General features: G+C 44.0%; 3 protein-coding genes and 1 long non-coding RNA gene across 6 annotated transcripts; 2 read left to right on the plus strand and 2 right to left on the minus strand.

The window, feature by feature from the left end:
• Positions 1 to 10,330: 10,330 nt before the first annotated feature.
• SPATA2 (spermatogenesis associated 2) lies at positions 10,331 to 22,971 on the minus strand. 3 transcript variants are annotated; one of them, XM_005286223.5, is made up of 3 exons: positions 22,837 to 22,971; positions 17,004 to 17,431; positions 10,331 to 14,315 (listed from the first exon to the last, which is right to left on the minus strand). In XM_005286223.5, the coding sequence occupies exons 2-3, from the start codon at positions 17,319 to 17,321 to the stop codon at positions 13,062 to 13,064; spliced, it is 1,572 nt and encodes a 523-aa protein (XP_005286280.2). In that variant the 5' UTR covers positions 17,322 to 17,431; positions 22,837 to 22,971; the 3' UTR covers positions 10,331 to 13,061. The 3 variants fall into 3 exon arrangements, with proteins under 3 accessions (XP_005286280.2, XP_065422039.1, XP_005286279.2); XM_065565967.1 differs by lacking the exon at positions 22,837 to 22,971 and adding an exon at positions 22,684 to 22,804; XM_005286222.5 differs by lacking the exon at positions 22,837 to 22,971 and adding an exon at positions 22,592 to 22,738.
• A 9,124-nt stretch (positions 22,972 to 32,095) lies between these two features.
• RNF114 (ring finger protein 114) lies at positions 32,096 to 42,601 on the plus strand. The gene is made up of 6 exons (XM_005286224.4): positions 32,096 to 32,379; positions 34,093 to 34,243; positions 36,683 to 36,789; positions 37,498 to 37,612; positions 38,966 to 39,073; positions 39,381 to 42,601. Exons 1-6 carry the CDS (start codon positions 32,252 to 32,254, stop codon positions 39,444 to 39,446), a joined length of 675 nt encoding a protein of 224 aa, XP_005286281.1. The 5' UTR covers positions 32,096 to 32,251; the 3' UTR covers positions 39,447 to 42,601.
• Positions 42,602 to 45,068: 2,467 nt separating this feature from the next.
• Positions 45,069 to 52,538, minus strand: LOC135975343 (uncharacterized). Its single transcript, XR_010592275.1, has 3 exons — positions 50,971 to 52,538; positions 49,937 to 50,077; positions 45,069 to 49,709 (listed from the first exon to the last, which is right to left on the minus strand). It is a non-coding gene; the product is annotated as an uncharacterized LOC135975343 (long non-coding RNA).
• A 1,130-nt stretch (positions 52,539 to 53,668) lies between these two features.
• Positions 53,669 to 58,475, plus strand: SNAI1 (snail family transcriptional repressor 1). The gene is made up of 3 exons (XM_065565968.1): positions 53,669 to 54,409; positions 55,237 to 55,752; positions 57,243 to 58,475. The coding sequence occupies exons 1-3, from the start codon at positions 54,331 to 54,333 to the stop codon at positions 57,422 to 57,424; spliced, it is 777 nt and encodes a 258-aa protein (XP_065422040.1). The 5' UTR covers positions 53,669 to 54,330; the 3' UTR covers positions 57,425 to 58,475.
• Positions 58,476 to 70,893: the final 12,418 nt, after the last annotated feature.

Below are 70,893 nucleotides of genomic sequence, written 5' to 3' on the forward strand. Positions count from 1 at the left end.
TATAAGTTACCACACAGCCCTTTCTAGGCAAGTACGTTTATTCTTAAGGTGAAGGCATTATAGTGAAAACATATTAAAAACAATAAAGGAATGTACATGCGGGCTAATAAGCTTACCAGAGGTACCCCTCAGTCTTATAGTGCATCAATAGGCCAAATCCTTCCAATCCTCCCCAGGAAGGACTAGGGACCTCCTTGGGCAGAAGGGCCTGGGTGTTTGCTGGATCAGAAAGAAGCCTCTGAGTCAGGTTAAACTCAGGCTATTTATCCAGAAGTTCTTTCTCTGCCTGTTGGGCTCTGGACAGTCCAGTTGGAACCAGTTTACATGAGCCTCTTCAGATGGTGGGACTTCTCTGGAGTCCTTACAAGCTGCGTGAATTTGCCTAATCACCTCCCGCTTCCTCTTCTTAGTTCCTGGAGGGCTGTGATCCTCCTCCCCCATGGAAGTACATACAAACTCTGACCCACAATGATACATAAATTTAATACAGTAAGATGTCCCAAAGCTACTGCAGGAAATTGCCATGTCTGTCACAGACAGGTGTGCCAATTATATTTACCTCCTCAGACGATGTCATTTATATAGCACCTTTCATTCAAGGACTTCTGATTGCTTTATAGAAATGAAATTAAAGCTCAGACCTGCTCTGGGTTCATTCATTCTCTCTCATTTTACAGATGGGGAAACTGAAGCACAGAAATAAAGTGACATACCCAAGACTGTGCTGACAGTCAATGGCAGAGTTGAGACTCGAACCCAAGCCTACTGACTGACAGCCTAGTGTCCTAACTACAGAACCACATGGCCTAAAAAAGGAACCGGGGGGGTGGGGAGGGAGGAGAAGGAGGAAGTGTCACAGGATCTGATCCATGCCCCAGCCAGTCCTCTGGGAATGACCCCTTTAGTGCACCAGGCCCCAAGGACCCACACAGTTCCACAGGAGTAGGCCCGTACCCTCCAACACTCTGAGGCTATGTCTACACTACCACTTATGTCAGCATAAACTTGTGTCACTCTGGGTGTGAATAAGCTACCCCCTGGAGCAACATAAATTACACCAACCTAAGCGCTGGTGGTGGGCAATGCTTTGTCAGCAGGAGAGTTTCTCCCAATGACCGTAGCTACCGCTGCTCATTGGGGGTGGATTAACTAAGTCAAGGGGAGAACTCTCTCCTGTCAGCTTAGAGCAGCTACACTCAAGAGCTTACAGATTGGACCATTGGCACAAGCATTCCCTCTCTCTCTCTCTGTGGCTCCCTACAGTGAATCCAGCCAAGCCAAATTCCTGCGTGAGGCTTGTACTTTGCCCCTTCAGGGTGTAATGCTCTCAGTGAGTATTCACAGTGACACAGGAAGCCTTTTCCAAAACAAGATAACGAATTATTAGTCACCTGGCATACAGAATCTTAGAGGCCAGAGGTTAAGAGAGAGAAGCAGAAGGTAAGCCATGGTCCACATTGGTCAAACCAATGCCCTGATGGGCCAGACCAGCTGTGATGGGCTCTACCTGTTTCTCTCTGTTCTACTCTTTGTCTGTCCTGTCCAGGCACCTGAGGCCCTCAAAAAAAAAAAAAAAAAAAAAAAAAAAAAAAAACCAACACGCCAAAGTGCTTCTTCCACTTACCTGCCCACCTTGTTTTTCAGCTTCATTCACAAGTCCCACTTGCTGGGATTTCCTGCTGTTGGGTGTTGATTTGTGCAGCTGTTGGGGCATCTCTTTCTCTTGCTGGACCCTATGTAGATTTGGGCTGATTTCAGCCAGCTCATTAATTATCCTATTCATTCCCCCCAAACAGCAAGGTGATACACACACCTCCTGTCTGCTGTGCCGTTCCAGGAGCAATGTTCACCCTTTTGCACCGTCTAGTTAGCAATGCCACATGCAGAGGGAAACTGAGGCATACCTGGGATTCATAAAAATATTACAGAAAATTCCCACTTCATCACAGGGAGTTTATGGATATGGATATTGTTTTCTATCCCCTGCATAGAACATAGTGTGACTATTTCTGAATGAAACAAAGGTGCTGAATGTGTCCATCACGACATCCTGCTCACACTTTCACTTGGTGGATTCAACACAAGGGGATAGTAACTCCTAGACTGCAGGAGTAGGTAGGATACTGTGACACTTAACATAGTTATACTTTACACAGAAGGCATTGAACAAAAAAAGAAAATTTAATTCCTGGTTGCAGCTAGTGGAGTTATACCAGGGCTGATTTGGGTCCAAAAGCTTTTGGACTCAGCTACCAAGATCTGGGTACCTACAACCTCCCTTTCCTTATGAAGCAGGGTTTGTGCTTTAAAAATAGGACACCACCGCATTTATTAGCAACTCTCAGTGCTCACTGTAGTACATACAGCAATGCATTTGTCATGCTCTATTTTGCACCATTAAAATTAACTAGGCTCCAAACTGGTAAAATCTTCACATCAAACACACTAAAACACCACGGGCTTGGGGACTGCAGATGATTTGTGTGTGTATGCGCATATCTCTGAAGCATGCCCGTGATTTTTATGTCAAGCAAAAGCGAGTAAGATCAGAGATTTCAGTGTGTTTCAGATATTGGGGGTCAAACATAGAGGAATAAGAGTGAAAAGGGAACATTTTAAAACCTTGAGAAGTGTCATTTTTGCACTGCCTGGCAATGATCTCTGCTAACCTTGTGGAAGGAGACAGAGATGAATTTCAGCAAAGTCTTGATGCTGGGACCTGTGGAGTTTAAACCGCCAGGGCTAAGGAAGAAGAAAGATGATAGGGATCCTGGAGACTATCTGTGCACAGAGGCAAAACAGAGGTGAGGGTGACATTTATCCAAGCCCGCACAAGGTCGTCCACACTACTTAAGACCCTCTCCTCTTTGTGAGAGGAGATATGGGCAGAATAGCTGCACTCGCTTGTGTGTTAACTTCTCACTAATTCTAATGTTTCTTTGGCTTAGTATCTGAAATACACTACTCTATTCTGCACACGCAAGCTCAAAATCCTCAGTGGGGGAAGGGAACAGAGACAGTGACAGCCCCTGCCCAGTACCAGGTAGTTGGCCAATGCCATACGCCAACCTTGCTCAGGAGTTCCACAGGAATTGCTCTGTACTCTTCGGGCTACAGCAAGAGAGGACTTGTGGCAACATCTTGTGGCCCTAAATTATTAATGCAAGTGTCTCAGGCATCACAGAAGAGAGCCTGGAAAGATTAGCATCTGATAATTATAACATACACAAGGATCTAATATGAGCAGAGAGAGAGCTTTCTGGAAAATCAGATCTCTTCGATTTCAAAGTATTTTTCCAATAGCTTTTCCCCTAAAGTCTCTATTTTTCACACTGGAAACAGTATTGCCTACATTGTAAAGCTTCCACTGTGTTGTCATTAACTGTTATCCTGTTCTCATTCCTTAAACTGAATTTCTCTCCTTCCCACCATTAATTATGGTCCACACTATGCAATTAATTCACTGCAGAAACCAAATAAATGTACCTTTTAGAAACTGGCCAGAACTGATATTACTCCCCTAAATCAGACTGTCACAGTGCTGTATACCTTCAACGTGGAAACTGCTGTGCATAACTAGTAACTGATACCGGAGTGCCATCTATAGCTACTTTACAGCAAAGCAGAGGACATGCATACTAGAGTTGCCTCGATGGGATCTGATTAAAAAAAAAAAAGAAAAAGAAATAGGTGAATTTAGTACTGGTGAGAGGTGCCACACTGGCACCCCTGGAAAAGGGTTCTCAGTTGAGCAAAGTGTAGGTACACAGCAAAGCTGCCCCAACTCCAATCTGCAGCTGCCATCTTTAGAAGGGAGAGGGTAGGTCAGTCTCCATGGCTCATTCAGTCCCTGGCTTTTCTGCAGAAACATCTCAAAACAGAGCTGATTACAGATGCCCATTAAGGCTAGAGGATTCCATCTTATCCTGCCAGATGACATGAAAAAGATGCTCCCACAGTGTCCTTGATTTTAGATGCTGGAATCAAACACAGGTGCCCCCAGCATAAGAAGAAATAGAAGTGGCAGTCTCCGCTTCATATAAAATCTCAATGCAGAGAAGATAACTGAGACACACACACACACACACACACACACACACACACACACAACATGGGCACATGCCCTGGTTGCTAACATGACAGTTTTCGAAGGGGAACTGAGTATTTGGTGAAGTTTTACTGTGTTTACAGCAGCGTTAAGCAGATCTTAGGACCATAAAGGGTTAATCCTGCTCTCATGAATACAGTCTGACTAAATAGGCTTTGGACAGGACGTATAGGGTAGGTAGAATCATTATCCCTCTCAGCTCCTGTCACAGAGTAAAATAGCATCAGTTGTGGCCAGTGAATCCACATAGCCACAGACCTACCGGTCATGCCCTTCCCCCAGGCTGCCATGGACAGAGGCATCAACAAGCTGTGCTCTACACACCCCTACCACAGTCTCTTTGGGGCTGAGACACCCACCGCCACCACCACAAAAAATCCACTATTTCTCTTCTACTACAGGCTTTCTATAGCCCTAAGTACTAGGCCATAAACTGTAACACTACACTATGTGCCTGGCTCTACCTGATAATACATCAATATCTTTAAAAAATTCACTGCCCAGACCCTCAGGGGACACAGACACACCTGGTGTGGGCAAGCGAGCTTTACTGGGGGGGGGGGGGGGGGGGGGTGGAGGGAAGAGGGAATGTCTTTTTCTCCTCTCAGTCACAGATTGCCACTGAGAAGTTCTACCAGAATATAGACTGGTAGTCTAATCAGAGTCTCAGGGTTATGCAGTGTCCATGCCCACTCACTTTTTGCATCTTTGCTAAAAAGAAAATCCATTGTGATGAGAAACTAGGCTGAGACTCACCAAATTCACTTCACAAAGGCATCAGAGGGTAACTTTTCATCACTATTGCCTTCATGCAGATTTGGACCAATGACCTACAGGTGCAAGGTTCTAGATGTTTCTTGCTCATTCTCCATTTGCCATCTCCTCTTCTTGGAGAATCTTAGAGGCACCCTTTCTTCCAACAGAACAATTTACATGCTAAAGAGTAAAGAGACAGATTGTTTAAACACAGAATAAATCACAAAACATTGACTAGTTTTCAGGCCATAAGGGCTCCTGTACTGACTGTGGATACTGAAGGGGAAGCTACTGCAAAGAGGTCTTATGCGAAGGTGCTTCTTTGATAAAGGACGGGGACATGCAACCACTAACCCAACTGCTGTTCTGTAACAGCTGGCATTTTAAATCAGACACAGCCCACTATGAAAATATTACACATATACTGACGTGTAAGGTTATAGTACAGGGGCGGGCAAACTTTTTGGCCTGAGGGCCACTTAGGGTTTCATAAATTGTATGGAGGGCTGGTTAGGGGAGGGGGGTCGTGGCCCGGCCCCCACCTCCTATCTGACCCATCCAAACCCCCCCCCCTCCGTTCCCAGACAGCCCCTCTGGGACCCCTGCCCCATCCACACACACCCGCTCCCTGTCCCCTGACTGCCCCTGGACCCCCGCTGCCCCATCCAACCCCTCCTCTCATTCCTGACAGGCCCCTCCCAGGACCCCTGCCTCATCCAACCACCCCTTCTCCCTGACGCCCCTGGAACCCCTGCCCACCCCCTGCTGCTCCATACAACCCCCGCTCCTTCCTGACTGCCCCCCAGAACCCCTGCCCCCATTCAACCCCCCATTTCCCCCCCCCCGACCACCAGCCACACTCCCGCCCCCTGACCACTACCCTGAATTTCCCTGCCCTCTAGCCAACCCCCCCTGCTGCCTTACCGCGCTGCCTGGAGCACCGGTGGCTGGCGGTGCTACAGCTGCGCCACCTGGCAGTGCTACAGCCGCGCCGCCTGGCTGGAACTGAGCCACGCTGCTGCCGCCACCACCACACAGCTCAGACCACTGGGTCAGGCCCGGCTCTGCAGCTGCGCTGCCCCAGGAGCTCACAACCCGGCCGCCCAGAGCATTGCGCTGGCAGCGGAGTGAGCGAGCTGAGGCTGCGGGGGAGGTGGGAGAGCCGGGGGGGGGGGGGCAGGGGCTAGCCTCCCGGGCCAGGAGCTCGGGGGCCGGGCAGGACGGTTCCGCATGCCGGATGTGGCCCGTAGTTTGCCCACCCCTGTTCTAGTATTAGAATATTCTCATCTCTTCAAGCAAGCACACAAGCTTATTAATCTAAACAGTTGCTTTCTACACTTCACCCATCATTTCTCTTTGAACTACTCCATTGGATTTTAAGAGTACCTGTTTTAAACAGAAATATTACGTAACGCCTGAGTGAAGGAGTGGTTTTAATGAGATCATCAACTCCTCACTTCAAATCACGTACACATAGAGATTTATGATAGACCGAGCCTGCATTTCCTTTGGGACCTTTCCCTTCTCCAGCAGCGATATGTTGTATTTATCAACATTGGAGAGTTGAAAACTTTGTGTGTTTTAGCAACTGGAGAGCCTTCAATATTTGCCTCTCTATGGCTGGGTGTTGACTGTTTCCTACAAGGCTGTCAGAAAGGGTGTCAGTGCTGGTGTCTAATAGCGTTCCTAGCATATGCTAAGGACTGGTGTGTTATCCATATCCTTCTTGTGATTAGTAGTAGATTAGCAGATACCGGACCACGCAAGATACAAATACGGAGTGCTTTCTTTCTACAGTGCACAAGGGATGGGTTGAGATGTGTCAATCACAGACCATGTGGGAGTAGGCCAGGCAGCGTGTGGAGATTCTCTCTCTCCCCCTCCTCTCCTACAAGGAGGTTCAGCTTGACTATAACTAAAGTCCTGTAAACAGGCTGTTACTTTTAGACGTACTGCTTGGTAGCAGCTGTTTTGATTATCCGGGTTTATAGCTTACATATGCCTCTGGCAACAAACCTCAACTAGGTCACTCCTGGAGCTCATAGTCTAGCCTAATTCGAAAGTAAATAAGAGGGTAGAATTTGTGCATGTGCAATGATGAGATGTGCAATATTGCCTCTAGTCAGAAAGATAACAGCTCAACAATACTGATAACAGCAATTTGGTTTACAATAGTGTAGTGTGAAACTCTTAGACAGGATAGTTAAAACAGAGCCTGTTGCATACAAAGGAATGCAAATAAAATGGGCCCTATCTAGGGGAGGCAAAAGTTTCCTTTCCACCAAAAGGAATATTATTTTTAAGTTGAGCCCGAGCCTTCCCTGTCCCTCCCCCAAGCATGCTTGGCTCCTGTCCCCAGAAGCTGGCTTCGTCCCGCTCCCTGCCCTGCGCGGCTGCCAGGTAGAGTGGCCAAACGTGCCGGGGAGTGCAGGGAGCTGGCACACTGCGAGAAGGACAAAGCCACACCCCACACACACAGCTAACTTGTAGGGAGGGGAGAGCACACTCCTGCTGGAGTGTCTGGGTTTTAAATATTACAAAGTTGGTAGTTGAAGATGAAAGTCTCCTCTGGGAAGAGTGCTGAACTTGTAAGCCATTTCCAAAGCAGGGAATAGGTTGCTTGTTGGCAACAAGTAGCTGGAACGCTCATTGTACTAAACATCTCAGGCCTGCTCTTGCCCCACTGAAGCTAAGGGGAGTTTTGATATTGTCTTTGATGAGAACGGGATCAACTGAAAACTCACTGCAAGGAAAATTGCTAAATTTCTGGAAACATAGTTCAGAAAACAATCTGAATTCTCACCGTAAAGCAGGAATTGCTTTGATAGAAACTAGTCACAGAAAACGTGCACCTTAAACTGAAAATTACAGGAACAGTATTAGTCTGACCTTGGGCCCCCAGCAGCCAAGAAAGGAGCCTATTAGTAACTAATAGACACTGTTAAGATAATTAACATTTGATCTACCTTGAGTTAACTATAATTTAGGCTTCAGTGGCTTCCAGATTCCTAATGTGTGAAGAAAAAATCCTTTTTGATTCCAAGCAATTAACAAACAGATATTAAAGTGAGCCTTGAGGTAGGTTTTTATTTTTTTCTAAATTGGGCCCCATCTTCCCCACCCACATTGCTATCATATACACCCTGAAATAGTCAGGGCCTGTGCCCACGACTCCACAAGAGTTTATTTCACTCTCGTAGCCTCACACGGGCAGCCCAACCTTCCATGTTGCTTCCCTGACTGGGTTTGTCTTCACGGCAGAAAGTTGTGTGTTCTTAACTCAGGATAGCAGCTCGATTCAACTCCAGGCTCCCCTACAGGCTTTAACTCGAGCGCTAACCCAAGTTGCCTTGTCCTCACTGCTATTTTAACCAGAGTTAGCTAATTGGGGTTAATAACCTGAGTTAAGTACATGCTTCCTCCCTCCCCTGGTGAAACACACCCTTTGCCACACAAGCTACTAGCAGCTGTTAGCTGCTCCACAGCACCGGTACCTGCAAAGCCATACTAGAGAGTTTGTTGTGTTATTGCCGAAAGGTCCCAACAATCTGAACTGGGTTGCTGGGCACAGTATAAACACAGACTTTATTCCTATCCCAAAGTTCTTACGATGCTGTAAGGAGCAATATTATCTTCCACACATTACCACGTGCTTGGAAATTTATTAAGTAAGCCTATCAGAGAAAGGAGCTGCTCCCTGGCTCTACCACTCGTCTCCCCACAAACCTGTGAAACCTTAACCATATAGCGTACATACAGGTTTTCATGATTTCAGAACAAAACTACCACTGAAGGATCCTCAGCATCACACCTACACAGAGCAAAGGGTCAGACAGATTACCTGATCCAGTCAGTTGTGCCTTTGTACTCTGGAGCACAATGAGGCAATTGCCATGAGGCTAGTGCATACCAGCAGAAAGTTATTTTAATTGAAAATGGACAGGGAAGGGAAATAGCAAATGGAAGAGGCCATTGCCAAAAAAATGTTTTCAAGATGGGTACAACTGTAAAAAAAACTAGTGTAATTATAAAGACCAGATAAACAGTGCATTCAAGTTAAAAGCTCTCTCACAAGAATAAGCACAGATGTCTTAAAAAATCTGACCTTAAAGAAATATAACAAAATTATATAATTTTCAGAATTAGGTGTAGAACATCCTTCCCCCCCCCCAAAAAAAATCTAAGAGCATTCTTAGCCTGGCTCTCTTGCTATCTATGTACTGCAATAATTGACACACTAAAAGTATGATCCAATGCTCAATTACGTTAAAAGGAAGCTGGATCATAGCCTAAATAGATACATTTGATATGTTACCTTACTGTGCAACTCCCGCCTTTGTCTCTCACTCGGAGGCTCAGCATGCTGGCAACATCATAATCACCACAGAGATCAGATCAGGGAGATCTAAAAATCTCTTCAATACTCTTAAAAAGAGGCAACTATATTATAGCCTTTAGCAGAAACTGTTGGATATTTTTCAATAAAACACACTAGGTGCTTAGAACCCAGAGAGATATCCTCCATAAGAAGACCTTTAGAGTGCAAATTACACAAGCTGTCAAGCTAAACTATTTGACAATGTGTCTTAACTTTTATCAAGGCAATAGGGGAAGCAAAACAAATTGAACCATAACCAGAAGTGTCAGGCAGTAAGAAAGTAACAAAATTTTTGTATATGCTCTAGAAATACATTAGCTCTACATGCACTGAAGTCCAGGATGCTAGCCACTGCAAGAATGTTTTAGTTATACTTCTTGGGCCTGATCCTCCCAGATATGCATCCGGAACTCTGATTTCTCAAATGATCTGGAAATAAAGGGCTTGCAGGACTGGGCCTCTACTGGTTTAAGACATTCACGTAATAGTTTTAAAATGTATTCAAACCCAAAGTCAGTCTAGTTTGGAATTTGGAAGATAGTTTTACTCCAAAACTAGTAGGATGCAACCAACAAGCTCAACTCAACTGCCAAAAAAAGCATGTGAACAGTTCCACTTATTTTACACAAAAGCTATAGCATATGTATTTACATCAGGAAGCTGATTTTTAAAAAAAGCACATATGTCCTCATAATGGTGAAGTCAATCAAGTCTGACAAGTAAACTAAAGGAGGATCTCACACCATACATATCTGCTCTGTATATCCTATATAGTCTTAGAAAGCAGTATGACAATCTTCACATTATGGACCAAGCAAAATCATGCTGCTAGGTTTCTAAAAAAACTTTTTGAAGAGTCTACATTTAATGAGAAGTGTTCTGAATTTCATGAACTTGAGGCTCCTGGTTGACATACAGTTACACACGAATCAGTGCACAAAAGTTTCTAATTTGGGCAAAGTGTGTATGAGAGACATCTAAATGTACTCAACTTCCCCTCCCACCCTCCATAAAGACTCAGGCCTTTAAGCAAAGGCTTCAAAACACGTTCAGATGTTTTAACAGAAATCAGATTCAAAACACCTGCATTTTAAGTTAGCATATATTTTACTGTCTCAATCACAGCAACCTCATACAGTAAAATACACAAAAAATAGAGCATGGTATCACTTGCAATTCAACACAGTTTTGTACTACAGTATTCAATGACAGATATAAACACAGGACTTTTCCTTTTTAAAGCAAATATAGTAGTCCCTGCTATGTTCACTGTATAAGTTACGTGGCATCACAGTTTTAGTTAATTACTGTAGTGAAAGTAGCAATATGGAAGTTGAACTAGTGAACTAGAAGGTACATTGTATAGCAGCCAAAACAGGCGTGACACTTCAGAAAGATGAACAGAAAAACTACCAAAATGAGAGCCACCCTTACAGACTGTATTTTAGTAGTAAAATTGTTTTAAATTCTGCATTATATACATACTGTATCTACATGTGTTCTATTTTATACATATACATATATATGTATTTATAAAAAGCCATTAAGATTTTGAAAACCTTAACAACATTCACCTAAGCAATACTGAGCCTAGCCCAATGGTTCCCAAACTGTGGGTCACAATGCACCATCAGTACATGGGGTCACAGAGGACAGACACCATTTTGCTCCTGCAGCATGACCTTGCACATACAGTGCAGGCAAGGTCACAATGCATGGATGATGCCATGTTGTTCTACAAAATGGCATCCTCCATGCTATCTGGAGTCCTGGCAGGAAAGAATTCATTAAAATGGGATCAAGCCAATGAAAAGTTTGGGAACCCCTGCCGTAGCCTTCAGTCAGCAAGATAATACCTGCTTATAACATTTTCAGTTGCAGTCACTTGATTTGTCTTCTGATAGCTAACCACATGCCATTTACTTTATTTCTTAATGCAAGTCAGAGTAGCCTTTCTCAGCCTTCCATAAAATCAAGTTTCACCTTTTCCTTTGTATATCTGACACTCTTATGGCTAAAATATTTTAGTAAGTTTACAATATTAACCTATTTAATTCCGCTCAACCCACAACAGTAAGAAAAAATTGGTGATCAATCATTCATGCATGTTTTTCCACACAGTCAATGGACATTTGGGAAGGGGAAAAAAAAAAAAAAAAAAAAAAAAACCTAGAATCAAACTGTTCAAAAATGTATTATTTTAGTGCAAAGTGGATTAATTTACACTTTAGATAATTTCTTTAGAGATTTTAAATGTTTGATTCCAATACTCAGATTGAGTTTCATAATATTTTGTCTGAATGTAAAAAAAAAAGTAAGAGGGGGCTCTTGCAGATTTTCTTTTCCCATAAGACTAAAGTCTGTCCATAGAAGATGTAGTTTAATTTATTACATGGTTTGACGGCCAAACTGTACAGCACCCTGCACAATGGAATCCTGGACTAGGGCTCCTAGGCACGACAGTCATACAAATAAATAATAAGTTTTATTGCCTGATTCACGTCTACAACTGATGGATTTACTCCAATGGGAGTCATACAAGCTCTGTGAATTTTAATCAGAGCACTGCCTTGGCCTTGCCGGCTGAGCTACGCTATAGACTTTGCAGTGGATTTAGATGGAGGGTATCATCTATGCATACAAAGTTCCCATAAGCATAAGGGAAGAAAATGTGCACTTAGGCCCAAAATCCTGCAGTCCTTACTCAGGTAAGACTCCAATTAATTTAGAAGAGGTGTCTCCTGTGTGAGAGCTTTGGGTGCTTTAAAGAAGGAAGCAAAGAAAACAAAAAAAAAATTCTGAGCCAATAATATCAGTCTGCCACAGTGACTGTAGTAAACCATGAAATACAGTACAAGTAAAAAAAAAATTTAAAAAAGGGAAGCCATCTGAACAAATAACCCAGAGAGGCTTCATAGTTACATAATGATTTTACCACTTTTAGAATTCAACATATTGAATCTATTTATTAAAAAATAAACTGTTTCCAAATCACCTATTTACAGTACAAAGAATGGGATTTAATACATGTGCAACAGAAAATGAATAAAATCAGTACTCAACTGGAAAGACAACACTCCAGGCATAATTTAAATGACATGTATACAGATTCACCTTTTTAAAATACCACACAGTAAAAACCAGTAGGATGGTATTGGCAACACTAGAAAATAAAGCAAGAACTCTCTTCAAATTCAGATTGTATAAGCTTGAGATAAACATCTTGGGGGATGGAAGGGAGAAGGAAGAAACATGAAGACATGAAGAGATGTCCTGGTGTTTACATTTTAGAGCTCAGGAAATGCAGCCAAACTCTTCAAAAATTCGTCCTTTTTGGCAACCAAGCAATTTGCAAATACTTCAAGTATTTTAAAGTTTCCCTATCAAAACAGACAGTGATTTCACAATACACTGAAAATGCTGCTCTTAATTTCTTGATTTTATACTCTGATGTAGTTTTATTTGGGTGAGGCAATAACTGCAATGTAAAAACAAATGTGTGGTGTCACTTAAAGTGCAACAGCTGCCAAGTTTGAAAGGAAAATGTGCTCTTCTCCCCCATCTAAATTGAAAAGCAGTTATCAGATAAGAATCACCTAAATGGTAGCAGCATGAACTCTAATGTATACACAGCATTTGTGAAGCCACTAAAAATGAAACTGGCACCTAATCATTGAAATGTATTTCCAAAAACTGGACACATCTTTTTTTTAAATATTTATATATAAAGAGGTCAGTACCATATTTGTTACCAGTGAAATCAGAAAATTCCATGTGTTTTTAGCCCTTGTTTCTCCCCTCAAACACAGAATTTCAAGTCTATCTATAAACAAGATGGGGCAGCTGGGTTGATTTATAGTTTAATTGATTGTTAGGCAGGAATCTGTGTAGCTCACTCTTTCTACAGCAGGGATCATAATAGTAAGCATTGAGGCAAGCATCACATGAGACTTTTGAACAGAACGTGCATGTGTTTGCAGCTCCAGATCGGTTACAGAAGCCACAGCGCAGGGTGCCTGAAGGCTTGGATTTTGAACTGAGCTGAGCAGCTCTTTCTTGACTCTGAGTCTGTAATGCATACTGAGATTTCTCTCTTAAAGCAGAGCCAGGAGACAAGCCATCATTTGGAATTGTTTTGATTGAATAACTGCTCTGTTTTGCTGCTGGATATTCCTGCCTATAGATGAGCAGATTGTCACACTTTTGGCAAACAGAAGCGCCGCAAGTTATGCCACAATTCTGGCACTTCAGGGAAGTTGTCTCTTTGGCTAGATGCGTACGTTTGTGATAAATAGGATTGGCATCATTTCTTATTAGCCATACATCAGGTTTACTAACTTCTTGTCTTTTAAAATTTAACACACTTCTAGAATCAGGATCAGTATATAAGTCTAAGTCTTCTTGAGCAGAAAAATAGGAGTTGTAGGGGACATTTGTTCTTAACATGCCATTGGGATGGGATGAAATTGGCAGAAATTCATCTGAACACCCATGTGGAGAGCTTGACATAGTAAGAAGAGATGGTGATGGACGTATTATTTCATCTTTAATGTCATCTTCTGTATCAACCAAAATTGGTTCTTTTCTGAGACTCAACGAAGTCATCAATGGTGGTTTCTTATTTTCCCAATAGCTGTCATATGTATCCACGGATTTAGAAGGCTTGCTTACTTTTGGCTTGAAGTAAACTTTAGAGGCTCTTTCACTAGCAGATTTCTGAAGAACCATGCGTGCCATAGAAGTGTTCAAGTTTTCTTTGCATTCTGTGCGCCGTTTCATAGCTTCTGAGCAGCCTCTAACATCTTCATTGCTATTTTTTCGCTCATTTACAACATCAAGCTCCAAATAACCCTTATCCTTCACTTGCAAGTGAATTTCAAGCAGTTGTTCACACTCTATTTTTGCCAAAAAGAGTTCAAATGAAACCATTTTCACTTGGAAGGCATCAACCAGCTCTTTGAGCTTATACATGGTTCCCAGTTCTTGGACATACCCCATGTAGTTCAGAATCTGTCTTACATCCTCCTCAGGTAGTGTGGACTTTACATAATAAACAAAAGGTCCCGTGTAGGTCTGGAAGGGGGAAAATAAAGGAAAGTTAAGTTATAACCTCAGTGGCAGACTAGATGCTCACACACTACAGTGCTGGGTACAATATAGGTACCTTGTTAGTCCTATCTAATCAACCTCTGACAATCAAAGACTACATGTACTCCATGGAAGTTGAACCCAAATTCTGCAGCTCTCCTGTTTGACAGACTAAAAATTCTGCATCAGCTTCAGATAAATCCAAAAAAGGAAGATTTTGCTTAAATTTGAAGACAATATGATCAGCATGTAATCCTCTTGTTATTATATTGTTTATTTTACGCTTCCCTTAAATATTCCAGTTTTAAGTACCAGAAATTGAATTTACAACACAACTGCACCGTATAAGCTTTGGTGGGGGAAAGATGGAGGTTTCAGAAGTGGGTAGCGGACAGCTAAATATTTAAGAATCTTGTGGCCATATTGGGAACATGGGATTACAAAATTAACTGGATGTTTCTGCTAAAGCAGTCAGTGAAATAGTTAATGTTGACATTAAAATCTTATCCGATTTCAAACTTAAATGTACTGAAATGAACAGTGTTAGTTCAAATCTCAGCAAATACTTCAGGATGTTTGCAGACTGGACAGCAGAGTGCTGCATTGGTTTATGCTGGTCACATTTCAAAGGTTTTCTTCATACTATAAGTGCTTGAAACATTTTTAAATGACAGCTCATATTTGGAGGAAGGATGGATTTTATAGCAAATTTTGCAGCCATGAAGCATTGACAATAATCTGTGCTTCAGCTGCCCTATCTGTAATGGACGTAACATTGATTACGTGCATTTACAAGTTGCTTCAGATGAAAGGTGCTTCACATGCTAATAGTTATTAAGGACAGAAAATCCCTCAAGAAGAGGAGCAAGTCTCCTGGGAAAGAAGTTAAAAATACAAGCCTAAGATGCAACACACATGTACATACAAGTATGTTCTAGGGCAGTTTTTACGAAGGCCTATTAGGTACACTCTCTCTTTTCTAAAAATCCAAGGCCATGGGAGATTCCCCACCCTGAGAAACTCAATGAGCACTTGCTCACTGATTCAGACAGAAAAACACAGCAGCCAAATAAATCATTTGCAACTTTGTGAAACACTGTCCCAAACTTATCTTTTATGTTTGGGAAACAACTGACCTTTCTTCTGAACTGCTTAGCTTAATGCAAATATCTGGCCAGGGATAATCATAACATTTTAAAGCAGAGAGTTCACTCAAATCAATTTGTACAACATGCTTACAGTTTTTCTTTCAGATGACTATGTGTCAAAAAGCTAATGAAGACATAAGTGTCTCACTTCAAAACTTATTAGTATTATTTTTTTAATCAAAATTTCAAACGTTGAGCTGAGGTGTAGCAGTGGGTTAAATATTTCAGTCTGAGCAGAGCTAACAGCCATCAATATTGTTGACAAAATTGACTCCAAAGAGGATGATGGTTCACAGTGTTTGATTTGGAAGGCACATTCTACATTTTCTTAAGTCTTAATCATGTTTTACATGTCAAGAGTCTACAGTAAGGCTTGTGGGGGATGAGGAAACATATGGATCCATAAGAAATATCCCTTGTGATGCAACATAGCTGAGATGTTTGCTCTGACTGGAGTTCAAACCCTATATTGGGTCACAAGTGGAAATGATTTGGCTCTGTCAACCTTGTACATGGTGGTAAAAAGAATGACAATACATGACCAACATCTACATTGTTAGCATCCCAAGAGGTGCCCTAGACTGGAATAGTCAAGATCTTACCTGTCAGGACTTCAGTGCAATGAGAAAGTAGACCTATGGAGAGTTCTATTAGTCTGGAATAATTCCCCCCCTAAAAGATGTAATAGAAACTACTGATTGCACAGTGCTTTTTTTTTTTTTAAAGGACACTGTCAAATAGTTTAGTGTATAGAAAAATGCTTTGTAAGGCTATATTAGAAGTATTTATATGAAACCTTCAAAAACAATTTTCTGTCTGGATTTAAAACGTCACCTGTAGTGTTCACAACTCAAACACTGCAGCTTTGATCCAGTATAAATGAGAACCCAAAGACAAGACAGACTCAAAACTGGCAGTGGAAGAGAAGCTAACTAGTCTGCTACCATGATCTAAACTGAGCTATATGCAATTATTAAACAAATAGCAAAGATGAGGCTTTTAAAATACTATCAATCTCAAACAAAGACCCTGACATAGGTAAAGAATTTGAAAGGACATTTAAAAAAAAAATGCAAGGTTCCATGTGATCAGGAATGAAGAAAGATGTTCTTAAAGCAAATTAAAGAAGTTTGCTTGCCAGTGTGAAATGAGTTGAGGTTTCCAATCCAATTCCTGGTAAACAAGTGTCCACTTCACAAAACACCGCACATTGCAATTAGTGCTAAATTAATAGCAGTTCTGGCAGAAAGGGCAAATATTGAGTGAACTTAGAAGTCAACTATCCATTCACCCTAGTGGTATTCCCTCGCTGTCAAAGTCAGGATACAACAGTAGGCCAATGGGAGGGAGCAGAAGGGGGATGCTTGCCCTGATTCTGCCTGTTTTATGGATACAGAGAGGATTTCAGACTCCAGGACTGCCTATCTGTCACCTTTCAGCAACGCAAAAAATATTCAGGAATAAAGTTAGATGAAACTACAAATCATTGTTCTAATGTATTATCACCACATGTGAAACTTCTTACCTTTATAGTTTTGAATTCCTTCTTCCAAGGGTAAAGAAAGAGATTAATTCCTATCATCTCCAGCATAGCGAATGCAGTATGGAGAGAACGTAAATTTGAGGATTTCAGGGATCTTAGTGAATTTTCAGCCATCTCATAAAATTTAATCAACCGGAATCTATAAAAGGGATCAATCTTGGGAAGGCAGAGTAAGGCTGATGCTGCCACTCGCAGATATTCATCATTAACAGGGCGCTGTTTGTTGTCAGAAGCATTCAATTTGGATTCATGGAACTGTACATACTTCTTAAATAAATCGTCTTTATATTTCGTATCCATTGAAATAGGACTTTGGCTCACTCTTGGGTGGCTACCTCGTCTCTTCCATGGTTATTCTGCAACAGACGGATTACTGAGCCTTTTACAAGTTTTCAGTAATTGTGATTCTTCTGGAATAAAAAGAAAAAACAAAGACAAGTCATTACAGCTGTACTACTCCAGCATGCCTGTAATTTCCACATACCCACAGGAGCCTGCAAAAGTGTGCACAGAGCAGTGGATCCCAACAACAAACTCTTCAGGCTTCTGTAACCATGTAATAGGCATACTGGTCTTTTGGTGCCCCATGAAGAGCCCTTCACAGACATTATACATTCCTCTCCAACTGCATCCTAGAACAAAGCCAAGCCAGAGACTGATATAGACATTTGGGAGTTAAATCCCAGCAATGAGTCCACAACAATTTCCCCAAGTCCCATCTGGCTCTTTGAGCCAAGGCAGCCTTAGCCCCAAAGAAATTAGGTGCACGTGAGCCTAAAGAAGGCAGAGATGCTTTTTGGTCCAAACCATTCTATTCTTATGATGACTAAAAGCAAGGGCATGGTGCGATGAAAACAAAGTAACCTGTTTATACTGTTCTGGGGGCTAATGAGTTAAATTGCATGAAGAGAACTACAATCAGAGACTATTCATCTATTATTTTGCTTTCTCCAGAAAAAATATATAAACAACATGAACTGCTCCAAAAGGGTTCTTTCTACTTAACTCAGGACTTCTGCTGTGATTCTCTCTAACTGCATGGACTGCACAGCCCAGCACTCTAGTCTTTCTAGCTGTACCTTATCTGTGAGCCTCTGTGTGCTACTGATACCCTATCCAGCTGTGTATATCCTAGCCTGCCAAGGAGGTGGGGCTGTTCGATACTCATCTCACAACTGTGGAAGAGTTTGCATGCAACTGAACAGGAGGCAGTGGGCAGCAAGTGGCACAGCCAAGATTTTAGCCTGAAACTTGCAGTTACATCAAAAGGCTGGAATCCCTACTTTTAACAGCTATTATGGGCCCTGCTGGGACCTGTTATGCTGGTGTAGTACAAAACCTTCGTTACTTAAGGTTTTTACAAGTGTACTAATAAGTGTGTTTCTACTTTAGTGACTTGATGTCTCCTGCATATGCAAGCCCTTTACACTGGCTTCCAAATGCTACCAAAGCAGAGATGTATTTGTGTTGCCCTGATGTCATCCAGATTCTACAGAATACAAACTCTTATTTTTAAAGAAAGTACATGTCTAGTCCTTATGGCTGTGAAAACCTCCCAACTGTGAGCCAAATGTACGTCAATGGAGTGTTGTCTTTCTGAGTCTGCAGTCAGCCTAAAACAATGACTCAAAAGTGTAAACTCCCCAACCCACATTAAGCCCATGTAAATGCCATCAGTAATTATTCAGTTGCTGATCATTTTAGCAGATGGGAATGAAGCCGGGGGGGGGAGGGTTAGAATTGCTGCTGGACAGAAGATGCATCAGGAAGATGTTAAGGAAGAAGAAGGAGAAACAAAGGGCAGAAATTTCAATGGTCCCAAATTCAAGAATATTCTTTCACCAAGTAATGCTGAATACAACAATGAGGAAGTGAACAAACAACAAGCTAGAAGTTTAGTACAAGCGATCTTTGAGCAAGCTTCCCTCTTGAAATCAGTGAGAGTTCTGCTGGGAAATACAGGGAATATGGAATCCTAAATTCATATCTCAACCCAAGATCCATAAATAAAAATGCAATTGAGTCTTCTCCACAAGATGAGTTTACTGCCCCTTCCCTAAAGTTATTTCTTTATTTGTATAAAACAGAACTGGACAAAGGCAGCAGAATGCCACTACTCAACCACCACCTCCCTCCCAAATTAAATAATTAGGCTATGCAAAAGAGCTCTGATTGTTTCCAATCAACTGGGACTTTCAAACCAGTCTGGATAATAGATTTAAAAAACAGGGAACAATCCTGCACTAGAATGGAGCTGGATTAGCTATCCTAGCCTCCATCTCTATTTTCAATAGTTGTATGATACAGCAGCTTTGTTTCATGAATGGGGCATTACGATTAGGAAGTCCCCTAAAGACAAGTAAGTCCTTTGTAAAGATCTTATGAACTGTGACATTCATAATCATCTCCAGCTCCCATGACTTGCCATTTGTGCGCATGCCAAGGTTCACCAGCTCATGTCTGAAAATCAAAATATGAGACAAACTAAGGCTATGTCTACACTGCACACCTTACAACAGCATGGCTGTGCCACTGCAGCCGTGCCATTGTAAGGTGCACAGGGTAGCTGCTCTTTGTCACCAGGAGAGAGCTCTCCCGGTGACAAAATAAAACCACCTCCAACAAGGGGCAGTAGCATTGTCACTGGGAGCACGACTCCCACCAACGAAACACTGTCCACATGGGTACTTTCCGTCGTTAAAACTTGTTGTTGTTCAGGGGTTTGTTTTTTCACACCCTGAGCGACAAAAGTAACAATGAAAGTGCCAACGTAGACAAAGCCTTAAACAGAAGCCAACAACTTTCAAGAGAACTCTTGTTTTGCCTCTCAGCATTTACAGTTTAACTCCCTGAAAAATCCTATCTTTAACAGCTCACTAATCAGCAGGTGGGTTCTAACAGGTGTTAGATGGCAACAGTTTACTTTCAACCATACATGGTTACAGTACTGATAAGAAATCCAGTGCACAAATAAATCTGGTTGTATAGCAATGACTTTACTTGGCTCAGAAGATTGTTAAAGAATATTGAGCCCTGCAAGTCACTCACTGAGGCCTTGGCTACACTTGCGGATTCACAGCGCTGCCGTGAAGCGCGAGTGTAGTCGCACCGCCAGCGCTGCAAGAGCTCTCTCGCAGCGCTGCAAGTACTCCACCTCTCCGAGGGGAATAGCGTGCAGCGCTGCAGGCGCTGATTACACTGGCGCTTTACAGCGCTGCACTCGCTGCGCTCGGGGGAGGGGGGGTTCACACCCCTGAGCGCAGCAAGTGCAGCGCTGTGAATTGCCAGTGTAGCCAAGGCCTGAAAGTTGTAACTCTCGTGGCTATTTGATAACCTACATACTATGAGCTGTCATCTTAGTCCAGTTCCTAGTGGACATAAAGAAAGCCACTAATATATCTGTCCCCCTTCATCACTTTGATGAGACTTCATCAAGGTCTCAGCACAGAAATAAAAAAATGAAAGGGCCATAGAGATTCAGTGTCCCTTTCAATCCAAGGAACAGTTACTCTAGCATAGAGGTGAAATACAGTCATAGCAACATGAGGAAAGTTTACAATATGCTGCTACTCATGCTGTCACCTTTATGAGGCTGAAATAGGATTTCAGTCTCTAAGGCTTTCACCAACACTTAAAAAAAAAGAAGAGTATTGTATTGAGCACAAGAAAATGCTTAACACCACAAAAATGTTTTTGAATGTTAAGGCATCCTAGATTATGATTAAGTTTATTAAAAGACAGAAGCCTACAAGGTACATTTATGTATCACCCTCAATCAAAGCCATCACTTTGCTTATAAACTGTAGTATTTCAGTTAAGAAGTGTTGTCCCAGAAGTACTAAAACTCTTCAAATGACAAAGCTAAAGAAAGATAGCTGACATATTAAGCATTATTATAAGACAATAAATGTGCCACCTTCAGAATTGTGATTACATTAGAAAAAGCTGAATTATCATTGCTCTGAAATTGCCAATCTATAGGGAAGTCAAATAATTCTGTCCCACTAAGAATAAATAAAACCCACGCAGTCTTACATTGGTCTTTAAAATGGTTTCTAAAGCATCTGACAAGAAAAATCCCCTGACCCACAGAAGAAAATCCCTCTGCTATAATTCTTAACTACTCAAATAGGTACCATTCAAAATATTCATTAGCTCTTTGAATCAGGACTTTATAAGAGGGATTCCTCGACCCAGACAGCGAGAACATAGCTTTCATATTACACTGAGCTACCCAGCATAAAATGTGGCTGAACCATCAAAATAATTTTACCACAAACCCACAGGCATATCCCCTGAATAGCAATTTGAGGTTGGAGGCTCATGCAACAGGGTCTCATCGAGCAGGCAGCTATTTTTTTTTAAACCGAATTCAACTGAACCTATAAAATAAATTGATCCGGTGTACCCAGCTCAGTTTCTGAACCTATAGCTAATGGATTGAAATCCTGATCTAACCTGGCATCCTTCTCAATCCTGTTTCCATAATATGCTGTTTGGAAAAACCAAGCTCTCTCCCTCTCTCCTCACTTAACATTTTGCCAATTCTACATTTTAAAAGAAAGCATTCTCCTGGACTATTCTTCCACTGCTAATCATCAGCCAACTCTGCTGCTAATTCTGCCTCAGAGCCTTCCTGGGCCAGGTACAAAGTCAGGAAACTTTATTAGAAATCATTGCTGGCCTTCAGTTATCCGCATGGGCTCCCATCCTCTCTGCTTCTTCTGAGTACATTTACACTCAAAAACCAACCAAACACCACAGCATCAAGCCTCAGGGCTTGGGTCAACTGACCCAGGCTACAGAAAGTAGCAATGCAGATTTTCCCCAATCGGTCTGGAACTCAAGCTCTGAGACCTCTCTACCTCCCCGTGGATTTCAGAGCTTCAGCACATCTATACAGCTACCATTAGCCCGACAGCGTGAGCCCAAGTCTGTTGACTGGGCTTTGAGACTTGCTGCCATTTGGTGCTGTGGGGAGGGGTGTGTGTGTGCATGAGATAGTCAATGGAAGAACCTTGTCTGTATACACTACATCGTGCTATTAGTTTTTTTCATAGATCCCAAGGCCAGAAGGGAACATTGGGCTCACCTAATCTGACCTCCTGCACAACGCAGGACATACAACTTCTGCACAATAATTCCATGGGCAGATCTTTACACCCTTAGAGGCATCTTCTCCCAGCCCGCCCTCTCCCGAGGAGGAAGTCTCCGATTACATTACTGGGGCTGGGGGAGGCCAAGGGGAGCCCGAGATCACTCGGGCCCTTCTGCACCTGTGCTTGGCGGGGCTCTGCGCGACAGGGTTGTGCCTAGCTATACAAACCTCCCCCGGCTAGTGAAAGCGAAACCCAGAGCCCGCGCCCCGGGGGCCCGCAGCGGGGCAGGCCGGGCACCCCGCACCGGTAGGCGCATGAGAGCCGGGCGAAGCGGGGGTCCGACAAGGACCCGCAGCGCTTATGACCCGGAGCCACCCGCCGGCACCCGAGAGGGGCCGCCCGGGGAGGGGGAGCTGGGACAGGGCCCTGCTCCCCGTCGGGGCTCTCCCCAGCTGGGGCCGCCTCACTCACAGCTTGCAACGAGGGGAAACCGGGTCCGGGTCGCGCGACCAGCCGCCACTGCCACCCGCCTGCAGGAAGCCACCCGTGCCCCGGATACAGACCCCCGTCCTCCCTCAAGCAGCCGGAAGTGACCCCTGTGGGGCGAGTGGGGAAGCGTAAGGACCCGGAAGAGCTTTGGCGCATGCCCACTGCTCTCGGAAAGCAATCGACAGTAGCCTTTGCTCGCAAGGGAGCTCTCCGCTCCTCTCTCTTACCCATCCCCCCCGTCCCCCAGCGAGGCACCCGCATGCTCCTCTGTCCAGCCGAAGCGAAACAGCGGCAGCCGCAACCCGGCAGCAAATCAGTTTAGAGACAAGTGACGTAATACGGTTGCCTGTTCTCATTGCGCATGCGCCGCTCGTGGACCGTAATCTCGCGTGTGATGTCATAGAGAAGGATTTAAAGGGCTAGAGTAGCCTCTGGCAGGTTTTCTCCTACCCTGAGGGCTCTCCCTCTAGGCCTGCAGGGTACCTGGGGCCTGGCTACCCTGTCCAGCAGGGCCAGGGCTGGAAGCGGCCTGCTGAACAAAACTGGCCTTTTCACAACAGAGCGACTCTGACGACAGGGCACTGATTGTCCTGGGACATGCCTGGCCGCTGCCAGCCCAGCTAGAACTAGAGTCCAGTTCATCTGGAGCCTTGTTTGGTGAGGGTGCAGTTGGATCAGGCTTTGAGGCACTGACTAAGGGCTTGTCTACACTATAATATTTAGTTAACTTAAGTCTACATACAGCCACAGCAGTAATTAAAGTGGTATTTCACGTCCACACTATGCTCCTTCTCTCGATGGTGCGCATTCCCCCCGACAGTGCTTCCACTGACTGAAGTGGGGCACTGTGGGGCACTGACTGCTTGAGCACTCCGCCCCTGGTTGACAGCCCGAGCTGCTGGCCTGGTGCGGGGCTCACAGGTGGAGTATGGGGCTGGCAAGTTCCCTGCAACACAGCAGCAGCCCTGGGAGCCTCATCTGCAGGCAGGATTCTTGGTGCTGGCTAGGCTACCAGCTCCAGCGCAAGGAGCCTACCAGCAATGAAATTGAGTCCAGCTATCAGCCTTGAACGGGACTGACAGCCAACAGGAGATGTAAACAACACAGTGTCTACAAGGACATTGTATTGCCCTAACTACATCGACCTAACCGGAGCCTCTCACAGAGGTGGAGTTATTAAATCGGTGTAATGGGCAATTTACATCAGTGGGAGCAACATTGTAGTGTAGAAACTTCTAGAGTTAGGTCAACGTTAGCTGCCTTACATTGACCTAACTCTGTAGTGTAGACCAGGCCTCAATGACTGATAAGCTCCTCAGAGGCTTTACAACCAATGCCTCAGAATAGGACAAAGTTGCCACCCCACAGAATCTACCTTGAAAAGTAAAGGCTGTCTCCAAGCTTGGACCTGGCCACCTGTGGATGATTTAACTGTCAGAAAATGGTCAGGGGTGGAAAAAAATACTGTGAATACTTTTAAAGTTTTGACCTGGTTTAGTGGTTGCTGCATGACCTATACTGCACAGAGATCCAGAGAGGAGGATGAGCTTTGGTCAGTCTACAGTTATAGGTTCCAAAACTGCCAATGCATTACCAATGCTCTGTATTCAAGGAGTGTGGTTCAGGACCCCAAACCATGAGACTTGAAAATAAGTTGGGGGGGGGCGGTTAGTTTGCTTTTGCTTTTTGAGCTTTTAAGGTTCATGTTCTCCACCTTTTTCTAAAACCATGAGCTAGAAACATACTTTTAAATGAAAATTGAGATTTTCATGTAATTACAAGAATCCAGCAGCTGAGGCGTTAGGAAAAAAAAATTAAATATTGTAAGACTTGTGATAAAACGGTAAGAGTTGGCAACGCAGCATGGTATATTTCTTGGGACACCCATAGCACTCCAGCAGAACTGCTAAAAAACAATGACTTGTGGGGTGGCAACAGCATGCTGAACTACAGTGGAAGGAAGAAAAGTTTAGACAGGGTCACTGGGTTACTAGTCCTGCTTATACTCAGGATGGGATGGGATTCAATGACCCCAGAGAGTCAGAACCTTGGTCTAACATCTCATCTGAAAGATATTAAGGCCACTTCCAGCAGCACAATTTCCTCCCTTTCTAGGGAAGGAGAAATTAGTTCCATCATAATCACAGCAAAAAATTAATTGTCCTTTTAAATAATTCAGGATGTGGCTATTCAGTCACAACAATGAAATCAATTGATGAATCATGATACAATTATTTTATAAATTTCTCTAATCTCTGGTTGGTTTGAAAGCCACAAAAAAAGCAGCATTATCCTTTTCTAAGAAGATCAATATTTCTTACGTAGCCAGAGCAGTCCTGAAGGTAAATGAAGGGGAAAATAGCATTACATTTTGTTACTACAAGACACCCAAAACCATATGCAAGTAATAACATAATGAATAAAATGTGGACAACCTACAGCCTTGAGGCTAATGTCAAAAACCAGGCAGATTCTGCCTGCCAACTACAATTACTTACACTCTGTTGCTTTAGCTATTTTTTAAAGTATTTGTTTGTTTTTAGTAACAGGAACATTTACCTCTTGTTTCACTTAAGATCAGTCTGAAACTAACAAACTCCATTTCTTGTACATTCTGCTTGAAGAGAGCTGATTTTTGACGTCCAAGCCTGTTCACTTTTTCTGCTATGGTGACAGGTTTCAGAGTGGTAGCCGTGTTAGTCTGTATCAGCAAAAAGAACGAGGAGTACTTGTGGCACCTTAGAGACTAACAAATTTATTTGGGCATAAGCTTTCGTGGGCTAAAACCCACTTCATTGGATGCATGCAGTGGAAAATACAGTAGGAAGATATATATAGACACATGTCACGGCAAACCTGGTGGCTGAACTTTGTGACTTTGTCCTCACCCACAACTATTTCACATTTGGGGACAATGTATACCTTCAAGTCAGCGGCACTGCTATGGGTACCCACATGGCCCCACAGTATGCCAAGATCTTTATGGGTGATCTAGAACAACGCTTCCTCTCATCCCCTAATGCCCCTACTCTACTTGCGCTACATTGATTACATCTTCATCATCTGGACCCATGGAAAAGAAGCCCTGGAGGAATTCCACCATGATTTCAACAATTTCCATCCCACCATCAACCTCAGCCTGGACCAGTCCACACAAGAGATCCACTTCCTGGACACTAGTCCACACAAGAGATCCACTTCCTGGACAGTGCTAATAAGCGATGGTCACATAAACACCACCCTATACCTGAAACCTATTGACCGCTATACTTACCTACATGTCTCCAGCTTTCATCCAGACCACATCACATGGTCCAATATCTACAGCCAAGCTCTAAGATACAACCGCATTTGCTCCAATCCATCAGACAGAGACAAACACCTACACGATCTCTATCAAGCATTCTTAAAACTACAATACCCACCTGCTGAAGTGAAGAAACAGATTGACAGAGCCAGAAGAATACCCAGAAGTCACCTACTCCAGGACAGGCCCAGCAAAGAAAGTAACAGAACACCACTAGCTATCACCTTCAGTCCCCAACTAAAACCTCTCCAGCTCATCATCAAGGATCTTCAACCTATTCTGAAGGACAATCCCTCACTCTCACAGATCTTGGGATACAGGCCAGTCCTTGCTTACAGACAGCCCCCCAACCTGAAGCAAATACTCACCAGCAACCACACACCACACAACAAAAACACTAATCCAGGAACCTATCCTTGCAACAAAGCTTGTTGCCAACTCTGTCCACATATCTATTCAGGGGACACAATCATAGGACCTAATCACATCAGTCACACTATCAGAGGCTCGTTCACATGCACATCTACCAATGTGATATATGCCATCATGTGCCAACAATGCCCCTCTACCATGTACATTGGCCAAACCGGACAGTCTCTATGCAAAAGAATAAATGGACAAAAATCAGACGTCAAGAATTATAACATTCAAAAAACAGTCGGAGAACACTTCAACCTTCCTGGTCACTCAATTACAGACCTAAAAGGCGCAATTCTTCAACAAAAAAACTTCAAAAATAGACTCCAATGAGAAACTGCAGAACTTGAATTAATTTGCAAACTGGACACCATTAAATTAGGCCTGAATAAAGACTGGGAGTGGATGGGTCATTACACAAAGTAAAAACTATTTTCCCATGCTAATTTTTCCCCTACTGTTACTCACACCTTCTTGTCAACTGTTTGAAATGGGCCATCCTGATTATCACTTCAAAAGTTTTTTTTCTCCTGCTGATAATAGCCCACCTTAATTGATTAGTCTCGTTAGAGTTGGTATGGCAACACCCATTTTTTCATGTTCTCTGTGTATATTTATCTTCCTAGTATATTTTCCACTGCATGCATCCAATGAAGTGGGTTTTAGCCCACGAAAGCTTATGCTCAAATAAATTTGTCAGTCTCTAAGGTGCCACAAGTACTCCTCATTCTTTTTTCTGCTATGTGAACCATAATAGGCTTGTTGTTCTACTAACAATGTTTAGATTCTAAGGCTGCTGCTGGTGAGTGCTAATGTGTGTGTTTTACAGCTGAATAGAAACTGAGTGTTTTGCAAGACCAGCTCTGAATGTTTCTCTCTGTATGGCTACACTATAGTTGTTTTTTTCTCTGCATCTTCAGTGCCTTGTGTTCCACATATGGCAGGAGACTCCATCTGATAGAGCACTCAGTGAATTCAATTTTCAGGAGGCCTATAGCACTTTCAGCAGCAGCAACGTGTTAGCAAAGTCTAAACTGTAAGACAGAGAGTCAGGCACCATAAGATAAGGGCTTGAATCTGACACATTACAATTTTGCAGCTGGTTCAGAAATTGAAACTCAGGATGAAATCTACCCGTGGATATGCATGTGCTGTTAAAATGAGTGTTGTGAGCACAGTTCTGAGAAAAGAACAGAGACCTTCTGTCATTGGCAATGTATCCATGGCTTTGATTTTCTAATTCTGCTAGTTAAGTGACAAGTATCATTTGGCACATGAATGGAAACATTTGGCTTCACCTATACAGTATGTTTTCCTCCTGTATTTTTCCCTCTGTCTTCCTGATTTGCATTTCACACCCCTCCTCTCTCTATAACTTCCTCCCAACCAAATGTTAATTCTGAAACATTCAAAGTTTTACTTAAATCTTGCATAGCGGGACAGTGTGTTAGGACAATATCTGCAAAATGCCCCATACATAAATTGCTACCACTTTTGTTAAGAAAAGATGCTTATTTTTTTACCCTGCACTGTTGCAATCTTTTATAAAAAAGATTTATCATTATTCTGTTCAGTCACTCATAGACTTTAAGGCGAGAAGGGACCATAATGATCATTTAGTCTGACCTCCTGCAGATTGCAGGCTACAGAACCTCACCCACGCACTCCTGTAATAGACCCCTAATCTCTGAGTTACTGAAGTCCTCAAATCATGATTTAACGCAGTGGTCTCCAACATTTTACGCACAAGATCACCTTTTGAATTTAAGATCAACCCAAGATCTACCCTGCCCCTTCCCTGAGGCCCTGCCCTGTTCACTCCATTCCTCCCTCCCTCTGTCACTCACTCGCCTCCACCCTCACTCACTTTCACCAGGCTGGGGGGGGGGGGGAGTGAGTGCAAGCTCAGGGCTGGGGCCAAAGGGTTCGGAGTGTGGGAGGGGGCTCCGGGCTGAGCCTGGGGCAGGAGGTGGGGTGCAGGAGTGAGAGGTGCAAGCTCGGGGAAGGAGTTTGGGTGCAGAGGTCATATGGTCACACTGCACCTAATCTCATAGAATCCACTGGACATTTCATGAGTTTTACTTTTTATTAGTGTCATTTGTGGTTTATAGATCCAAAATCCTTCAGGGATTGTCACAAATCAGTGTAACATTCTCAACTGTGGGATGTGCATTGGTTGAGCCTAGGGTAGGGGGTTGGGGTGCAGGAGTGAGGGGTGCGGGCTCTGGGAGGGAGTTTGGGTGCAGGAGGGGGCTCTGGGCTGGAGCAGAGTGTTGGGGTGCGGAAGGGGGTGAAGGCTCTGGGAGGAAGTTTGGTGCAGGAGGAGGCTCCGGGCTGGGGCAGAGTGTTGGGGTGCGGGAGGAGGTATGAGGTGCAGGCTCCGGCCAGGAGGTGCTTACCACAGGTGGTTCCCGGTCAGTGGTGCAGCGGGGCTCAGGCAGGCTGCCTGCCCAGGCCCCATGCCGCTCCTGGAAGTGGCTGGCTGCTGGCATGTCTCTGCAGCCCTGGGGCGGGGAGGCAGCTCTGTGTGCTGCCCCCGCCCCCAGCACCGTCCCCCAGCTTCCAGCCAATCAGAGCTGCGGGGGCAATACTTGTGGGTGCGGGCAGTGCACGGAGACCTGCTGCTCCCCTCCACCCACCAAGGGTCGCAGAGATGTGCCAGCAGCCAGACACTTCCAGGAGCGGCATGGGGCCTGGGCAGGCAGCCAGCCTGAGCCCCGCTGCACCGGATCAAGCTTGGCTCCTCAACTGATTAGCCTGGAGCAGCACTTGGGCGAGCTCGGAGGTACTTGAGGCCATTCGGTCAGGACTGGAGGTAACTTTTAGTGGCCCAGCGATTGCAATCGACTGGCAGAGGCTCCAGGATCGACCAGTTGATCGCGATCGACGGGTTGGTGACCACTGATTTTAAGACTTCCAGTTACAGAGAGGCACAAAAGATTCACTGTACTGTATCAGACCATCGGTCTGTTAAAGTCTTGATCCTATATCTCACAGCTGCAGTGTTGCATATGTAAGTGTGATGAGCAGGAGCACAGAGGAACCCAGTTCTGCATTAATGGTTTATACCAGTGGTTCTCAAACTAGGGCCGCCGCTTGTTCAGGGAAAGCCCCTGGCGGGCCAGGCTGGTTTGTTTACCTGCCGCATCTGCAGGTTCGGCTGATCGCGGCTCCCACTGGCTATGGTTCGCCGCTCCAGGCCAATGGGGGCTGCAGGAAGGGTGGCCAGCACATCCCTCCGCCCGCTCCGCTTCCTGCAGCTCCCATTGGCCTGGAGCAGTGAACCCCGGCCAGTGGGAGCCGCTATTGGCCGAACCTGGGGACGGAGAAGGTAAACAAACCGGCCCGGCCCACCAGGGGCTTTCCCTGAACAAGCGGCGGCCCTAGTTTGAGAACCACTGTATAAACCACTCACTTCCTGGGTGTGGTGTTCTGTCTCATCAAGTGGCACCAAGGAGAAAGAGAGAGAAACAAACAATCAAACAAACAAACAAACAAAAATAGTTTGCTCTATAGCCTTAGCTAACAGCCAGTTGGCTTTTAGCTTATGCGATAGAGGCTCATGCACTGAAGTCCCCAGTTTGATCCTGCCCGCCACCAATGGAGTTACAATGTCAGTGCTTCTGCATCGCTGACAAGTAATTCCCGACTAATAGCAAAATTAAGGCTCAACAATCCTATAACTAAATATTTAATTGGAGTGATAAAGATGCTACTTAAGACCACCTCTCTTCAGACATGGCCATTCTTCCCCTAGCATTGCTTCTTTTTTACCCTGCACTGTTGCAATGGAGTAGACACGCAAGGGGCTTTATGCTTATTATTTGCTCATTCCACAGGGCTACGCTTTGGGCCTGTTCCAAAGCCCATTCAAGTCAATAGGAATCCTTTCATTGACTTCACTGGGCTTTCAATGGCCCCCACTGCTTAGTACTTGCACCCACACATAGCTTCTGCTCACACTTAACCGCAGTACAGCAGCCTTATGTTCCCTGTTGCACAGTGAACAAGGATTTACAAGATCAAATCATAAATCATAAGGTGCCACAAGTACTCCTCGTTCTTTTTGCAGATACAGACTAACACGGCTGCTACTCTGAAACCTGCCACCAAATAGTGGCCAATACCTGCCATTTCAGGGGAAGATGAAACCTGCCAATAACACACTTAGTCAGTTGTTCAATATTGTATATGGCATGACAGAGTGTGCCCTGCAGTAAAGTATTTAAGCCATGAGGCATGAGATTTGGCATTCCTATTTTAGCATTACTATGAATATTTCTGGCCATATTTTCTAGCCTGTTTTAAAGTCAAGATTTGGTTTCAGCCTTTGATCTCCTGATGCAGTGGATTCTCCAGGCTAACTAGTCAGTATGGGGGAGAAAGTATTGTTTTAAATTTACCCCCCGCCCCCAGTGTATTGTCACCTGTTGACCTCCTCATATTATGGGATGGCATGAAGAGAAGGAGCTGAGCTCCTTTCACTTATCCAGTCATAATCTGAAGTATCTCAACCAAAGCCCCTTATTCTTCTGCACTGTGTCCCCCCCTCCTTCTCTCCTTAGATATGTGCAACCCCAGTCTCTAACCATCTTCAGGGTCCATCTCCTATGTAGCACTTACACATTTCTAGTCCAGGCTGTTTCAGTAGAGGTGAAAGATGTGTTCTCATGCTAATTATAATAATCTTACATATAGTACCTGAATCCTACTTATTAATTAGTATTATTAATCATGTTTATTACAATAGTATTTAAAGATCAACCAAGAATGGGGTCCCATTGTAAAAGGCACTGTACTAACACAGAGTAATGGATGGGCCCTGCCTTGAGGAGTTTACAACTGAAATAGACCAGACAGACACCAAGTGGGGGAAGAGGTACACCACACATGCTGAGTGAACAATGAGGGCAACAAACATGTTAGTGCCACTTTTGGGGGGCAGTGGAGCTAGTTAGGAAAGGCTAAGCTAAATGGAAAAGGAAGAGTAGTGGGACTGGGCAGGGGAGAAGATGGTAAGAGGGGCAAGGGTGGAGTAAAGCAGAGGTGAAAGGACTATGAAGGGGAGGGTTACAGCAAAGAGCCCATCTGCACAGGGCAGAGAACGTCCTCTCAAAACGAGGAATTTCTCTGAATGTCTAGAGGTCTCTGCTTTGGCTGCCAGCTGGAGTCTATGGCTCCATCCTCTCTGGAGTTACCTTTCCCCCTAAGGCCACATGGGAGGAGGTGTGAAAGAAAAGACACCACTTGGGTCCTGGTGACTCCATGGTAAGTACTGCATGAGCTGTACACACAGAAAATCACTGAAATGCAGCCACATCTGCGGTGGAAGGTGGCAGCTCAAGGCCCATGTCACGCCACATACCCCTAGAGGGAAGGAGAGAGGAAATTTTAGCTCATCTACCAATGTCTGGTTGCATCTATGCCATGTTGCATCCCTTTTCTCCATTACCTAGCTGTGCTCTACTGCCCCAGGCACGCCCTTCTGTGCCTGTGCCCATGCCTGGGTATTTTCCTACCCACAACCAGACATTCCTTTACTGGGGTCACCTCCTGCCCAGCTGTGACCCCTGGCCACACCCCTTGCCCACAGCCTCCTCACTGGCTGCCCCCGGCCCTGCTAGTCCTTCACCAGCCTACCCACGCCCTTCCCTGCTCTCGCCACGCCCAGCTCAGCCCTGGGCAGAAAAGCGCCTGACTGGGTGTGGGCGGAGCTGAAGAGAATGGGCCCGCCCCGGGGCGTGGCCTGGCGGCGACGGGGCGTGGTTCGAAAAAGCTGCTGTGTTGCGCGTGCGGGTTAGGCCGCCGCCCGTTGCCTACTCGGGTGGGCGTGGCGGAGCGCCGGCCCCTTTGGGCCGCCGTCGCGGCGCTGGGGTTGCTTTGCGGAAGTGCACCGGGGGGCGGCCGGCCGGTGGAAGATGGCGGGGGTGGAGAGCAGCTCCCGGTACCCGGAGGGATCGGCGCTTCAGGACCCGCTGTCCCGCTTCACCTGCCCCGTCTGCTTGGAGGTGTTTGAGAGCCCGGTGCGGGCCCCCTGCGGCCATGTGTGAGCGGACACCGGGGATGGCCTGGCGCGGGACCGGGGGAGGATCTGGCACCTGGCGGGGGGGCTCCGTGATGGCAGGGGCTGGGCAGTGGCGGGGAGATCCATGGGGAACGGGGGCTCAGAGTAAGTGGGGCCTAGGCGCGGGCACTTAGCGGCTTCTGGAGGGGGTTAGGAGGGAGCTGTCCTCAGTGTAGGGCGGCCTGTGCCCCCAGCCCTGGGGAGAGGGTCTGAGCCCTGCCGGAGGAATGGGCCTGTGAATGCTGTAAGATCCCCGCCAAGAGCTCTCCCTGGGCTTTAACCCCCCTCTCCCCCGGAGCCTGTTAACTCCTACGGGCCAGCGGGGCCCAAAGCCACCGGTCATGTAGTTGAGGGGGAGTTTTGCCTGAGTAAGGATTGAGGGATTGGGCCCTTAGTGGGATCGCTTTCGAGCAGCTGGCAGAAAATCCGACGGGCCAAACGGCCAGCAGTGAGCGCGGGGAATTCCGAAGGCTGGGAAAGGGGGGAGAACCAGCGGGCAGATTCTTGGAAACGATACCAGGGAGGGAATCGAAACCGAAGCGGTTTGGTTGTAGGCAGTGTGCGCTGGCGAAGGGGAAGTGTTGAATGGATTAAGGAAGAAGTTCGGCCTTTTTCTTTTCGGTCTATGGACTCATCTGCTGTGAAGTGGTGTGAATCTTTTATGGAAAGTGAAGTGAGGTTTTTTACCCACGAAAGCTTATGCCCAAATAAATCTGTTAGTCTTTAAGGTGCCACCGGACTCCTTGTTGTTTTTGTGGATACAGACTAACATGGCTACCCCCGATATTAAATAAAATGTGGGTGATATGAGCTAAGGAGAGAAGGACTATGCGTGGGATACTGACAGGATGGGTGGGGTAGGCAGAAACAAGATATCTGCTTGGCTCTGACTAAAGTGAAACTTAATTACAGTTCTGTCTGTGCTGGGACAAGGTGCCCTCCCTGCCAGTAAAATTCACAGGAGACAGCCTCTAAGAGGAAATATGCCCTCAGGTCAGACCTGCCTAAGGCTAACCACCATTTGCTTACATACCTTTAAACACAGTTTTCCTTTTCTGCACTAAGGGTAAAGTTATGGTCACAGTTGTCAGTTAAAATGTTCTAGTTAATGTTTTCTAACATGAGATTTTCTTAGCTGATATGAACTGTAAGCTTTATGGGGAAGGAACAATGTACATCCCCTTGGAGTTCTGGGGTCTGAAGAAAAGGGCTTTGCAGAGGTATCTGAGACCCCTTCTTTCTCTGCATGCAACTAAGGGGAATAGTTAGGTCATTTTTACAAGTTGCATTTCAGATTACTATAACTGAAAGATCAAAGGAATATTTTTTTCAATTTGTTTACTTTGTGTTTGACAGCACTTTGTTTAGTCAGCTTCACTATGTAATTGTTGGTTTGTTTGGGTTTTTGTGTTTGAAACAGTGAAGAGAAACTTTGACAAGAGGAAAATGTGGCATAAACCATAAATTGGCAAGAGCATTCAGGGACAGGGACATGACTTGAAACTGCTTTTAAATTGACTAGATTTACGGTGACTTGACTGTCTCTTAGCATATCAACAGGTTGCTATTTGTCAGTGGATGTTGTCACTTGTGATTTCTATTTCCTGTAGGGTAGGTCTGTGGGTATTTTAATTAGAACAGTGCAAATATGTTCTACAACATGCATTTTTACAAATCATATTTCTCCCATATTAGCTTTTGCACTCCATGCCTGCAGGAATGTCTGAAGCCTATTGAACCAGTTTGTGGAGTCTGCCGCAGTACCCTGTCTCCTGGCAGTAGAGCTCTGGACCTGGAAAAGCAAATTGAAATGACAGAAACCACTTGTGATGGCTGCAATAAAAAAGTATGAAAGCACAAAAAAAGAAGTACATACATGGCTGAACTAGGCAAACAGCTAGCATGGAAATACAATATTTGCACATCCGCTTTCTAGGGAATAAACCATCAGAACTTTAATTGTGATAAATAATCCATGTGGACTGCTTGTAGGGTAACATTAAGAGGTTTCCCTTTCCCCTGCCTGCTGTTTTTTCATTAGGAGGTGGGTTTCAAGTAGAAATATACAGTTAACATGAAGCTGAAGATGCAATAGGCTACTGAGCTACATGCACTTCTGCAGGGGTAAATTCTGTTCTGTAAATACAGTACAAAGTGAAAACTGTCTTAAGGGACAGACAGACTGGTTTCTTAATGAAAATTTTCTACTATAAAAAGGTATAGCAGAATTTTATTCACTATGTTTGGGGTAGTCAGTTAAGACAAAACTGTCTAAGGATAGTCTTTTCTATAGATGTGACATTCACAAGCAGATTCTGTGTATGGAAAAATACTTTAATACATTTTATTTCTAATGGTAGGGAAGTAGTATTTCTTCCTCAGTGGAATTACTAGTACTTCATGTGAACAATGCAGTTTAGGAATTATTGGACACCAGGTAGGGTTGCCAGTTTTGTTTGGACATATGCCTGGAAGTTTCATCACATGACATAGTCTTTATTAAAGATTAATCTTTAATTCCTGGAGACCCCAGGATAATCTTGGAGGATTGGCAACCCTAACACCAGGTGATAGGTGCTATAAATAATAAGAAACACTAATGAACTTTTGTTACTTTGTTATATGGCACAAAGAGTGAAACTTCTACAGTGAACATAGTCCTACATCTAAATATTAAGTTAATTTCCTCAAAGTGAATCAAAGATTAAGCATTTAAAACTATTTAAGGAACATTGTCATGTTAAATATACTTTTTCTATCTATGGTTACTAAAAGTCCCCTCCCGATTAAATAAAATGTGATTTTTTTTTAAGTTTCTCATTTTTATGCTGTTTGCTTTTTGTATTTAATTTAGCTTAAGAAAGTGTAACAGCCCAATGAGTTTCACTTTTGTTTCTGGTTGGTTTCATTTTTGTGTGATAATGTTAGATTAGCGTCCTACTGAACTACAGTCATTCCCATTCTCTCCCTCTCTGCCCCAGTGACTCTTCTACTGTCTATAAATATTTAAACAATTGTTGGACATAGAGAGAAAATGGGAACTACTGTCTAGTCTGGTGGTGAAGGCATCCACCTGTGAGTTGGGAGATCCCAGGTCCAGTCCCCCTGCTCCAATCACTCATTATTTATCAATAGTGGAGCAACTTTGACAGGAGAGATTGAGGGAGCCCTACATCAGAATACCACATAGCTCAGTGGTTAGAGTGCCCTCCTAAGAGGTGGGGGGACCGCTTCTTCTTCTTCTCTGGCAGAGGTGGGGAATTAAACCTGGGTTTCCCTCATGCCAGGCAAGTGCTTTCACCACTGGGCAGGTGGGCAGCAGCAGCATTACTACTGCCGAATGCCTGTCTTCCCCCTCATTTGTGGGCCCCTCTGGGGCTTTGATGGGAGATGGGTGTCCAGACACCCAGAGGGAGGCAGCAGTGTGCATGCCCACAAGCAGAAACATAGGTGCTGAGGGAATTTTCATTCTGAAAAATGTAGGTGCTTACAGAGATTTGTAGTTTTATGTATTGCAGTAGAGCCAAAACTGGGTCTTTGGTGGCTAAACACCTTTGTGGATCCCACCCTTCATAACTAATGTTTAAATATCTTTGATCTTCCCTTGATGATGCAGCTCTTGGTATGTCTCACTGGTGTCAAGACCACACTTAAAACCATTTTCTTTTTAGAATTAATAAAGATGCTAGTGGTTTAACCTTGGTAAATATGTTAACCAGAACAACATAGCTAGCTGGACTTTGATTACTAAAGTTCTGTTTAGGAAAGAACCTTTGTCCTCTGCATTTCTTTGGCACTCTTAATGTGTCCCTGTCATAATACTCCATGAGGTAGATTTTAGAGTATATCATCTGACAGTAGCCTACTTCCATTTGATCCTGTTGTTGCAGGGAATAGTGAAGGGAAGATCTAGAAAACTGACTCAGTGCAAAATGGATATAGTACTTTTCTGCATCTAAAGGGAATATAAAATAAGAATTACAATGGTCAGGTAAACAAGGAGTCAGCTGTCCTGGGCAATATAATGCATTGTGTCGTTAACAAAAGAGTGTTATAGCTTCACTAACCTAGCTTCTATTTTATAGCTCTCTATTCTGTTCTGTCCCATGTGCCAAAACATTTAGCTTTCGCTACTTCAGTCTCATCTGAACACGAAGCTTCTTCTTATAGCAGATTGTTTCTAGATTCCACTGTTTATTTGCAATCCTTTTTTAAATTTTTAATTGAAAATAACCTTGCCTGTTAACTGTCTGTCTCTCTCTCTCTCTCTCTGTTGCTTACCTAGATGTACCTCTCAAAGATGCGTAGTCATGCAGCTTCTTGTTCAAAATACCAGAATTATATAATGGAAGGCGTTAAAGCTGTAACTAAAGACCCACCTCGTAACACCAGGTAACTATGCCTCTTGAAACATTCCTTTTTCAGATTGGTCAGAGGGATGCTGTTGGGTAACTGCTGCCCAAAACTAAGGTTTTGGACAGTACTGGTTTTAATTATTCCAGTGCATTGCACCTGTGTGCCAGCAAGTGAGACTGAAAGCAAAACAATATTAGCTCTTCACTTATTTTGCACAACATTTACTTTAATCCTCTGATACTGATATTAGCTAGGCCCTAATCCTGCAGTTGAGTGCAACAGACATGCTGCTCCATTGACTTAAATTGCCCAAGCAGACTATTGCAGGATCAGGTCCTAGGTAAGGAAATGACTGCACTGCTCTATTAATCTGCACTGTAGCATATCTAGCACTTAATTGTGTGGTTTATTAAAGTGCTGCAAAATTATAATGAAGAAAGCAACTTGATGAATAGTGTGTATATATACTTAGCTACAACTAATATTTTTAGATGCTGAAGAATAAGTGCTGTATAAATGCTAATTGTATTAAGAATTGTGCTGTTTAAGATATCATCTGGTAACTAATAAAGAAAGCAGGTTCTTAAATTCAGATTGCTTGCATACCATACACTAAGGGTTTAACTTCTGAGTAGTCTGTATTTGAAATATCCTCTGTCAGGTGACCTTGAATAGCCAGAGACTCTCTCTATTTTAATTCATCTTTCTATGATGTAATTTTTTTATTTATTTTATTTTTTACAGGAATGTTCCAAATCGTTTTACCTTTCCTTGTCCTTACTGCAGTGAGAAAAACTTTGATCAGGAAGGACTAGTTGAACATTGCAAAAAATACCACAGCATGGATGCAAAACAAGTGGTAATATTTACAGTATCAACTCAGTACAACAGTTTTGATGAGGAAATCTGGTAATCTCTGGGAAACTACAGAATCAGGGCCCTCACACATAAGCATGTCCTTAACTTTAAGCATTTGGGTACTCCTGTTGACTCCAGTGGGACTACTCATGAAAATAAAATTAAGTACGTGCATATTTGTTTGCAGGATTGGGGCCTAACTGTAAAAGTCTGAACTTGGGTGTGACACGATCACAGGTGCACCCACTTTAAGCCATTCTTTCATATTTAAACTTTTTTTCTAAGTATTACAGCCTCAAAATTAAAATACTACATAGTAGTAGTAATTTAATAAAACAAACATCTGGAATAAAATACCAATTTAGATAATGTCAAAAACATACTTTTTTGAGGTGGGGGGGAGGAAGCCCCTGGACAGACAAACTTTCATAAGGATATTAAGGTGTCTTAGAATTAACAAGTATTAACACATGCCTATACTGCAGCTTGTAAAAACTCAGTTTAAAAAAAAAAAATCTTAAACTGCCTGCACCTGCAGATTATTCACAATGGCTCATGTAGAATGAAGTTTTATCATTAGATCTTCTCTAAACTATTCCGTACATGCTCAGTAAAAGAGTAGATCACTAATCTGATGATAAAAATGTCTCGTAATTGATGAAAATTCTATCTGCAGGTATGGCAGGAAGTAGACCAGAAGCTGCAAAACTTACAGAAATTGAGCTCTAATAATTAATAGCTCTTTCCTTTGTCCCAAGGGTGGCTCTGGTATCTTCAGGAAATGCCTCAAGTTTCTTGGTTTAGAAAGGAATATTCTCTTTTTCCATGCAGACATGTATCTTCTGCAAGGGCATGATGGGGGAGAAAATATTTTTTTATTCTTGAAAAACAGGGAGGATGAAATACTTCTACAAAACAAGGAACTTTATTCAATATTCTAACTGTCAGTACACAGAGGTAGCTCAAAATTAGCAGTTAAATTCAGAAACCTAAAATCTGAATAGAATTCAGTGAGGAACCAAATATTCTAGTGTTAAATGATTTGGCAAAATGTTCTAAATTTGTTTCCTGTGACATATGAGTGTCTTATGAGGTCGTGGTTGTGTTTGTAATCGCCATAAGCCTATAAAATCTTTTTTTTTCTTTCATTTCTTTTACAGTTCTCTGTTTTTTAAATCAGATATTTTGCCAGGGAGGGAACTGGATTTCAAGAGGCAAACCTAGATTCCAAGGACTGTTGTAATGAGACTGGTCTCCAAAGAAGTCTTTGGTTCTGAGGATATTCCCCGTGAACTCAAATATAAACATAATTCAGTATTTGGGTAAAATTTGTTTTCATGTTTTTTTCTCTAAGGTTTGCCCAATTTGTGCCTCGATGCCATGGGGAGATCCAAATTACAGGAGTGCTAACTTCATGGAACATCTTCAACGGCGACATCAGTTTTCCTATGATACTTTTGTGGTATGTAATGAGTGCATACTGTTAAAAATCTATTGCTCCTGTAATATCTGTTGTGGCTTGGATTAGGTTTTTGAAGATAGAAATGCCACTAATAGCTGTTTTAGGATATTTCTTAATCTTGGGCTATAGCAAAATAGCAACTGTTAAAATATTTTTTTTATGAGGTAGACAAATCGTGTTAGGTAGCTTGTGTGTGGGCATTTATGGATTTTTAAGTACCTACGCTTTCTGAATGTTTGTTCTCATTAGTATCCTTATTCAATTATGAAGTCAAGTTTCTAATGTACGCTGCCTCTTTTGTCTTTAGGATTATGATGCTGATGAAGATGACATGATGGCACAGGTTTTACTACGTTCCTTGAGGGATCAGTGAACTAAGTGGGAGATGAACTGTATGATACCAACCTTCCATTAGGGGAAAATACACAGCATCCCTGACACCTGTCCCCTCTCATCCCAAGATGATCCCAGACATCTGAAAATAAATATGGAAGATTTTTGAAGAATTGCAGTTTCTTGGCTCCAGTACCTGATCTCTCCATACATTACTATGGGTCTTGTCTATGTTAGTGGTCTCTTTGCTGCTGCTCATCCTCTTCAGGGTAGTTCTCTTGCTTCCTTCACTCCAAAGGCTTGACTACACTTGAAACACTACAGCCGCATAGCTGCGCTGCTGTAGCACTTCAGTGAAGATGCTGCCAACGTCAACAGGAGGGGTTCTCCTGTCCGTGTAGGTAATCCACCTCTCTGAGAGGCAGTTGCCAGGTCAACAGAAGAGTTCTGTCAACCTAGCGTTGTCTATACTGAGGGTTAGGTCAGCTTAACTAAATCACTCGGAGGTGTGGATTTTTTCACATCCCTGAGCGACGTAGCTGGATTGACCTAACTTTTTAATGTAGGTCTAAGGCCTGGTCTGTGCTTAAAACTTTTACTGGTGTAGCTATGTTGGTTAGAGGTGTGGAGAAACCCACATCCCTGACAGACATAGCTATGTCAGCAAAACTCCCAGTGTAGATGCTGCCACGTTGACATAAGAGTGCTTCTCTTGGCATAGAAGTGGTGGTGGTGTTCCTATACTGGCAGAAAAACTTAGTACACTGCATCTCCACTAGCAGGCTATGCTGGTAAAGGCTCTGTAGTGTAGACACACAGCTTAAGTTTAGCCAGTTGTCTCCACATTACTGCTGCCTGCTCTCATTTTCCTTCCCCTGTCCCTGTATCCTTCTGCTCTCTATGTTCCTCTCTGATTTCCTCAGATCTCATAAACATTATAAAGCTTCAAGAAGGAATGGCCTAAATTGACTGTTGAAGACTATTAAAAACAAAACAAAAAACCACTTGAAAATATATCTTCCTAAATGTTGATTGAGCATTGGAAGCCATTTTTGGTGAATGGAAACTCTGATTTTGGATGCAACTGTCAGAAATTGGTTTGAATTTTAAGATTACCTAATACAACTATGGACTATACTTTCTTTTAACAGGGTTTCTAATGCTGGTAGTCAGCCTAAAGGCTATACGTAATACATTGTAATAAGTAATAAAATATTACTAATACACAATACATTGCCTAAATAATGAGTCTTTAAATTATACACTAACAATTCTGTGCACCTGCATAAAGAACTGATTCACCATATTTATTTAGTTCAGCAGCTGCATGTTACATACTAGCATAAATTATAAATAACTGTATTCTGGTGACAAATTTCTAGCCTAGAAAGTAAAAGTCTGTATTAAAAAGATAGTTCTTACTATTTAAAAAAAAAAAAAAATCCACAGGATGTATTTTTCTTTGTAAGTGTTACGTCTAATATTAATCAATCTTATGTGCTGTCTTGACATTTTATTTTTTTTATGTCTTCGGCATTGATTTTCTACAGTTTGAACCATTAAGCATTAAATGCAGCCTTTCACTGACAGAGGAATTCAAAAGCAAAACACTTCACTTTTACCTCTGCTTTGTTTTTTAAACTATAAAATGTTCCTATACATTTTCAGTTGTCCTGTTCCTCAGGACAACCTGGGAGTAACAAATTGGATTGATAATATGCAGCGCTTATACCCACTCTGTACACTTTAGAAATTCTAACAATGGCTTGAACACCTGATTTTAAATTAGATTTTCAGGTGTCTTTTGAAAGATGTGATTTTAAACAGGTGAAGCTGTACTTAGAATATGGTCTTCATGTAATGTGTATATACAGGTATAGTTTTGTGGCGGACAGGTGGAAAGCCACACAACTCAAATATGTGGCACACAAAGGTACGGTGCATTCCATTTAAAATGTGTGACTGTAACATGCAAATCATAGTGTCTGTAATTACTGTTTCATATGCAGTGACTCACTTGATTTATGATGTCCCTTCTGTTGATAGGTCAAGTGTAGCACTCCAACACTTCCCCATGTACATGGAGCCAAAAGCTTCATTACTTCATGTCTGTTGGGGGGTGAGCTTCAATCTGATATGAAAGAAGACTAACGCTGATTTTGTTATGTCTAATGGTAACTATTGCACTAAAAACTTCATTGTCTGAAACTGAAGTAAAACTGCGCCGGGTCTGTGCTTTCAGAATTGACTGGATTTGCATACCTAACTTCAGCACACGGTTAGAATTACTTGCACAAATTAAGCACCTAAATGCTTGTGCAATTCAGAACATGCAATTCTGAAAACTAGGGCCCAGAGTATGTTTTATTGATGCATACCCCAGGGAATTATTTTTCTATAATTATGTATAGTTTAATCATCTTTAGAGTCTTTGTCAACTGGCTGTAACTTTGAGACCATGTATTGGTGACAATAGAATTCAGACATGTCATCTAATGACCTCTACTAGTGTAGTGGTTTATGTCCAAGTGGTTTACTATTAATTCCATTAATGGCCAGCAGTTGATATTACCTTTCTAGAAAATGCTTTTTGTTTTGGTTTAATTTTTTTTTTAAATTGATAAGTTAGCACTTAGAAGCTTCGAAGGACTGGAGTCCCATCAGCTAAGCCTCCCATCTCTACTGGGTCTTTAACTCACTTTTTTGAACTGCTCTAAGTAGTGGTTTAAAGAGTTCCAGCTAAAATGGTTTGTTTGACATTTGGCCTCATCCACACAGGCTGGGCAAGTTACGTTTAAACCATTTTTAAATTGAACTTTGTTTTTAATATGACTTTTTTGCTAATTTGGAACAGATCAGTAATCTGCTTGACTTGTGTGTTGAATTTTGAAGAGAGTTTCATACAGTGCTATGAAAATATAAACTACTATGTATTTTTGATACTCTGCTCGGCAGAGATGTTAACATCTTTCAACACTTTTGGTGGAAGCTCCTAATATGGAATTATAGAATTTCTAGGTTCTGGCTAGAACCCAAAGTCTTGTAATACACTGACTGATTCCAGATTTCTGCTAGTATTTAAGTGCACTTCCATGTAATTCCGATAAGATGTTTCAGAAAGCATCTAAGCAATTAAATTGTCTTGTTCTGGCTTTTGAAGACAAGGTATAAATAAATTTCATATAATTTATAAAATGTTATCTTTATGTAAACTTTTGTAACTTCCCCCCATGGTTCCATATTGTTCTCACAGCTCCTCCCTGAAGGAAAGCTGTAGCTAGCTCCATAACACATCACCTGGGTCCAATAGAAATGGATGGATACAGACACAAGAGACTACAGCTCAGTCTATGCAGAGATATTTTGTATAGGTTTTTAACATTGGCAGCCGCTATGCTGGTTCTAAATGTTTTAAATGCAAATGTAGACCAGACTACTTTTTAAAACCAGTTCAGATAAGCATGATTCAGACTGAGCTGGCAGTAACTCTTATCTGATTGGGTTTTGTTTGGTGTACATTAGCTCTTAACACTTGTACTTGAGGCTTTGCATGAAAATGGCCACTTCATGCTACACTTGCATGCTGTTGTATTTGTTGGTGCTGAAGTCACTGCTACCAATGATGCACCACATAAAGTAGTAGTACAGGTCAAAACAAAACAAACACTGGTGCAGCTGCACTTGATACTAAAGGTGTGTACTAAGTTTTCTAGGGTAGACCAGGCCTAGTTGGTGTAGGAGGACCATCCCATGGATCTTTATCATATTCTGTAGCATTTGAGCATTCCTAGTTTGTAGTTCTTCTGGCTGTAAAGAATAACGTGAATGCCTTTGTGTTGTCTTGAGTCTAAAGCTAGACAGGCTAAAGTGTGTCCCCTCCCCTCTTTCAGTGAGATGGACTCTGAAGTCTAATTCAGTTTAATTGAAAAAAGAACAGGAGTACTTGTGGCACCTTAGAGACTAACAAATTTATTAGAGCATAAGCTTTCGTGGACTACAGCCCACTTCTTCGGATGCATATACTATATACTATATGCATCCGAAGAAGTGGGCTGTAGTCCACGAAAGCTTATGCTCTAATAAATTTGTTAGTCTCTAAGGTGCCACAAGTACTCCTGTTCTTTTTGCGGATACAGACTAACACGGCTGCTACTCTGAAACCTGTCAGTTTAATTGCTCACATTAACAGTGTAGCAACTTTTAGTTGAAAGGATATTCTGCATCAAATCAGACTGTCCATTTATTGTTAAAGGGGTTGGATGTGGGCTTCAGATTCAGGACAGGTGAGAAGTTGAGAGCAAGAAATGATTTGGCTGTGCTCATGGAAAAATAGATGACCAACACTCTTCAAGTTTGGCATTTCAGCAGATAAATAGGAAATTGAACAATGCCTTGGCACCTGTTAACCTTATAGCAGGATTTACAGACCTATATGATATGTCACTCGAACTGTAATCAATACTTAATGTCACAAGTTGAGTTGTAATGTGAAATATGGTGTGCACAACTCAAACTTCAGTTCTTCACAAGTATTTAAGAACTATAGCAAAGTCTCTTTAAAATACCCATGCCTGCTTCTTTAGCAGATAAACAGAGAGAAAATACAGATTGTGTTTTATCAGTACTTAATTACTCAAAGTACCCAACCCCTATATGTTCAGTTTACAGTGAGGTTGGGTTGGTGCTTTGGATAAACTTTGTTCATCCAGAGTGGTAGCCGTGTTAGTCTATCAACAAAAACAATGAGGCGTCCTTGTGGCACTTAGAGACTAACACATTTATTTGGGCAAATAAATGTGTTAGTCTCTAAGGCACCACAAGGACACCTCCTTGTGCTTGTTCATCCAGTGTTCAGAAACTCTGTATTAAATATAGGTTTAGCCAACAAATGGTAGTTTGATTTCTTAACCAGGTGCAGTAATTTCTGAATGCGCATGAAGTACTCTGCCAGAGCATCTTTCAACTCACTGTCAGCAGCCACCCTTGAGGCCATAGCGTATCCAACATGCTCCTTGTTGGTGTTAATCTAATCTGTCCTATTTTGGAACTATAAAGTCCCAGTTTCTAGGAGTGAGGTGGCATTAAAGAGGAGACTTAGCAAGAAGGAGGGATGCCATACAGTTAAGCAAGAGTGGAGGGTGTTTTTGTTTTGAACTAAAGTTTATCCTCAAGTCGGATGAATAGGTCTGATAGATTTGCTCAACCTCCACCTTATTAGTGATGAAGGGTGAACCCAACAATCCACGTCTAAACACAATCAGCCTTGCTTCATTACAATGAATCCCACCCATGATATGTTAAAAATCTCAAACAACTTTCCCTGTGAAGGATGCCTGTGATCTACAATACTAATGAAATGTATCCTGGATTCTAATTTCTCCTCAGTTACAAGAGCACTAGCCCTCTGACTATCTGAGGTACTCAGTTGGCCCCTATCATTGCAGTATTTGAGTGCCTCACAATCTTCAATATATTTATCCACAACTGGGAAGCTGAGGTTCAGCGGGTGTGTCTCCACTGCACTAAAAGACTGGTGGCTGCTCCAGGTCAGCAGACTTGGGCTGATGGGGTGCAGGGCCTGTGGGGTTATAAAATTGCAATGTAGACAATTGGGTGTGGGATGGAGCCTGGGCTCTGGGACCGACCCCCTTGTGAGGGGGAGGGTCCCAGAGCCCAGGCTGCATCCCAAATGTCTACATTGCAATTTTCTAGCCCTGCAAATCTGAGTCAGCTGAATGGTCCGGCTACAGCTGTGCCAATTGTCTTTTATCACAGTGTAGACAGACCCAGACAGGTTAAGTGACTTGCTCACGGTCTCATAAGAAATCTTATGGTGGTGGAGTAGGGAATTGAAGTCTCAAGTTCTAGGCTAATGTCTAGCCACTGGACCATCCTTCCTCTACAAAGGGTGAGCTTGGTTGTGCTGCTGGGCTATTCTCTACCATTCACCCAGCGAGTAAAAAAGCAGAAGGTCCTCTCTGAAAACCACACAGCTGCTGTTTGAGTTTGTGTTGCCATCCAACTCTTCTTGGATAGTGTCTCTCACAGCATCTCCCTCCCTACTTCACAGCTGAACTGAGATAAATAACTTGTTTTCTTTTCCCTCGCGGGTTAGAAAAGAGAAGAGAGTTGGGGGATGTGAATGGTGAAGAGCGGGAGAGATACCGCCTGCGTTCTGGCTGGTAGTACCTGCTGAGAAGGGTATTGTTTCCACTACAACAACTGAACTATTACCAATGGGGGAATTTCTTAAACTATTGCACTGGTGTAGAAAAGGCCTTTGGAAAGCTGCTCACTGCTACTATCCATTGTCTTCAGCAATGGTTTGACTATCTACTGTCAGTTATGCCACCTTCTGCCAAGCAGCTGCGTCCATGGCTGCTAACTCTCCCTTAAACATTTATATCCCCTAAAGTCAACTTCACTGCAAGGCCAGTTGTCAGAAGCCAGAAATGTAGTCCTGCCGCATCCCATAGCCAAACTCAAGTCTGGAACTAGCCTTCCAGGCCTTGTCTGACATAGGGAAAAAAGGTGCTTTATAGGGGGAGGAGGAGGTCATTCAAGAGGGCTCCAGTTTACCTCAGCTGAAAATCCCATTTGTACCAATGTGGACAGTTTTAACCGTTGCCTGGATTTTGGCAGGTCAATTATAGCTTCCTCAACCATGGGTCTGTTGGGGCAACGTTGCTTTATGACTAGATAGCTAGAGTTCACCTCAAGCAGCTACACTGAAGTAAAACTACACTTGGCCTTGTCTATAGTAGGGTTTTACAATTGTTAGTAATCTCATCGTAAAAGCTTCTTTCCTAGTATAGGCATGGACCTAGTTAAATGGTGTTGAGTTAATTTGAATAGGAAAGAATCCCCCTTTTTCCTCCTTGTCTAGACAAGGCCTGAGGCTGCGTATGGAGAAAGTATCTTCTGAGTGCCCTACTGCAGTGCTGGAAACTACAAAGGAAGTGGCTGCGAGGAAGGGAAGTTGGGTAGCAGCACTTAAACAAAGGAGCCATTTGTCCATCTGCAGTGGTAGATGGAGCCAAATTGCTACTTTTTAAAACAAAAACACCTTTCAGCTGAAAGAGCTTTAGGCTACCTGCTGTCCCAATCTATGCTCAGGACAGCATGGGAGAGGAGCAAGAAGGGATAAAAGAAGTGAAAATGGATGAGATCCACTAAGGTGCTTAGGTCTCATTTTCAGCCATTGCTGTGATCCACAAATCTGCTCAGCTGCCTAAAGTCTGTAGGAGCCTAAATTCACTCAGTGCCTGAGTTTTTGCAGTAAAAGTTCCCTTGGTGCTTGTTTCTGCCTTGGAACATGTGCACTGCTGCCTCACAGTAGGGGCCTGGGCCTGGGCCCTTAAGTCCTATGGTGATTCAGAAACTGGGGAAGAAAGGCATTCAGGTGCCTAATGTGTGGGCAGTGCCAATCCACAGTGCATGTTCAGAGACTGCCTACACAATTGATGCAAATTCACAGGCAGAGCTCAAATAGCCTGGGGGCAGGAGGGAAAGCAGAGGAGGATATCCCTTTAACTATTAGCTTAGTGTGTAGGGTACTCACCCAGGATGTGGGAGACCCTGATTCAAACACACCCGATGAGAAGGGGTTTGAACAGGAATCTGCCCCATCTCAGATGAGGCTAGGGAATATTCTGAGGTGGGGCTTCTTCAATCTCACTTTAGTTGTTCCACTTTAATTAAGTAATTGCATATTATTTGAGCCAGAGAAAGGTAGAATGACTCTATAAAGGGTAGAGCATTCACTTGAGAGGTGGCAGAGCCCTGTTCAAGCCCCTTCTCATCAGGCAGGGCAGGGACTTGAACAGGAGTGGGGGGAAGTCTCCCACATCCTGGATGAGTACCCTAACTCGGGAGCTAAAGGTTCTAAAGGTTACAAGGGAGGTGTCTAATAGGCGGTTGGGTGCCTGCATGTTAGGGCCAATCTTTCCGCGGTTCATGACTAACAGAGATAGGGGTGCCTCCCTCCATCTGGGATTTAGGCACTGAACTCAGAAAGGGTTAAGTACACAACCCTCTCCTCAGCACCTCTTGTTGGCTCTCTGCTTGGCATGCGGCTTTGTGGCTCATGATCAATCACAGATCACACAATGTACTCAGATGTTCAATACTTTGCAGCTGATTATACCCAACCTCCACCTCTTTCATACTAATTTTAAGACAGTCATGGGGATCTTTTTTGTAAGGAAAAAAAATAACTTTTTGCTGTGTTGAGGTGGTCACAGCTGGAAATTTAGCCCCATGACTCCAATTAACATTAATTGTAATTTCATGGTTAAATCCCCATGTTTTGGAGTGCTGGTCCCTAAATTACTTATTCATAATGCCCTTTTCTATTACATGGAGAATCACATCACAAAGAACCCATAATGGCCTCTAAACAGCAGAGGGAGTCCTTGCATTTTAGAGAAACTAGGTGCAGTATCTGCTTTGACCAATGTGAACTGAAGCCATACACACATTGCAGGCAGCCTGTCTTGCGGGCCTCTTTTCTGTTAGCTATCATCAAACCCCCTTCTTTAGAGTATTCCTTAGAATCGTGCTCCAACGTTTGTTATAACGGTACCATGTCCTACAGAGTTTCAAAGCTGGGTCAAATTATGCATCTAAATAAAAAGTCGATCAGTCTTCCGTGATGCCTCGGTGAAGTATTAGAACTTGCTTTTTGTTACGGGAAAGTTCCACTTACAGCTCCAGCCCCTCAGCACATGGCAGTCACCGTAAGAGTTTTGCTTTACAACACGAATTTTTAAATGGCCTCCTATTGAGCAGAGAACTTAAAAATGAGAAAATCCTAAATAGATAATCTAGCTCATCCTCTGGCTAATGCTGGATTTCTCCCTGTGCTTTATTAACAGGACTAGCATTTCAGAGCTGATGGAGAAGAGGCCGTTCAGGAAAGGAAACCACTTAAGTGAGGACTGGTAACAAAGTCCCCCCAAAAGGGCAGGCTATCAGCACTACCCACTCAATAGGTGCAACGAGCAAGTGATGGGCAAACCCCGAGCCTTAGAGGCTATTAGGGAGCAACTATAGACAGCCTGAAGGTGGACCTAGCAACAGAAAATCAACACAAATGATGCACCCAAGGAAGTTCTTTGCACCTCTTTGATTTCCACACACCATCAGCCAAGGTAGTGGATCTTGCCTGGGTGACTTGCATTCATTCTGCAGACTCCTAGCAGACCTTCAATGATAATTCTACCCAAAAGCTATTTGACTTCAGGACAATGAGTCCAGGGTTGAAGTTAGCCCAACATTTTTCACCGCCTTTTCCTTTTGTTTGTGGAGGGCCCAAACCATTACCCATGTGCCCAATGGTAAACCACTCCTCAGCTGAAGTCAACAAACCTGAATGAAAGGAGTGACCACTGCTGCTACTCTGCCCGTTCGCTTTCACCTGCCTCCTAGCCGAAAGCAAGGTCTGTAGAACAGCAAAAGGCTAGTGCTGGATGCAGAGGAGAGAGTATCTACTGTGCCATTAAGGGATTCCCATCCTGTTCTTTCCCCTTCCTTCCTCAGCCATTACAAGACTAAAGCCAACAGCTCTGTTAGAACCAACAGGAAACTCAAGACTTTTACAGCAGATGACTGGACCGGTGCTGTCAAGTTTTACAGCAAAGGGGAAATGTAACTAATTTGAGAGGCGAGAGGGTCAGTGTGAGGTAGGAGCAAAAACTTTGGCTAAGCCTTTTAAAGTGAAAAATGATTCTTCTCTATAGTGCCAGGAAACCTGGGCTCTTCTCATTCTCCTTTGACAAGCTGGCTATGTTTGCCAGCCTCCCAATAACCCATGCCTAGTGGCGAGCTGAAACATCTGCGGTATGGCCATAACCCCTCACCCCAAACTGTAAGTCAGTATCCACTTGCATTAAAGCTCCAGTGGCAACTATTCAAATAATCATCGCGGGGGTGGGGTGTGTGTGTGTGTGTGTGTGTGTAATTGACCACTCTTGTATATGGAGGCGGGGAAAGAGGGACCCCAATGAATTCGGAGAGAGTAGGAAACAGCTCAAATTAAAGATCTGTGTATTCTGAACGGCCCCAGTGTTTTGTCGCTGATTCTTATCCGCCAGGAACGAAAGAAGCCCAAGCCAAACCGATCAGAGGAGGTGCGCCTCATCGCCACCTCGGGGCGCCTGGGTAAGGACTGTCGGCTTCTACAGCTCACCCAAGTCCATGTTTCAACTTGCCGACCGCAGCCAATGTGAGCATGTTGGGAAGCCAGGAACGCTCTAGGGCTCTGTTCATTACGGATGGGAAATACCAGGGGTCTGAACTTTTCCTGTAAGAAAACAGAATATTCCTCACTCTGCGGGTTGCAAAGCTCCCTTTCCAAACGCGCCCCGAAGCGGTGCCGGGTTGGAGTCTGCAGCCAGAGTGAGACAATAGCCCTGCCAGAGGTGTGAACTGCCCCAGTTCTTCTCCATGGGGCGTTGGAGGGACACCATCAAATTTAACACCTTCCTGTCTGGAAAGCTTTTGCCTACTGCTGTGACAAGTAACACTCACCCTTCCTGTAAAGGAACAACCTCAGGGAGCGGGAGAAATAGCTTCCTCTGGTTTTGTGGGTAGCGCATTTGACAGCATTTTCCGTAGGTCAGTTTCACAGGTTTCCCTGTTGGAGTAGTTTCTTCCGTTGCTTGTGGGAATCTTTTCACAGGTAGACGAAAAAGGGGAGAAATTTAAACCAACAACAGAGACATTTCAATCGTAAAATTAAAACCGACAAAAAATGGCAGGAGGACCTCCTAGGCAGGGCTACTACCTAAAACTGGCTTTCAAACGGCCGAGTTTGGCTGGTGCCTGAGGGTAACCTGTCTACACTGCTAACTGTTGCGTTGCTGGTTGTTTTAGCTGCACCATCAGTCGGTTCTGGGTTCATTAGGACAGCATGGGCCGGGTTTGGGTTGGATCTCATCGTTTCATTTTCTAATCGGACCCCCTGCGCCCCGCGTACAATCCAGAGCAAGGGAATCTTGTGCGTCTATGTCAGCAGTTGCATGGCTCTGCGCTACTAGTCAGGTTTTCCTTTTGTTCGTTAGAGGATTCCTCATTAGGGAGAAATACTGAAACACAGTAAATGTTGGCCCAGCACGTGTTCCATTCACCATTGCTGTCAATGAGAACCTCTCTGCTGACTTCAATGGGAGCTGAATCTGGCGGCTAGAGACACTGATTGAATCAATCGTTACAGTCCCTGGATAGACGCCAATTGACTTCAACAGATTTTTGTTTTGGTTGGTTTTTATCAGGGCCCTAATACCTTGGCTAGACAGACAGCTAGAAATAATGTATTCGTTAGGAGCAATCAGCAGGATTTACTACTGTTTTCTGGTTTAAATTCACTTTTCAAGTTTTTCTTCAATTAAAATACTTCAGGACTCTGAGGACACATCTGTGCCTACTAAACTTATCCCTGTTAATAACTGCCTCTTCCTTATAGTCAGTGCTGCCTGCCTCAAGCAGGATTCCTGTTTCATGAAATGAAGATGCCTTTGAAATTCATTAGAGGTGCACCTGAGCAGGGGTCAGACTTTTCCTACCTTCATGGGTGTTTGCATCTGGAATTTCAGTGTGGGGGAGAGCCAGGAGGATAGGATCTGAACTCAGGGGAAGTGGGTCGGTATTTAAATGGAGGGGGGAGAGAAAAGTGTGCGTTGGTGGGGGTGTTGAGTCAGTCACATGCCTAGATCCATTAAAGAGCCTCTTTATTTCCAAGAAAGGGTGAATTTTAGTAAAACCACATGGTAGAGTATTTGGGGGGTGTCTTCCCCGCCCCCCAAGTGGCACATTTGAGCTGCAATTCCATTTTCCAATTCCTCTGCTGGCTAGAGGAGCATGGGGTTGACAAGATTACACATGGCTGATATAATTAAAGGCACACAATTACACTATGCGTAACTTGATTTCTGAAATGATTTTCTTTACAATGGAGTTTTCCTTAGATTTTAAGTAGATGACTTGTATCTCTGGCTTCAGGCAATGCTGGTCTGTGTGTCTGACACCTTCTAGCATATCATCACACTTGTGTGTTTAGCTTTAATCCAGTCACATCACCTTGGTACCAGCCGTCTGTAGTATTTTGATTTTTAGATTTCCTTGGACAAAAAGCTTGATACGTTTTATACAAACTATACTTCCCCCCGGGAAACGACGTGCAGTCACTTTTCTAAACCACTCACCTATTATAAATTCCTCCTTGGATCATTTTAACAGTTTTATAACTAACTTTTGAGCTCTTCAAACCTCCCCTTCAGTCAATAGCACCTCACTTTATGACCCTGTAGAACTGTCTCCACCTCCTTTAACTTCTCCTAATTGTGTCAATTTTGACTCACTCCAGCACAATAGGAGTTACCAACTTGAAAGGGCAGTGATCTGGGCCCGATCTAAATCTCATTGAAATCAATGGGAAACTTCAGTGGGAGTCTTGTCCCTGCTTTTAAAGAGGAGGAGGGCTCAATAGGTATTAACTTTTATGGGAGTTTGTTCTGAGTTAGAACTGCAGTTTAGCGCGCTTTTGTTGTGCCTGCGGAAACACACGTACGTTTTAAAAGCAATGGAACACACTAGTGGTCAGTTTGGTTGCGGAGGGACCCTGCTGCTCCTGTCCATATGTTAAGGAGTTCCCAGCTACAGCCATAAGATTAGTGAATCATTACGGTAATAATAGCAAAGTGATTTTTGCATCCTCTAATTTTATTCTAGATTTTGTAAAGTTTTCATTCTATCTCCCTGTATTCAAAACCACGCAAAAAATTATTAAATGCATCAGTCCAATAAATGAAGAGTAGAGGGTGGCTAGGGGCGTTATCGTGTCCAGCAGAGGAGTCCCAGAGTTGTCTATCTCTTCCCCCATTTGGGTGAAGTTATTAGTCAAGCCATGCGTACACTAGAAAAAATGCATCCGTTTAGCCATATACCTTTAAAATCAGTCTAGTTAAATCACTGCAAACGCCAAATGTAGATGACTTTAAAGCCAATGTAGACACACTTAAATGGGTCTAACACTTGCTTAAATCGGTTTAGTTTAGTAGGAAACTGTTTAATCCGTTTCTCTTAAATTCAGGGCTGTCCCGTTGATATATGGGTTTGGGGCATTAAAAAAATTATTACTCTGTAACAACTTTTCCCTTTTTCTGGTTATTCCTCTCCCCTCCTCACGCCCCGATTTTTAAACCCTTTGAATTTGAACCCTTTCAAAATAGCAGCTCATCATGAAACTTGTCTCCTCCAGTAGCAAGGAGAATAAATCCTGATTTATTCGGATCTGAAAACAGTTTTCCTTAGATGCCTGCAGAGGGCGATGCTGACCCAATTTGGAAAGAGCCGGGAGCCTCTGTTCCACGTGGTGGTGCATTTGTTTGAAAAAAGAAATATTTTGTTCAGCAAATAGCGTTATGAATTAGGCAACAACTAAAATCGAATCAATTCAAGGCGTCTGCTCTTGTCCTAAACTGGGCCTGGCGCACAGAACCTTGTTTGGAGCAATGAAATAGATGATGTGTGAGTAGGTTCTCCGGTGATGGCTTTTCACTTTAATTTCGATCACCCTGTAAACTCCCATTTTAGTCCCTTTTAGTCTAGCTCGTTTTTTAGTGTCTTGCCTGTCCCACTTCCCCCCCATCCCCACCGCTTGATGATGTGCAGATACCAATCTAGCAACTCTCTAGCTTGCTTCCAGGCCTCCTCACAGACATCTGTACCAACAGCCCAAATTATCCTCCTGGAGCTGGGGATCTAGCCTCGGGCTGAGCCCTCTTCAATCTCCACTTGCCCAGGGCTTCCCCGGCCCGCACCTGCTGTCCCTGGAATGCAGAGGGCGCAGGTGGCATCTGGTTGACACGTGTGAGCTTGCAGCCTGGGAGAGGAAGCAAAGTTCACCAAAGAGACAGGAGCTGTCTTGAAATCTGTGCTAATGCCTCCCTCTGTAGCAGCTCTTTAAAGACATGTGCTGCTTTGGGGACCTAAACACCCAGCTGGCCCTGAGCACAAGCATATTAGCTTGCGCAAGTCTCTCTCTCGAGAGAAACCCCTTCTTTCGGGGCAATCTGCGAAAGCTGGACCCAAACTGGACCTCACTGGGTGCGTTCTGTGAGAGAGGTCCCAGCTATAGGGGCTGGGATTTGGTTCTGCTTCTGGTGGAGGGAAGAGCCAACTGTGATGTTCAAATGCGGTCTGGATTGAAACTTCCCCAAAGTCTGTCCATGGCAGCGCTTGGACTGTGTCCCTAGCCAGGACAGGGATCAGAGGCGGAGAGCACGTCTGCGTATTGCTTGAAACCTGAGAATAACTGTGCTAAAGGGTGGAATTGACAGCAATAGAAAGGAGCCTCCTTGGGCACCGTCAGCCTGACTCTGTGCGTCTCCCATTTAGTGCTTTGCAAAGGCGCCTCTGACCGGTAACTCTGGGGGCCCTAGTTGCTCTTCTCTGTGCCCCGCACGTGTGGGGGGGCTCTTGCCAGCCCGGACAATGGGACTCAGTGCAGCCGGTCAGCGGGATGGCTTTGCCCGCGCAGGCTGCGGTGCGTGCAGAGAGGGGCTGGCCAGGTCTCTGTGCGGAAGCCTCACCTCGTCCTGGCCCAGCGCCTTGGGGCTCCGGGAGCTCTGGCCGTGCTGGGACTCCGGAGCTGGGCAAGAACACGCTGCACCTACTGGACCACAGAACTGCAGAGACCCTCCCCGTTGCCGGCCATTGGCTGCCAAGTGACAAGGGGCGTGTCCGTCTCGCCCCCTCCCGGGCCCATATTAGCAGCCGCGAGCTGGTGGGCTGCTGAGGTTGGTTGCGGCAGCCCGGGGACTGGCCGGCGGCGGGGGATTTTAGGGCCAGCGTCCCTTGAAGGCCCGGGTAGCTGGGGAGAGTGAGCGAGCGAGCGAGCGAGTGGAGACGCGCCTGGCCGCAAGATGCCGCGCTCCTTTCTGGTGAAGAAGCATTTCTCGGCCAGCAAGAAACCCAACTACAGCGAGTTGGAGAGTCAGACCGGTAAGTGTCCCCGCCACGGGGGCTGCAGGGGGGCGCTGGGATCTACAGGATGGCGCTGCGGGCTGGGCACGGGGATGGAGGGGGGCGCTGCGGGCTGGGCACGGGAGGCGCTGCGGGCTGGGCACGGGAGGCGCTGCGGGCTGGGCACGGGGACAGGAATTGCAGGGGGCGCCGGGAGCTGGAGTTGGAATGGGAGCTGGGCACGGGGGCAGAAGCTGCAGGGAGGCGCTGGGGACGGTGTGGGGCTGGAAAAGGGCACTGTCCGCAGTGCACTGTGACTTCGCCAGGCTGGTGCGCCCCGGGCACGGGAAGCTGCGCGTGTTGCGTCTAGGGCGCCACGCACGTGCGAACACCTCGGGCGTGAGTGGAGCCAGGGGCGCGGCCTGACGGGTACCTGCCCGGGGCTGCGTTGTCCGCGCAGGGGTCTCCCGGAGGGAGTCCGGCATGTGGCTGCTCTCCATGTGCTGGCGCCGGGAGGGCCGGCTGGGCGCGGTGCATGGGCAGCGCACCTGCCTCGCAGCCTGAGTCACGGGAACCCATCGCCCAGTCTGCGCCCCGGGTCAGAGACGCCGCCCCCGCTGATCCGATCGTAGGGTCGCGCTGCAGGGTAATGCCCCGCTCCGCGTACAGCACCTGCGATCCAAGCGTGGCCCGGCCAGGAGCTCTGGGCCCCCACGGCAGCCCCGGGAGCGGAGGGACCCCGCTTTCTTTGCGCGGGTCGCGCTGCTGGGGCCCGATTCTGCCCCCACCCCATTGAGTTCAGTCAGCGGTCCCGTGGCTGCGCATCCTGGGACTGGCTAACCGCCGCCCGCTCTGCTTCTTTCCAGTGATCGTGTCGCCCTTTCTGTACGAGAAGTGCCCCCTGTCCCTCATCCCCCAGCCGGAGGTCCTGAGTCCGGGGGCCTACTACCCCCCGCTTGTGTGGGACACGGGGCTGCTCTCCAACTTCTTCACCTCGGAGACGGAATACAAGACATGCGCCGCTTCCCCCAGCCCAGAGTCCAAGCCCCTAGACCTGACCTCCCTGTCCAGCGAGGAGGATGAAGGCAAGACCTCTGACCCGCCCAGCCCGGCCTCTTCTGCCACCGAGGCGGAGAAATTCCAGTGTAGTCAATGCAACAAGTCCTACTCCACCTTTGCCGGCCTTTCCAAGCACAAACAATTGCACTGTGATTCCCAGACCAGGAAATCTTTTAGCTGCAAGTACTGTGAGAAGGAGTACGTGAGCCTGGGGGCTCTCAAGATGCACATCCGAAGCCATACCCTGCCCTGCGTGTGTAAAATCTGCGGCAAGGCTTTCTCCAGGCCCTGGCTCCTGCAGGGCCACATCAGAACCCACACAGGTAACAGCTGACTCTGGAGTTTCTCCCTTATCTCCTCCTGCTCTTGCCTCAACCCTCAGGCCTGCAGCCTGAGAAGCATCTTATCTGGGGGAGATAAGGGCTTCCCAAACCCTGGGACCTCTCTCTGTAAAATGTCCTTTAAATACCTTTCTGCAATCACAGGGCAGATTCGTCCTGGGTGTAAAATCAGGGTAACTCCATTCAGTTCAGTTTGCACCCCTTGAGGGTCTGGCCCCAGGTGTTCTAAAGAGCGCACAGAGAATTAATGGTGAAAGCTTGAGCAGAGATGCACTTTCAGTGACAGTTTTGTGATTTGGGTGTGTTCTCACCCTTCTGTTCACAGCTACCTGCTTACCTATGCAAGACCGCTCCTGCTCCTCTTCTCCCCCCCCTTCCCCCACTCTTTTTTAGCTCCTGGAGTAAAGTTCACATTATAATCTGCAGTCTTTCCTTCTGCTAGTGTCAGGGTTGTGGACACTGGGGGGGAACTTGACCACCTTGATATGAACACTGGCCCGTTACCCAGCATCCCTTTAATTCTCCAGGCATATGAATCCCTCATGAATCAAGGAGGATAAGCTTAGTTCCAACACAAAAGCATCATTTCAAACCTCATTGATTTTCATTGTTTGGCTAATGGTACTATTGAGCAGGGAGTAGGGGACACTGAAGGCTCATGGTCTGTGTAGGCAGGTGCTTTAATGTAGCAATGCTGTTAGCATCGTGCACCTGTTACTGTAATGCCCCAGGCAAAGCAACAGACTTGCAGCTGCCAGCCTGTTGAAGCTTTTAGCTTTTAATCCAAGAAGTATCACATTTACAATGCATCTCCCTCAGCATCTTTTGTGCTTGTCACAGGGATAGTTTAATTGTTACTTGGCACTGATTTCACACCCTCTTGAAGTACTAAAGATGATGTTTGAAGGAAACTAGAAAGACTTAATTGTGCTTTCTAAATTGAGCAGGCACATTTCTTTCTCCAGCCTTTCTGCTAGGAATTCACCCTGCTTTTCAACACTGGGAGGTGGATGAACAGAAAAGGAAATAGCTATACTCCAGTTTTAGAGCCCTCTGCTTTCAAACACTGCCTGCTGTGACACAATTAATAATAATACTTACTGTGCAAACAGTCAGGTTCAACAACACACCTTCCCATGAAATATTTGTGTCCTTAATTACTTTGTGAAATCGTGGGGTTTTTACCTTTCCCTGGCTTTACTTTTCAGACAATTTCATGTAACTGTTTGGGAATGCTCTTTTTACTACTTAATTCCTAAGTGTAGCATTTTGTCTAAGTGGATCACACACACATACCAATGTACGTGCATTTATACAGAGAGATTTATAAATGCCCTTTAAAATCTCAATAATACTCAGCACTTCTTTTCAAAGAGCTTTTAACAAACTTTGCCCATTGAATAGCTCACTCTTTGATATTCTCCATGTGTTGATGCACTATTTAATTGTGAATGCTTCTCTTTGTTTTATAGGTGAAAAGCCTTTTTCCTGTACACACTGCAATAGGGCCTTTGCTGACCGCTCTAATCTCCGAGCCCACCTGCAGACTCATTCAGATGTAAAGAAGTATCAATGCAAAACCTGCTCCCGGACTTTCTCCCGAATGTCACTACTTCACAAACATGAAGAAACGGGCTGCTCTGGAACTCGCTAAAGGTTCTAAACCCCAAGGACTCTTACATGCAAATACATGTATTGTTACTAGTTTCTATAGGAGGTAGTTTCCTTCATATTGCCATTACAGTGTCTATGAAGCCCTGTATATCCAGCTGCTTTGGGCCTTAAATGATATTTTTACCATGCTCTTCATCTTTATACCTCTGGCGCAATTTAAAGGTCTGATCCTTCTTCCATTGAAGTCAATAGTGAAACTTTAATTGACTTCTGTCACCACAGGATCAGACCCTCTACCATGATTGACTGCCTTATAAAATGAAGGCATGAAGAGTTTCCCTCAACCCCAGCTAAATTCAGTGGATGCAGGATCAGGCTTATTGATATCAATCTGAGTGTTGCTATAGACTTAACAGGTGCCTGTTGGTTGCTGAAGTCACTCAGCACCTTGCAGGATTGCGCCCTGAACCATGACATACAGCTGGTCTGAAATATATATCACAGTTGTGTGTGTAGTTTTGTTTTATTTTTTTAATGAAGGACAAAAGCGAAGTGTTAAACATAAACCCCTTCTTCTCCTTGATTGTGTATATGCCGCCTGCAGAAGGTGTAACTATGCAATAATACAGTATCACATTAGTTCTCAAGCAGCTGCTTCTCCCCCAGCACAATGACAATTTGCAATGCCTACAAGATTAACAATGTCCATAAAAGGCATTGGTAGCCATTTCAAACAAGAATCCTGTTTACAGAGCAGCTATGCACTCAAGCACCTGTTAATATGACTCTTAACAACTGCTTTTCAAGAGAACTGTGACTAATAGCAGGCACTTGTCAGATGATACAATGGTGGCTTGTGCAAAGCACTGGCCATTGACAGGTGTGTGCCAAAAGAGCTATTTATGGTTATTGACAGGTGCCCAGTGAATGCATCTTTCTTTGTACATTGTTTTCACACAATCATAACAGAGTATGTTTACATTTCAAAGGTACACTGGTATTTATATTTTTGTGCCACAATTTTGTACTGATGAAACTTTTATATAATTATATACAGTTTATTGATATTCAATAAAATGGTTAATTTATAATATGGTCTTGTGGCTACTTTTTTTTTTTTTTTGAACAGTGAATGCACACTTGAAACTGCAAAAAAATATATACCAGGGACCAGACTGTGACTCCCACTCATGTGCGTAGACTCCTTGTCAGATTGTGTTAATAATGGCTCACTAATGTGAACAAGGGGTACTCGCAGTCTGGCTCAAAAACTGATGACAACACTTTAAATTCCTGAAAGCTCTTATGAGCCTATGTAGCTGAAGGTAAATGGCAGTGGTAATCTGACCGTAGCACCAGTAGTAGTAATATGTCCTGAATGCCCATGAAAAGGGATAGTACGTGGCTGTAATCATGGAGATGGTTTTTTTAGATAAAATTTGTGGTGCAGATGCAAAGAGCCTTCGTTAGAGTAAAATTAAAAAGTGGTGCATTTGGGGGAAGTACATGATATGTCTTAATCACAAACACAGCTTGCCCTTTTCTCTTTTCAATTGAGTCAGAGACAGCGGACATGGAAAAGACCTATTAGGTCATCTCCCATCCACCAAACAATGCAAGAATGTTCTCAGCGGTTATTTTCTAGTGCTCTTTTCCCAGAAATATCCCAATCACTTCCCTTGGGACACTATTCAAGGATCTTAGCCAATGTCACAATCAAAGTTTCTCCTGACATCAGCCTAAATCTGTACCCTTTGTAGCACTGAAAAGGGGTGGATGACCCTATGACAAGCACAGTGCTGGGGTGCAGGTGATTTGGCTGCCACTGCAGTTTTAAACTTCACGATTTATGGCTTGTTTACACTTGAAAGTTGATTTAGATTGAGGTTGAATGTGAATTTAAAGCATGACAGCTATTCCTGATTAGCTCCACGTGTAGACAAGCCATATTCTGGAGTAGTCTTAGACAACCTAGTGCTGGAAATGCCTAAGTCTTGTCAACACTAGTGCTGCCACCATCATGTTCACTGGTGTGGCTGCACCACAGTGAGAGATCCCAAGCATTGCTAGTGGAGAGAGAGCATATTTAACTTCCATCTATAAAATGGATAATAATGCCCTTTACCCCTGAGGTGGAACTTGGTTCATGTAATGTTTGCAAAACGGTTTTTTTGAGACCCTTGGTTGGAAGGCAAAACAGAATTGTAAATCATTCCTTTCCCTTTTCCTTTGCTGAGCTTGAAATACTATCGCGTGGCAGAGTGGGGTTAATGGGTGACTAATACTATAAATAAATCTGTATTTGCCTGGGTGCTATTTCCATTAATGGAGCCATTTTAGGGGCCCAATCCTTGCACACCCAAAACACTCATTGCAGACTATGGGAATTTTGGATGTTTAAGGAGTGCCAGATTGGCCAGTTAATTGGCTGGAGAAAGTAAATCTATATTTTACAGATTGGCTTTCCTACAGGCTTAATTTTTCATTGCTGTCCCATTTCCCCCACCCACCCAGTTTTCATGATCTCTGAGATATGGTTTTTAAATCAGAAGCAAAAGAGAGATGTTCCACTCCCAGCATTACATGTCTCCATTTCATCTCTTTAAATCATTGGAAGTGGATAAAATCAATTCAGCAGCTTCCAGTCAAACACTTACTGCATAATTTCCTTGGGGTTTCAAAAGGCATTTTTATAAAACAGGAAGATGTGTGGTTGTAAAATGGAACAGATCTGCTGTGCAGTCATTCTTTAATTAAGTGCTCACCCAGCATAAACCAACTTTCCAATCTGAGCCTGGCTCGTTACAATCTTTATTACTGAGCAAGGGAGGAAGTTGGGGTTTTGTTGGATTACTTCCCCCCTTTTCCCAACAGGAAACAAATGAAATTAAAAAAAACCCCAAACCCTCTGAAATTAAAAAGAGAGACAGAGAGAGCGTTCCACTAATTACTTCCCGCTTTTCATCTATAAAATCCTGGATTTGCAGTAGTAACTAAATTGTTAAAAGGGGAAAAATTTCTAGAAGGGACCACCTTCAGGACTAGGAAAGGAGACAGGTTAGGTCTGGGCATTCAGGGAACAAATATCTATAGAGACACTTTTTGTATGTAGAAGGAGTGTGTGTTATATGTGCTTTGAGAGCCTTGATTGGAAGGTTTCAGAGTAGCAGCCGTGTTAGTCTGTATCCGCAAAAAGAAGAACAGGAGTACTTGTGGCACCTTAGAGACTAACAAATTTATTAGAGCATAAGCTTTCGTGGACTACAAAAGCTTTGTAGTTTGATTGGAAGGTACAAGGTAACAGCTGAGTGTTTTATTTTTCAGTTCTTTGGTACAAGACTATTCAGTTATAATTTTGTTTAGTGTTCTGACTTTGTGTGGGTCTTTAACTAAATATTAAGGGCCATACCTATCTTTGGTCCATGCTTGCCATAGCTCAAGAGTGTAGGGCAGGGGTAGGCAACCTATGGCACACATGCCAAAGGCGGCACGTGAGCTGATTTTCAGTGGCATTCACACTGCCCGGGTCCTGGCCACCGGTCCAGGGGGGCTCTGCATTTTAATTTAATTTTAAATGAAGCTTCTTAAACATTTTAAAAACCGTATTTACTTTATATACAACAATAGTTTAGCTATATTATAGACTTATAGAAAGAGATCTTCTATAAACATTAAAATGTATTACTGGTACGCGAAACCTTAGATCAGAGTTAATAAATGAAGATGCGGCACACTTCTGAAAGGTTGCCGATCCCTGGTGTCGGCCAAGGATGGCAAAGGGCCCAAACCAAACATTTTTGCGTAGTTACGTGAACAAAGAATTCCCCCATTGGTTCACGTTGCACGTACTGTCAAACAGAGTTAAATATGCTGGCCGAGCACCTAGCAATCCTGTTCCATTTTGTTAAGAACATAAGAATGGCCATACTGGGTCAGACCAAAGGTCCATCTAGCCCAGTATCCTGTCTTCCAACAGTGGCCAATGCCAGGTGCCACGGAGGGAATGAACAGAATAGGTAATCAAGTGAGCCATCCCCTGTCGCCCATTCTCAGCTTCTGGCAAACAGAGGTTAGAGACACTATCCCTGCCCATCCTGGCTAATAGCCATAGATGGACCTGTCCTCCATGAATTTATCTAGTTCTTTGTTTGGGACTGATGGTTTTTCCTTGCATTTACATCCATTGATGCTAAATCCTGCTTGTGCCATTGGCTTCAAAGGGATTATATTAAATAATATGAGTAAAACAGACCAAAAAGGGTTTGTTCCATATGGTGTGAAAAACCTTATCTTCTTCAATTCTTGGGCTAAGTTGTGGCCTACTCAGCTACATTCCAGTCTTTGGATGGATGATGCTGGGGATGCAGGGCTTTTAGAATTAAGGGACTGGGGGAGGATAAATACCATTTGAAAACAGCAGAAACAAGGAACCCAAACTCTTTGGAAACACAACAGGCCAGATCATTGGGCCTGCCCCTGTTATAACTATATCCTGGTGTAGAGGATGGGGCAGGGTGTGGCCAAAGCACCTTGCACTTCATGGCAGTTACTATTGGTGTAATTTAGAGCAGCCCCTACGGCTATGTTTACACTATGAACTTTACAGCGGCATAGCTGTACTGCTGGAGCTGCACCGCTGTAAGGTCTCCTGTGTAGCTGCTCTATGCCAGCAGGAGGGAGCTCTCCCACCGGCATAATTAAACCACCCCTAAAGAGCGGTGGTAGTTATGGCGGCGGGAGACGCGCTTCTGCCAACATAGTGCTGTCCACACCGGTGCTTTTGTGGGTGAAACTTATGTCGATCAGGGGTGTGTTTTTTCACACCCCTGACTGACAAAAGTTTTTCTGACCAAAGTGCTAGTGTAGACATAGCCTAAGGCTATTTTAAATTATGCCTGGGTCTATCTAGGATCAGGGAAGTGGCTTAGAACCACCTCTCCTCATTCCCTTGGAATCAATGCTGATCACAGCTCAGCCAGAGCCCTGGGTCTGCCTCGCTATTTTAAAAACATGTTTTGAACCGCAAATAAGACTTTGGAGATGTTATAAAGTCCTGTCCGTTTTTATATACATTATTTCTATTGTGTCACAAACTGGTGAGAACCTAGATTGAGCCAGCGATGTTAAGAAATCACTCTTAAGTGGGAGGCAGGGTTATATAGTGGGTAAAGCATTGGACGGACTCTCAGGAAACATGGGCTCTATTCCCATGGCTACCACTGGCCCATGGGGTGACCTCAGGCAAGTCATTTCACTTCTTTCTGCCTCAGTGTCCTCATCTGTAAAATGGGGATAATGATACTTAAGGCTTGTCTACACACACACTCAGGAAAATTAATCCAAATGAATTTTTAAAGTGGATTAGTTAAACTGCATTAAATCTCTGGGTGGACACTCTTGTTTAATTCTGAAGTTAATTAAGGAAGTGAATTAAACTAAACTGAATTAAGGCCACCTTAATTCTGAATAAGAGCTCCCACAGTGTCTTAATGCAGTTTAACTAATCCACTTTAAATTCACACCTTTAATTAATTTGGATTCACTTTCCTGAGTGTTCTGGTGTAGACAAGCTCTTACCTCTTTTGCAAAGTCTTTGAGATCTACTGATGAAAACTGGTAGGCATTATTTTAATTACTCAGGTTTTCTTGTTTGTTTTTTTACAAAACAATACCTTCATGTTAGCTCTAATGTCGTAACACACCTTCAGAAAGTGATGCCCATTCTGAAAAGATTCTGCAGTCACAGAGCACATCAGAAGCCAGGGAGTCATCCATGACTCACTAACTGGCTCTGTAAAGTGCAGACTTGATGACTAAGGCAGAGGTTCATGCTGAAGTATGGGCTTTTTTTTTTTTTAATTTCCAGAAATAAACACACTGTAAAGCTGGTCTCTTGAGCCCATGTGTTTTACCCAGGTAGGAAGGGCTGTAGTTTTTGAGGAGTGTGGGGGACCTGTGATTAACAGGAGGAGCCATTTGGTGACCACCTTGTGTGACCATCTGCAAAAGATTATATTGTCAGTGCTAATAAAAGCTGTGATTCAATCAACTTAACTCCAGGTATCCTAAGGGGCCCCTGCACACAAGGGGCTGCAATTGTTGAAGATCGTGAACCCCAGTGAGCAGGGTTTGTTGGTTCTGCATTGACATTCTCTTTGGGCTGGAAGTGTTTTGTTTTGTGTTACACTGACAGAGTAAATGTTTGAACTCCCAGTTTTAATTTCCACTCACTCTGAAGGACTTTTCAAACAAGCACATACGTCCTCCCTGCTCTTAAGAAAACCAAGAAGTGCATTTTCTTTCCGTAGGTCTTCACCCCCCGCAGGGTGAATTAAGGTTGATTTGAAAGCAGGGCCAGCTAATGTATCTGTGTCTTTACCAGCAGCCCAAGAGAAGGATGTGCTAAACCGCCACAACCAGGAACAGCTTTGGAGCTTCTGGTGCCCCAAGCTACTCTAAATTACACTGCCCCATACAGCGTCAGAGATGGGAGAGTTTTAAGCAAAACAAAAGCTTTAGGATTTCACTGCACTTCAAAAGAAAGTTGCCTATAGAAGTACCCTTCCCCTCAAACTCCCCCGCCCGCTTCTTGCAGGACTGACGGGTTGGCAGAGTCCTCGCGGTCCTCACTCCATTTTTATTCAAGCAAAACTCCCAGTGAATATACCCTCTTCCCAGTCCTTCCCCTGGCTGCTCTGGTCATTCAGGGCATGTGGGTGCAATGCTCAAGTTTCCTTGGCAGACTTGAGAGCAGCATTTGGGATCTCCACACAATAACGGGCCAGATCCTGAGTCCCTGACCCAGTTTTTACTCAGGCAGAACTCCCATTATCTTCACTGGGAGCTTTGCCGAAATAAAGACCAAGTCAAAACTGAGCTAGGGCCTCAGCATTTGGCCTGCCATCAACCTAAAGTTCTTTATGTGTCTAATGGGGCTGATTAGGAGGTGGTATTTTTAAAAGCACTGTGTTGTGTCTAATACCCATGCCTAGTCTATTAAATATGTGTATATTGAGATCGCTCTCACTGAACTTAATAAAATCACAAGAAATGACATGTTATAGGTGTAATGATGCTCACTTTGCAATACGGTAACAACCTGTTAAATAGAAAGATCTGATCACGCTATTAATGTATAATGTCTCTTTAAACAAAAGCTAACTGTTGTAATGATTGTTTCTGATATTTACATGGTGAGGATTTCTAAACTTGTTAAAAGTTCCTAAATAAATAAATAGTTTAAAAAACCCACCATGTTATTATCACTAATATTATTTGTATGTCACCAACCCAATACGGGCTAAGCACTTTACAAGGCATGTGAGGAAAAGATCCCTGCCTCGAAGATCTTACAATCAAAAGGCTCTATTCTGCTCCCTTTTTCTCAATCAGTTTCATTAAATTGGGGGCACTTTTTGTGCATAGACCAGCTGAACAGGATATGGCCTTGTCTACATGTGGGGTGGGAGTTACTACACACTGAGTTGTAGTGCATTGGCAGGCATACAATAAATAAGCCGCAGCAAAAGTGTACATATGGACAGACATTTAAATAGCTTCAATCCTTGTCATTGTGTCCGCAGGACAGCGACATTTTGCAAAGTAAGCACATGGTATTCTGGGGCGGTATCAATCCCATGTTCCTTTGGTCCACTGCTGGTCCATGTGCATGCTGGATTTCTCTTGTATATTGTAGGATATATAATGGAAGCTAGACAGAAGCTGGGAATTGGCGTCACACACCAAAACTCCCATGACTCTGCACCCACAGAGTACTTTGAATATTCTCCATATACTCAAACTACTTCCCATAAGGTACGTGAGAAAGTGGGCAGAACTGGGCCCTAAATTCAACTTTGCCCAGGGCTGACAAGAAAGAATGGGACAAGAGATGTGAAAGGAAGGATGAGAGTTACAACAAGGACTGAAGTTGGCACAAGAACAAATGGGCATCAATTAGCTGTGAATAAATTTCGGCTGGAAATGAGAAGGTTTCTAAGCATCACAGCAGTGAGGCTTTGGAGGAGTAGGGGCAAACAACATAACTTGTTTTAAAATGGAGCTTGATGAATGGGTTTATGTAATGGAAATGTTTCACCACGTTCAACTTCATTTGCATGGTTCAGAATCTGAGGCTCATAATGGAAATTGCTCCGTGGCCATTTTGCGAATGCAATTCCTCCCCTCCCCGCTTCCATTTATTTCATTCAATCCCTGTGTTCTGACTTAGAGGAGGCTCAAAAAGCAGATTGCCGAGTAGTACAGTGAGGGCATTTTGGTGCATCGTTGTGCTATGCAAAAGCTAAGGACTCGGTCCATGCTGTGTGTCTAACACACGGGGAAGAGAATTTCTTCTTCTTAACGGGAGGTTTAGAGACCCCAAAAAAAAAAAACAAAAACAAAAAACCCAGGAGAAGAACTGGACTGTATTTGAACCCAAGGAGACAGGAAATGTAGCAAGCCCCTTTCATGCTCAGCTGAGCTTCAGGGTTCCTTGTGGAGTTCTCCCCATGGACTAGCAGCCAGGACTGCATTTGAATTACAGCCCATTAGAAAAGTTTATGCATGTCACTATGCCGCAGTTTTGAAGCCCGGTGCGTTTTCTCTCCTCATGCACAGACACTAACAGGATTTAGTGGGCAGAGGGGCCCAGATTAGTTGTAACACTTTCGCCTGTCAAGGGCTGAGAGGTAAGAAGAAAAGAGAGCTTGAAAAATATCCAGGCCCAGTTTACCACACCACAGCACAGCACCCGTAAGCATTCACCACACCAGTTTCATCAGAAACAATGATTGCCCCCCACCCCCTTCTGGCAATCTGACCATCCGCCAAGGATTGAACAACCTCTAGGGATTGACCTCAGCTCTCAACAGGGCCCCAAAAGCCTTCAAAGGAATGGACGCCAAGCCCAAATTTACTGTGGATCCTCCTCCCGCACCCCGCCCCTGCACATTGTCCACCCTGACCCAGGCCACCATCACAAAATCTGTGGCTCTGCCCACCTCCCCACCAATCCCGGTGTCTCTGACCCTTATTGTATATATCTGGTGTTGGGAAAAGTAGCTGTTGCTGCTGTCTGCGCCTCCCTGGGAGCTGAGGCTGCCTCCCAATGTATGTCTGTTTACTCCCGAGGACCCTGCAGGATCTCCCGTGCCAGATCCCAAGGGGAATGCAGGATGCAGTGCAGCAGCAGGCCAAGAGATGGGAGGGCAATTTTGAAGAAGCTTCCAGCTCCTTGTTCCCAGCAGCAGCGGGAATTTCCGGCAGTGAGGGTGGGTGCCTGGCAATTTCTCCCACCCACTGCTAATCCTCTGCTCCTGCCCCATCCTGTCTGCACTTCCTTGCTGCTTCTGTCCCACTCACACCAGCCAGTCAGACAAGGAATGGCCCTGGAGCCTGAGTCTTCCCCCTGCACCAGTGGGAGATCCCTACAGAACTTCATGGAGTTATGGGTCCTTGGCAGGATTGTCATCCGTGTCTCTCACCCTTCAGGTGATGCTTCTATTGTCAAGCTTGAGATGCACTGGCAGGGCAGTATGGGGGGAAGTTTGCTCTGCTGCTGGCTGTGTTGTGCTCGCTCTGCGTATAGAGAGAGGATTTCAGGCCCCCGGCTTTTTTTCACCCGGCTCCTTTCCCCAGCAATACATTCCCGAGGAATATTAAAACAAAGAAGAAAAACAGGCAACCACAATGGGCCAGATCCTCAGCTGGTATAACTCAGTGTAACTCCATTGACTTCAGTGGAACCATGATGATTTACACCATCTGAGGATCTGGCCCATGGCTTCCAAACCTATTGTGTAAAGAAAGCAGCAGAAACTTTAACTTAACTCAAACTCCAAAGTGTATTTGCCCAGTGGCTCTTACCTTACCGAGAAAAAGCTGAAAAAAACTTAAACAGAACCAGGGCAAGAGCCCATCAAAGACCCGTCAATAAAATGGATCTCTAGGCCAATGTTTATGATTTGGAGCATGGAACAACATGGGTTTTGCAAAACAAGCCAAATGGTCTTAAACAGTGTGCAACAGAGAAATCAGCCTGAAGATTTCCCCTCTCGTACACCTGGTGATTACTGGAGGGTTTGAAAGATTTGTGCATCTATTCCCTGCTCTTTGAGAAGGGCAGCAGGTGCAGGGACTAGTTTAGCTTTAAACGTAGCTTACATGTCAACATACGTCTATGGCAAGAGACTTCATCCATTAACGGTTGGCCATAAGGAGTCAAGTTCACAAACAAGCTGCAGGTGTAGCTGTTGTTTTTCTGGCTCTGTGCTATTGAAAAGAACAATAATCCTAAATTAATCTTTAATCAGACGATAAAGAGGTAATATTGGATTGCGCTCGGGTTGTGGGGTGCAATTCTTTGCCCTGAAACAAAGGACTTCACAAATATATAGAATGAGAGTACAGGCGAAACAAGAGAACGTGAGAGAAAAGGGGATGAAAGATTAAATAAAAGAGAATGGGATGGATTCATTAAACAGATGCATTCATTTTTTATTTCAATGTTTGAAATTATTCTTTGGTTTTGGAGCAGGCTTTGCCCCTCTTTAGTAGAAAATTTCATCCTGCTCCACTCACTCACCCTCCATCCCGCTAAACAAATCCCACACCTATATGATTGTACTCTTGGTCTCATTTAAAGTCAGCCGTGGCAGTTCCTGATCTCTGCTGTGCCTTGTGCTCCACCCAGGATGGGCGGTGTGTGATTGGGCATGGAAAGAGCCTGCCTGATCTGCACGCACAGTTATCATGATTGCATGTGCAAATCGGGTAACTGCATGTGCAAATTGGGTAACTGCATGCACAAATGACCATGATGAATCCATATGAGTGTGGAGCCATGACATCCGCAGGTGCGTATTAGGTGCACAATTACACCCCTTGCTTGTATAAAAATCAGGCATTAAATCTTCATTACTGGAGTAAATAACAAAGAAAAGTCATCCCTATCCTTGTCCCTAGGCTGTGCTTGGTCCTCTGCTGCCTGTTTAAGTAGATGAGCCTCGTTGGAGCAACATCCCGCTAGGACAGTCTAATCTTCAAACTATTTATTTAATCTCTTTACAAGTGTTGTTTTAAAGGACAGTTACTAGCACGAGGAGCGGGGGGAGTCCTTGAGTTTGCGGCGCGTGCAGATTTTAAACGACTGCAGAGAAAAGAACAAGCACAATATTGTTAGGTATTAACTGGCCATTTCTTATGTTTCATTCTCAATTGGTCCGAGTGATTCTCAGGCCAGTCACTGCTGCATCTGTCCATTGTTCAGGCTGTTCCTCTGGTTGCCTTTAGTTTGCACATAATATGTCAGGAAGTCTTTGTGTTTTGCTGAGCTGTGAACCTTTGTGGATGATGCACTGGACAACAAACAGATGTGTAAATCTAAAGGAATGGCCACCAAAGTCCGCTGCAGAAATAGCCCTACAAGAGTCCTGGAAACTTTATTCTGTGCCCTGTTAACGACCGTCCGTTTAAAACAAAACCATTGGGATACGATAGCTGCTTCTTCTGAGAAATAATGATATGGCCTTAAAAAGTTTGTATCCTCCATACACTAATAAGTACAAGTTTCACTGGGGTCAGACTATGGTTTTACAATAGCAATGTTGTGCTGTAACTTATTGGAGATCTGCCTAGAAAATCATCAGAAAGTATTTTAAATCCAGCATAACATACATATTTATGGATCACCTTCTGTTTTACTGGGCTCTGAAAGCAATGTGAGTCCTGTTTTACTTTTCTCAATAAAAAGGCTCACATTTCACATGTGAGGAGATTGGCGTCTCCCGAGCTAATTAATATGGGTTCCCTTCCACCTCTGGATTTTCCACGCAGGGTTATGCTGGCGACACTTTGTCTGTTGCTTCAATAAAGACCATGGTGTTGAACATTAGTCTCACTTGTTGACAATATGCTGGAGGCACAATGGGGCATGGCAAGGAAGCAGTGGTGTGTAGCAGGATAGTGGTAGCCTGTTATAAAGAGCTTCAAGGGCCTGCATTATGTCATTACTCAATTAGCCTGTTGGTAATAGCACTTCATTAAAGAGATAGTTTCTATTCAGTGGCAATAATCCACTTTCTAAAGAGGGGCTATAGACATTGATCACCTTTCCCTGCTTTATTGGAGAGGCAGAAGCTATTTATTTATCTACTGAAACTGCCTAATTAGAAAATATGTAATGTATTTGTAGCCATGTCAGTCCCAAGGTATTAGAGGAGCGATAAGGTCTTCCAGCCCCAAAGAAGAACTCCATGCGGCTTGATAGCTTGTCTCTCTCACCAACAGAAGTTGGTCCAGTAAAAGATATTACCTCACCCACCTTGTCTCTCTAACCAGATAATAAGCTAGTTCCAGAATCCATCCCAGGTCAAACCTTGAGAAGGCCCTAGATTTCAATGAAAATAAACCTCATCTCACTAATACTATAAACATGGGCAGCCATATTCAAACTCAGGTGCATAAAGTCAGGCAAGTAACTGGTCTCATTTTCAGAGGCATTGAAACCTACAGTTCCCAATGGCCTAAAATGTCAGGCCACTTATTTAGCCATATTCTGTGGCACACTTTGTAAGAAGAAGAGTGTTGACCATGATGTCTTGGACAATTCCAGAATAGACCTTGGATTTAGGAGTCTAACTTTAGGCAACCACAGTTTTGGCCACACCACCTAATAGACTTGGCTAAGGGTGGTGGTGGTGGGAAGCAACGGTAAAAGTACATGATCCAAGGCATGAACTTTCTAGGAATGCCCATCGCTGCAATGATGTGATGAGGGTAATTTCTATTGCTAGTCAAATTTTCAACAAGAATGGACTATAAGTTCTCTTCTGCTTCTTTTTCTTTGTATCTGTGCCTATAAGGGGCAAGACAGATGTGCCCATTATTGTTCCATTGAGCTAAAACATGCATTTGACTCCAGAGATATCTCTGCGCTTTGCAAAATTTCCTGTCCAGCACACTCATACTCTGAGTGCTACTCTATGGCAGGAAGTTTGTGTTTCACACACAAAACTTCTCTCAAGAAACAGGACTTAATATACAAAAAACTGCTTGGATTAATTGTACGTTCACACAGCATGATTTGTAAGCTTCCAAACAGTGCCACGGAGCTTTTCAGTGTTCAAAGGTGACGCAGAGGTCGTAAAGCTAAGCACACATCTTTCTGTGAAAGCAAATGTATGTGGAAATTAAAACATAGATCGGAAGCAGCATTAGCACTGCGTGCAGGAAACCAGTGTTTGTCAAGAAGTAATGTCATAGTTATAGGCGGCAGGGCTCAAATGGTGAATATTTAACAAGGGGAATTTGTTGACTAGTAGATTAGATCAGACAGACAGGAAATGAATTGAGATGATTATGTATCTACAAATAAAAGCTAGTTGCTTTGATTCAGAGATAGTTACAGTGCAACCCATGAGACACATGCAGCCCAGCCCATGGAGATCTTCAATACCGCTGCGCCCAGTGAAGACTGAAGGTTGTATGCAATGTAACTCGCAGCACAGA

Source organism: Chrysemys picta, chromosome 13 (assembly GCF_011386835.1).
Source record: "Chrysemys picta bellii isolate R12L10 chromosome 13, ASM1138683v2, whole genome shotgun sequence".
Taxonomy (NCBI): Eukaryota; Metazoa; Chordata; order Testudines; family Emydidae; genus Chrysemys; species Chrysemys picta.

What these genes read in the sequence shown, in the direction of transcription:
- SPATA2 (XM_005286223.5), bottom strand. Translation starts at nt 17,321, where the DNA reads ATGGATACGAAATATAAAGACGATTTATTTAAGAAGTATGTACAGTTC. An exon ending in AGGAATTCAAAACTATAAAG is followed by an intron (nt 14,316 to 17,003) that starts GTAAGAAGTTTC and finishes TCCCCCTTCCAG; the next exon opens with ACCTACACGGGACCTTTTGT.
- RNF114 (XM_005286224.4), top strand. Translation starts at nt 32,252, where the DNA reads ATGGCGGGGGTGGAGAGCAGCTCCCGGTACCCGGAGGGATCGGCGCTT. An exon ending in GTGATGGCTGCAATAAAAAA is followed by an intron (nt 34,244 to 36,682) that starts GTATGAAAGCAC and finishes TTGCTTACCTAG; the next exon opens with ATGTACCTCTCAAAGATGCG. An exon ending in GACCCACCTCGTAACACCAG is followed by an intron (nt 36,790 to 37,497) that starts GTAACTATGCCT and finishes TATTTTTTACAG; the next exon opens with GAATGTTCCAAATCGTTTTA.
- SNAI1 (XM_065565968.1), top strand. Translation starts at nt 54,331, where the DNA reads ATGCCGCGCTCCTTTCTGGTGAAGAAGCATTTCTCGGCCAGCAAGAAA. An exon ending in CGAGTTGGAGAGTCAGACCG is followed by an intron (nt 54,410 to 55,236) that starts GTAAGTGTCCCC and finishes GCTTCTTTCCAG; the next exon opens with TGATCGTGTCGCCCTTTCTG. An exon ending in CCACATCAGAACCCACACAG is followed by an intron (nt 55,753 to 57,242) that starts GTAACAGCTGAC and finishes TTTGTTTTATAG; the next exon opens with GTGAAAAGCCTTTTTCCTGT.